This window comes from Ochotona curzoniae, unplaced genomic scaffold (genome assembly GCF_017591425.1).
Source record: "Ochotona curzoniae isolate NIBS_2020 unplaced genomic scaffold, NIBS_Ocur_1.0 scaffold_3835, whole genome shotgun sequence".
Lineage (NCBI taxonomy): Eukaryota > Metazoa > Chordata > Mammalia > Lagomorpha > Ochotonidae > Ochotona > Ochotona curzoniae.
The window spans coordinates 9782496-9853749 of record NW_024467114.1 but is presented as its reverse complement, the minus strand read 5'-3'; the positions used below and the strand labels follow the sequence as shown (position 1 = coordinate 9853749).

Below are 71254 nucleotides of genomic sequence, written 5' to 3'. Positions count from 1 at the left end.
ATGTCAGGTCTAAAACAAATATTTGGCATTTGAAGCATCAGAACTATGGGGGAAGAACACCAGCACCCCCTCCCATCAAAAGCATCTGATTCTACAAAATTAACTAGTTCACCAAATTTTTCAGTGCTTTGATATTCTAGAATATCTATATTGAGTTTGCTGTGACAAATTTTAAAAGGTGCTTCATAATTTGTATTCATTTGGTTAGTAAATCAGATCATACCATACTGGTGTGCAAACATTGATTTAATGTTTACTGGGAAACAGAGAGCTGGGAAGTGCCACTCCTTGAGCCTAAGCTCTGGGCCTACCACTCACTCACGTTACGATTTTGAGCTATGACCTTTCTGTCTCAGTTACGCTGTTCATAAAGGCCAACATCTCACATAGAATGGCCAGATTGAGCTCTGGATCCAGCTCTGGATCCCAGCTTCCTGCTAATGAGGATCCCAAGAGGTGGAGAGATGGCTCTCATGTCACTGGGCTCCTAGCACCCCTGTGGCAGGCTTGTATTCTTTCCCTCACTGTTGGCTGTGGCCCTGTTCTGGCTATAGTCCAGTCCCAGACTTAAAATTTTGGGAATGAAACTGCAGATGGAATCAATCTCTCCCTCTCTCTCTGTCTTTCCTCTCTGTCATGTCAAAATTTTAAAATACTGTATAAAGAGAGTGGTTATACATTCATGAACTTATTGTAATAATTACATGAAGTATTACTTTAAGGAAGTTTGAGTATAGTTGAACCCTTCGTCATGCTGGCTTGGGGTACTTGGGAATTCTAATCTGTTACATCAAGACATGCAGCTGCTAGAACTTTGGCTACTCGCTCTTCCCTCCATTCGACCAGGAATGAAAGCAGCTGTTCTCTGTTCTGGGGAGAGTTCATCATTTTCTGGAATTTAGTTCACTTAGGTTTCTTTGCATTCTCAGTACCCTGATGACTTTTATTTATTTATTGGTTTTGCTTTGTTTTTAGCTCGTACGGCTTGTTTTAGGTTATTAAAATGAGAGCAGTATAGCTTTCAACTTTATGGAAGCATAAACTTGAAAGAAGCTCAGAGAATTGCTATAGAGGTGTGATAAGCAGCTAATAAACATTCAATTCCCTTTTACTTCTTTAGTTTTTTTTTTCCCCATTTTTGGAATTCATTGACTTATAGTGTCAGATAAAGTATTCAGGTTATTTTCTTTTTCATTTACAAAATATCAGCAGTTATTCTTAACAATACAAAATCAAATGACACTGTATTTGATGCACATTATGTATTGTTAGAGATCGCAGTGGATTTTGATAAGAATCACGGAAATCATGTATAACCTGTTCTGGAAAAAATTGCCACACTTGAGATGTTAGCTCTTATGCCAAGCGAATTTCTGAATTTTAATCTTGTTTCCAGTGATATTTTTGGTAAGGGGAAGGTGTGGAGGCATCCCTGATTTGCAGTAAGTGTTTTGTGCTATAAATAGTCTTACTGATTTCGAGTCACTGAAACATAGTTGTGGAACATACAGTAAGTCCTCATAAGGTAGTACTAAACAGTGCCACCAAATCCTGGTTATGCTGATGATAAATGTTCTTTCAAAGGGTATAGTAGTTGCTGTTTTCCAAATGAGATTCTTTCCTTTAAACCTTAATAGAAAAAAAAAGTCTGGTAGAATGCAGTTAAATTGGTAAAGTAACTTTCCAGTAATTTTTCCCTAAGGCAGTGGACATTTAGCTGGTTGTTTGCCCCTGTTCTCAGTTTGTGTGGGCTGGTTCTTGCTACATTTACTGTCCTCGTATTTTCTGATCGTCCAAATACTGTGTAAGAGTCGGACACAAAGGCAGCTGGTTGTTATCTTGGTCTTCTCTCCAGTTTGAGTACAGGGATCATTTGGTACATCTCTTGTCCACTTGTTAGTTGTTTGAAATTTAGCACAGGGGAAGAGAGAAATGCTTCCATCTGTGGGTTTACTTCCCCGTTGCCCACAACAGCTGGTTCTTGACTAGACTGTAACCAGGAGTCTGGCACTCAGTCAAGGTCTTCCATGTGGGTGGCAAGGGCCCAAGCACTGGCACCATCATCCGCTGCCTTCTAGAGTGCGTTAGCAGGAAGATGGCATCAGAGGCAGAGCTGGAACTCGGGCCAAGCCACTCTCAGCCACAGTCGGGACTCGCTGTGTGATTGATCACAGAGCTTTGCTCTCTGTGTACATCCACGGTTTATCTTTCTGAGGAGTTCGGTCTGCAGAAAACCCGTTGGCTCTTTTAGGGCATTTTACACAAGCCTTTGAAGAACGGCCATAGAGACCAGAGAGGGCTAAGTGCCACATCCTAGCCATGGTCTTTCCTTAAAGTCAGCAGAAATATGCATAAAATATTTTTGATAAAAAAAATCAAACATTGACTAGGTCTGAAACTAAAACTTCTGTAAATTTAGTCCTTTATACTTTTATTATCTAAAACATAATGCAAAATCTGACTGCTTCCCCTATTGCATTCCACACAGTCTTCGTGACCCTTAGAAAATAACTTCAACAAGGGTCAGTATAAAAGATTGTGTGAGAAAGCCGTTCATGCTGTGCTGCGTTCATGGAAGTGCAGATGGCCAGGTCCTGCATGTTTGTGGCTTCTCAGATGCCTGTGCAGAGTCTGGAAATAAACAGAAAATAACAACACACTTGAGCATTTTACAATTCTGTGTAAAACAAATATTAATATATGGAAAAACTGAAGTCATGAATTTACATTTTAAAAGTGGATACATTTCCCCTCAACCTTATCTCATTAATGAATAAATAGTCCTACAAGCTAGTCATTTGTGAGACTTCTACATTACTTAATAATTCATCTGCTTCAAAACTCTTGAGACAAATACTTTGACTTTCAAGCTGAATGGAGCAGGAGTGTAACTTGTGGTAACCTGGATTCCAGAAACTGAAACATTTGAGTCTGCTTGTGGAGAGATTGAACATTGGGTCTGTGTGAGGGATCTTTTGGGGCAGGTCTTCAGCCCACAGCTCCACGGCTCCACGGTGGGGGTTGGCTCTGCCCCTGACGTTAGCTGCCTGCTGACATGTGTCCTACGGGACAGTGGTGGTGGTTCCATGTGGCATCTGGGCCACTTGGGTTGGAGAGCTGGGTTGGGTTTCTGGCTCCTGGCTTCAGCCAGCTTGCAGGCATTTTATGACCAGCAGATAGGCACTCGTTCACTCTGTCTCTCTCTCCTCTCTCTGGCGCTCAGATAAGTAAGAATTTTGCTCAAGGTCTCATTTTAATATATTTGAAATTTGGATTGATTTACATTTAAATATTTAAAAATTTTAAAAGGCAAGTTGTTGGTTTTGTTTATGCATACAATTCTGAGGAGTAAAATATGTTAGAGTGGTGCCTATTAAAGTCTTCCATAACTTTAGATTACAATTCCTTCAATAATTAATAGATTCTCTTCTAGATTGTTGTTTGAAAGGCAACCTTCTGAATAGGGCAGTCAGTTCCCCTGAGCCCCTTTCCTTTCTCTGTGATTACTTCTTGTAACTCAATTCAACTTCAGTCTAATTGTGAAATGTTTTCTAGAACTCAGAGAGCTTTTTAGTTGAGTACCATGAAGACAGAACAGTGATTGCACCCTGAGTATCCTCAGAAGTGCTACAGCGTGACCTCTGTTCCCACAGACTCGGCCGGAGCTCAGCCCCAGCACGGGGACCATTTATGCCCGTAGCAGGAAAATACAAAAATCTAACTGTCCTCACCAGCCAGTCACCAAGGTGCCCAGAGATGCCAGGCTCCCTCCTGGGAAGTTTGCCCCAGATGAGAGCTAGCCGTTTGCAAGGTTGAGTTCCTCAGCTCTTTTCACACGTGGCGTCTCCAGACTTACCTTTTGGGCATTGCTGACAAATCGGCCTTAAGGGGCTTTCTCAGAGTTCTCTTTCTAAACTTTAAAATTTGTATTAAGAAATATAAACTACAAGCCTATTCCATAAAATAACAGCATTATTTTAAAAGGTGCTTATAATTTTAATCTACTTTTTTTTTAAATTCTGGACCTCACCTATCCTAGAGGAAGCTGTCAAGATGTCCCTATGCAGTCAGGGTTAGTGTAAGTGAGATATGTGTGTGGGAAAGTGAAAGGAAGAGAGGCAGCCAGAGAGAGGGCCCAGCACTGCTGTGAGTGAGAGTGCTGGCACTTGGAAGGCAGCCCCGTCCTGAGGCCTGTAGGCGTTGGGGACTGTGACGTGCTGTTGGCTTTTTTATGTAAGTGTATTTGTGTTACTTTACATACAGGTTTGCTTTCGTTCCCAGTCATGAACTGCAGTATTTTTCAGAACTTTAGTTGTTCAGAAAATAGTTCCTCAGTGTTATCTTCTGTCCTGAGGTAACAAAAGCGAGCTATTTTTTGCAGCAGTGTGAATATTTACTCCTCATGGGTAAATTTCAAGCACTTTCCATAGAGCTGTTACAAACTCATATTCCTCTTTGAACTATTTATTTAAAACCCACTTCTTCCTTACCAAAGAGGCACATTCTGGAAATTTACATCTCAAAAAAAAAAAAAACCTCTGTGGTGTCTGATGATCGCTTATCTGTCTTACAGTTTCTCTGTATTTTGGAGCTGTGAATTCATAAAAGACCATGAAAATTATTTATGCAAAATGTAACGATCAAATGAAATCCTTTTGTTAATTTGTTCAGGATTGATCTTCAGTGTGTTCCTCTAGAAATTCTAGGCCTTCAGTTCAACCCCTGTTAGTTTCTGTCACGCATTTGACATGGTAGATCTCAACTGTGGCTCCCAACAGTGTCTTGGGAATGAATCAGTGTTGGCTTTACTGTCCCATTTGTAGAGCTCTTTTAAGTCACAGCACACTACAATCCTAGTACTCACGCAGTAAGAGACCTTGATAAAAATGTGCTGCTGGGTTAGCAAGTTCACTCACTAGCTCAGTGTTGTGCGTTTGCAGTGATATCATATCCGGTAGGTTCATCGAGGACTGAAAATTGTTGATAATTTAAAAGTTTTAATGGCTTTCCCATCATAAACGTGAGAGAAGAGGTAAAATAAAAATGCCCTTCCCCAGGTGCTGCTGTAGTTTGATATTCTCTGAGGACACAGGAGAAGATAAAAATTGTCCCACCCACCTTCCTCCAAATCTGACCCTGCCCACCCTATTCAAAGGGCCTCGTGGGTGTGCGTCCCTCTCAACTATGTAAATAATATTTTATATATTTTTTGTAAAGTTTTATTTATTTTTATCGGAAAGGCAGATATACAGAGAGGATGAGAGACAGAAAGGAAGATCTTCTGTCTGATGGTTCACTCCCCAAGTGGCCGCAACATCTGGAGCTGAGCCAATCTGAGGCCAGGAGCCTGGAGCATCTTCCGGGTCTCCTATGTGGGTGAAGGGTCCCAAGGCTTTGGGCCGTCCTCCACTGCTTTCCCAGGCCATAAGCAGAGAGCTGAATGGGAAGCAGGGCCGCCAGGATTAGAACCAGTGCCCATATGGGATGCTGAGCATTTAAGGCAAGGACTTTAACCACTACACTATTGCATCAGACCCGTAAACAATATTTTAAAAAGTGATGAAATCAGATGCCCTGTAACGGTCAGATTGGTTTATGTACATGGGTATGTATGCAGTATGGCTCATAAAAAAAACTGCTATAAATACTGCATTTTAACAACAAAAAAAAAAACTTTATGTAATAAAATGGTGTTCTATTTTCTCTGGCAGTGTCCGTGGCAGCCTCTCATTTACTGGGACATTTCACTGACACACAAAGGATTCCTCCGGGGAGTGGGCAGGACACATCCCTGGGATTCGCACCCAGGCACACGCATGCAGCCTAGCAAACCCGAGGGCCCTGATTGGCTGCCGTTGATGTCATAATCATCTTAGATGCAACATGAAAAGTTAGCATGTAAGCAGAGTCATTATAATGTACAGAAAGACATACTATATATGATATCTCAGTAAATTTAGCAAACTGAAGAAAATAAGAAAAAGCCTGCAAGTATTAGCCTATTTTCTGTTAGTGTAACTAAATTCGCAAGGCTTAGTACCTCATGAAGAAAATAGGTTTATTTAGCTCACACACAAAGGCGTGTGCTCAATTCTAGGCGAGCGGAGCATTTTTAATCTGTAACACCACATGAGTCCGGCATGGCCTCGGGTTGCCATCTGTCAGGCTGTGACTTGATTTTCTCTGCTTCCCAGAAAACAGCAAGTCGTAAATGAAGCTTCCCACCTAAGAAGGAAAGGCCAGAGCCGGTGCCATTTCCTGGTCAGCTCCCACACACTTAGGAGCTTACTTCTTACAGCCGTAGTTTGAAAGCAGCTATGAAGTTAAATTGTTTACAAAGCAGGGGGCATTCTTGTTGGGAGACAGACTGTCTGTTGAGAAGTTTGATCCTTCCCAAAGTAACTCAGTAACTCACAAACACTCCCAGATATCCTCTGAGTTCTGAACAAATTCAAAGGAGGCTGAAAAATCAGGCAGTGACCAACCTGCCCTAAAATTCATGAAAATGGGATCTGAGCATTCCCCTGGACCCAGCAACAAGCTGTGCCTCCATTTCTTCCTCCTGTCCAGTCCCCCATCTGGCTGAGGACAGTGGCGTTGGACAGCTAGGGGGTCTGAGGCGGCACTGAGCACTTCCGCCTCGTGCTGCTGAGTGTGCACCCAGAGTTCTCAGTGTTTTGCACTGTCAGCAAATATGAAAAAGGAAAGCATCTTTAACCATATTTTTAACTTTTAGCTGTGTTTTTTGTCTATGTTATTTCCACTGTCTTAGAATGCACAGGTGTACGCACACGCATACGTGCACACTCACTTTCCAAATGCCTTGTCCAGAAACAGTATTTTATTTTAATTGTTATTTAAACATTTTATATGTATGTCCTCCTCCCCAATTATAATTATAGATACTGAAAGGAACACAGGATAGGATGGCGATAGCACATGATGGGCTATTAGATTCCCAAAGAAATGGATGTAAACTCTTTTCTTCAAAATGTGCAAGTTTGAGTTTCTCAGTCCTTCGAGGCTTGGTCACAAATGGACCTGACTAGGGAAGAGTGGCAGGTACACGTGGTGATGTATAGAGAACGCCCACCGGGGCCGTGTGGTGAGGATGTTGGCACTCACTGTTGGAACACTAGGAGGCATTTGTTATCTTTTCTGACTTCACACACCGTGGTTTCCTGTCCACTGTCACGCTACAGATGACTTAGTGACTACCAGGCTCCCCTGCCATGTCTTGCTAAACTGCTGCCACTTTTGTACATCTGTCTTTTTGGAATATTTTTAATGCTTAGATATTCTTTCTTGGTGAGTCAATTGCAATTTGCTTTTAAAATTGGATGTATTTTTCTGAAACTATGCCAACACATTTGTAGCTCTTTTTAAGACTAATGGAAGGCTTATTAAGGAGTTATATTTGTTTGGTTAGCTTTACCAATATTTATGGATTTCATGAATCACTGAGAGTGATTATGCTGTTTTTGAATTGGAGGTAGTGGGAATAGTGTGGAGGAAGTAAGCTCCTAACTAAACTGAAATGTTTATGAATTAATTGTATTCATTATTATCTTAGGAAATAGGAAGATGAAATGGGATGCCACTCTCATGTCCCACATAAAACAAATAACTCAAAAAAAAAAAACCCAGATAACTCAAGTAATATATTCTGATCGCTACGTGTCAAGTGTCTGTCTGTCAGTAAATTTGGTTGTGTCCTTTGTGAGCAAAGAAACTCAATGGAAAGGCTGATTATTGCTTTGGTTTTTTCAAAATTTGCTGTGATAACTCTGTCATAAATGTAAGTGGATGTTACGCTTTCAGATGATGGATATAAAATTTAATGAACTGAAAAAAATGTAGTGTTTAATCATCTATTAACAAGCATAGCCACATTTGTCCCCTAGGACAAGATAATTTACTAGACATTGAAAGATATTTTAAATAAGCAAAAAATGTGTCAAGTTAAAAACCTTGACAGTATAAACTTCAAGTAAACCTTTTTTAATAGACATAAGATTTGTTTTAGTTTCTTAACTATTATAAAGACAGAAAACTGTCATCTCCCAGGCATTTCCTTTCAGTTTCATTATTTCTCAGATCTGTTTATCTGAGAATTGAGCTCTGTAGTACTAGACCATTCTGGAATCTCACAGCTAATATGAAGTTGGAGGACAAGTTACAAATGTTTCTCAATACTGAGGTTCTTGCAGACAATGTGGTACACTCTTATGACAGGAGAACTACCACCCTTGGCATTAACTCTGGCCACCAACCCTCTTTGGGTTAATCCAAAGAAAAGTATTTTTAATATGTAAATGACCCCGGTAGTGAGAAATAGGTAACATATGGGGCTTCTTAGGAGATTATAAAAACGGGAATGAAATGCATAGTATTTCAGAAGTTGCCGTATGGCTTTAGGATGTAGTCACATTTTGTCTTGTTCCCAGGAGGAATCAAAAAATTAACTGTAGCAAGAACTGCTGCCGACATGAAGCACCAGTGAGTGAATGCTGCTTGCCAAGGCTTGTCTATGTTATTTCCACTGTCTTAGAATGCACAGGTGTACACACACGCATACGTGCACACTCACTTTCCAAATGCCTTGTCCCGAATTCTTGGGTACAGTATTTGTAGTGACTAAAAGGAAAATCGTTTGGCCCAAATTTGCTTAGAGGAATCAAGATTTGCCTCTGCCAGTGGAGAGAGCTCCCAGCTACCCTGAAACCTGTGGTTCTGTGAGAGAGCGCTTGTATACCTGCCAACCATTGTTAAAATTCTACTTAAATATTCTGCCAGTGTATTTCATGTATGAACTGGCTTGCATTTGTAAGACAAAAGCATATTCTCTTAGCTCACATTGTTTTATTTCCTACATGTTTTGTTTTGATTTTTAATCTTGCAGTGGTCCCTACATGGAAGAGAAGAGAGGGTTAAATAGCTGATTTTTCCCTGTTCATCAGCTGGAGCCAGATCAGCTCAGTGCTTTTAGCCATTACAGGGGCATGGGTGACTTCCCAAGCTCCTTGAACACCTTCGACATGCAGGACCATGCTGGCTGGCTCATTAAGCTTTCAGAGATTTAGGAAATGTTTAGTCTTTTTTTTTTTTTCAGTATATCATTGTTTTAGTTTCAAAAGGAAAAGAAGGAGTGAATGTATATTGCAGATTAAGTGCAATATATATTGCAATGTATATGCAATATATATATATGCAATATATATTGCAATGTATATTGCAGATTAAGGTGGCACGTGGGAGCACCTGGGTTTGACCTCCTGATCCAGCCTCCTGCACCCTGGGAGGTGCTCTCTGTATCTACCCAAGTAGAGTTCCCTTCTCCCCATTTCTGGATAATGTGCTCCGTGTTGAAAGAATAAAGAATTGGTTTAATCCAAACCATACCACTCATTTGCAATTTTTGTTAGGCTATAAATGAAAGAGATCTGTATTTATTAAACACATAAGACAACTTCAAAACATTTTTACAAGATGTAGCTACAAGTAAATGTAAAAGTATACGCTTTATTTCTCAACGTAAGTTCAAGACACTGTGGCGATACCAGCCGTTTAGTTTGCCCCTGAGGAACCGAGTGTCCCAGGGGTGTAACCGTCAGTGTTATTTCTTCAGAATATTCACTGGAGAAAGAAAACGGATGTTGGGAAGATTTTTTTTTTAATTAGGAAGCCAAGGGGAGCGAGCTACAAGTTGGCAGCGATGATCTCCCATGGCTGCTGCTAAAGGTTGTTGAGCTGAGTGAGGAGGAGCGTTGGCGTGGAAAAGGGTTTTCCATCAGAACTGCCTAGGCATTTTCCTGCTGAAGCTTCGCAAAAACACTTTCATAATAAACACTTGCATCATTCCTTTTAAAAAAATATTTATTCTTATTTAAAAGGTGGACTTAGAGTAAGGAGAGAAAACTCTTCCATACACTGGTTCACTCCCCAAATAGTGTCAAAGGACGGAGCTGAGCCAACCCAAAGCCAGGAGCCAGGACCTTCCCTCGGTTTTCCCACATGAGTGCTGAGTCCCAAGGACTTGGACCATCCTTTGCTGCTTTCCCAGGCCATAAGCAGAGAGCTGGATGGGAAGTGGAGCAGCTGAGACTAGAACCTGCCCTCATATGGGATGCTGGTGTTGCAGAGTAGAGGATTAACCTGTTGAGCCACCACGTGGGCCCAAGTTGTATCATTTTTCGGCCTTCTAAAAAGTCAACAAGGAAAATAGCTTAAGCAAACCATGAAACAGTTGCTGTAAACTTGCTGGTGAGCCGTTTGATTTTACTTTGATCGGACCATGTCCACCTCTTGGAAACCATTGCTTTGATTGTGCCTATCTTCGGGATCCTAAGAGGAAAGCCTGCCCCATCTCCTCCCCCAACTCTTCCAAGACATGCTCCAGAATCTTGATGCCACTTGTTGAAAATTTCCATTAAAAGCTCTGCTCTTGTCTGAAGCAGAAACACTTTGATTCTCCAATAACAAGTTTGCTTCACTTTAATTGTTCTAATTGGGTAAGCCAGCCCAGTTGAGATACCCCTGGGGTTGACAGTTGTCACTGCTGATGTCAGTCCCCTGCAGTTAGCACATGAAACCTTTCCTCACCAATTGATGAGGAAAGACTACTACTCCTGGCTTCATCTGAAACATCTTGTCCCTTCTGAAAAAGAAAATGCCTGCCTTCGCCTTCCTTTTGTAAACTGCGGACTTCCTGGGGGCATTGTACCAACAGACCGTGTGCGCCACTACTAATGCATCGCTAATGTTTTCGTGCATGCGTGTTTCTGTAAACTCCTAACATGCAACTCTTTTTGCTACATTGTGTTAACTGGAACATGTGGAAATTCCTGTATGTGTAGATCTGTCATTTTCACTGTAATTTCACATCTTTCAGGAATTCCACTTACTCCTCTGTTTCAGTAAGTACACTCAGTTTCATTGTTGTCGAAAGTTGTCATGTACACGTTGTGCCAGGCTGACAGTTTGGAACAGTATTAAGTTGTCGAGTAGCCCATCTTTTCATATCTCACCAGTTTGTTTTGTTTGTTTTTTCATCCTTGATGTAACTCTGTTGGACCATTGTGGAAATTAAATGATCACATGTGTACCTGTGGAAGAAGTCAAGAGCATTTATTCAGAGGTTATTCAAATAAAAACACGTGTGGGGCCCAGCGCACTAACCTTGCGGCTTGAGTCCTTGCCTTGAACACACCGGGATCCCATATGGGCCCCAGTTCTAATCCCAGCAACCCCACTTGCCATCCAGCTCCCTGGGAAAGCAGTTGAGGATGGACCAGTGTCTTGGCACTCTGCACCCAAGTGAGAGACCTAGAAGAGGATCCTGGCTCCTGGCTTCAGACTGGCTCAGCTCCAGCCATTGCAGCCACTTAGGGAGTGAACCATTGGAGGGAAAATCTTCCTCTCTGTCTCTCTTCTGTATATCTGCCTTTTCATTCACAGGAGGAAGGAGGGCTTCTTCATCTCCATTATAAAAATGTTCATCAAAGAAGGACTCCTCTGAGACCAAGTGTAAATATCAGGCCTATCCGAGTTTGCCCTTCTCCCCTATTCATATTCTATTAGCGACTGAATAACAAAGACAGACTTTGGAAGGATAAAGTTACAAACCCTTGGGGAGCAAAATGACTTGTGTAATGAAAATGCTACTGGGCACCTAAGTAAAACAGCACTGGCAGGGACAATTACAATATAATTTATCAGCAGAAAGTGCACTAAGATGCTGAATACATAATTATCTTATCAGGAAGCTGAGAGCAGTGGTGAAACTCATTTGAATTAAAAACCACAATCTGTGTCCCAAGGAAATACAAGGTGTCAGGCAGTCATTCTTATTGAGGTGAATGCTGAAAGTATTTCAAAATAGGCATTTCATGTCATTTTTAAACTAAAATCTATAGCTATGCAAAGGGTTAAAGATGCACTGAAAGCTTAAGAGTTAGGGTGGTCTATTGTGAACTTCTGTATTCCTGAAACGGAATCAGATTTTTACCTCTTTTGTTTTTAAAGGACCCTGTTTTTAAGAGATCATGTTACAAAAATAACAATAGTTCATTTTGGCTTAGAACCTAGTGTACATTTGCACACATCTACAGAGTATTCTGGGTTGTCAGTGTTACAGTTGCAGGTGTTTTTTGTTTCTTTGTTTGTTTTTAATTCTTTATTTTATGGCACACTTTAATAGGCATTGTGGTCCCCCCCGCACCTTCCCCTTTGTCCTCTCCAGTCCTTCAGTAGGTGTCTTCCGAGAACCCTCAGAAGTCTGTCAGGTCTTCTTCCATGTCAGGTCCATTCCAGGTCTCAGAAAGTGCTGCAGCGTTGTTTCTCAAGGAACTACAACATAGCAGATTGCCCAATGAGTGAGCCATGGCAGGTGGCAATTACCCGTACCTATAGATGTGGTAACCGAGAGTGTAAAAGCCACGTTAATCTGTTCAGATCTTCATCTATATATGTAGTCTTAAAAAAGATGATTTCAGAGAAGTTAGAAGATAATGATGGTTACAAGAGGCTGAGGAAGGATGATGGAGGAAGGGAAGAGGCTGCTTAGTGGGAACCGGGTTCTGACAGGAGTAGGCAGGTCCCAGGATCTGTTGCACAGTTACACAGCTCTAAAGTCAATCTATATTCTTCTATTAAAAAACCTGAAGTTACAATTTTGAGTATTTATGCTAACTGTACATTATTCTAACTGTATTGAAACATCACACAGTATACCATTGATATGTATATTTTTATGCCTGTTTTTAGAAGAGTCAGTCAAGCAAATACACTGTGAATCCAAGATGTGGATCACTATATTTAGATAGTCTACTCATTTCTGTTTATGTAACCCCACACTTACTTCCACTTATTTCAGTTGAAATCTCCAGAAAAAAATGAATAAACTGTCCAAAAACTGTGGTAAGGAGAATTTGTGCGTTTGAAGTACTGTGTATGAAAGTGTCTTTGTCATGAAGCCTTTAACACAGCACCTTCCAGCAGGAGGAACTCAGTCACGAGCCGGTGATAACAGTGTTAGTGTTGCTGCTGCTGAAGCCCATGAGCCCTGTGATGAAGCACTCGTCCTAGCAGCAGAAAAGTTAAAGCCCGCAGTCCTTTTCTGTAGAACACACTTTTTCAATTAGGCCACTAGGCAGCCCGTGTACAGGCTTTGATATCTTCAATGGAAAAAAAAAAAATCTGGTGTTTAATCTGGGAAAGTGAAAACAATCCTCTCAGTGCAGTCACAGAAGAACAGAATCGCTTTAAATGAAAGTAACACTTGCCAGCCCAACTCCTTCCCCCTCCTCACCGGAGCCCTTTGGTCGCCACCATTCCATTCTGAATGTCTGTGGGATTGACAGTTTTATTTTAAGACATTTTATCTTTTGACACTGCATTAAATATTTCTAGCAATTAAAGGAACAAAATATAAGAGATGTTAATATAACTCATTTAAATGTAAAGGAAGCAAATCAGATCAAATGGTATTCTTTCCTGGTTCAGAGCTAAACCTGCACAAATTCATCTTGTAGCAGAGTTAATTCTTGGTATGTAGCAGCAGCATTCATGGCATCAGGAACAAACTCAGGATGGTCCATCGTTTTTCTCCTAGCAGAAACTAAGGCAGCCCGGCAGGACATCAGCTGCCCCCCAGGTCAATGAGAACCCCAACCTCCGGGCGTGTCCACCTGCATGCTGACCGCTTTCCGTCCAGACAGGCGGGTGACTCATTCGCAGACTGGTCTTCTGGACTGAACTATAATTATTGGAAAATTGCACATGTTTCTTCTCCATGCTGTAAATAGAAAGAAGGCACAACTGTATGTTTAACAAACATTTGTTTTGCCAATTTGAGGAAACTAATATAATGTCTCTATCTTTTGAGTAACAAAAGAAATACATTCTTTCAGCTCTTTAAAGTGGCAAGAAAAGAAAATGCTGTAAGATTCCTGTTGGGAACGGCTGTGAACAAAGCCCAAACACGCCCTTGTCTGTATCATCTCTGTCCTTCCTCCCTTCTCTTGCTCATTTGGTCAGCAAAGAGATGCCAAGTGCCTCTGAGCATCCAGCTAAGGGAGTGGGTGTACTTGCTGTGCTACCACCCCCCAATGAGGAAGCCTCAGTCCCAAGCTGAAGTAAGGCAGCGCGTGGATGACACCAGAGTTAGCAGCTCCAGTACCTGGAGTCCATGCGGCAGGTCGGGAGGACTGCTGGCCGACATCACCTGATGAGGCATCCGATGATACCTCACTTCCTGAGGCTCACTGGGTCACCCACCCACTTATAACTCCTTCCTGCCTGCACGCTGCTTCCTTCCTGCTTTCCCTCCTCCCTTTCCTCTTCGTTCCATTCTTCTTCCTCCTTTTCTATTTTCCTTCTTCCCTTAGCCAGTTTCTCCTCCCTCCCGGGGCAGGTGGCTTCGGGGGTTGGACATCCCCTGGAGCTCTAGCCCAGAGCCTTCAAGTCACCAGGTGCTCCCCTTCTGCAGTAGAGGGGGCACCCTCCTCCCTGCTGGGGCGACTCCTCCCACTGCACTCACAGGGCTTCATCCTCCCAGGGGCTTCACACAAGTAAATGTTTTTCCTTCTGCAGTATGGTCCAAGTTGCTGTATTCTGATGAGCTCCAGCAGGTTTTAAGTGATCTCAGGCCTCTCCCAAAGAAGCTGAATTTCTCATTCTTTCTCAGTTAGAAGAAAAAGTTGTCAAATGTGTTCTCCCCACATCTTTGTGCCTTGATCTGCAGCTTCCACACTGATCTAACTTTAACCTCCACCACCTCCCCTGCACGCTGTCCCCAAGGCACCAGTGACCTTCATATGAAGACAAGTAAGCACCTTTTCTTCAATATTCATCTCATTTTATGTCTCAGGAATATTTCACCCTCTGGAGACGTCACCACAGTCCTGTCGGGTGTCCTTCTGCTGACCCGTGTCACTTGACATGCTTGGAGCTTTCCTTCTGTGCTGGATCGCAGCTGGACCTCTTCCAACTGCAGAGGTTATTGTTGGCCTCTATCCAGATCAGATCCAGGATGTCTTGCGCACGTGTTCCCACCTCCCCCTTAGCAGCACTGTGGCATTAACTAGCATCTGTGTCGTTGTTGGACGTGTCCCACGTGCCTTCTGAGATTCCCTGCCGTTGCTTGCTTTCTTTTTCTTCCTTGGCCAGGCTCTTTCCTAGACCTGGCCACAGTTCTGCTTCAAGGCCAATGCTACGCTTGTTGCTTATAAGTGTGATTGTAAAAGTTGAATACAATTTAGTTTTTAAACCTTTTTAAGATTTATATAGTTTACTTGAATGTTGGAATTACACAGAGAGAGGGAGCGACTGAGAGACCTTCCATTCACTGGTTCATTCCCCAAGTGACCGCTGCTACCAGAGCTGAGCCTGTCTGAAACCAGGAGCCAGCAGCTTCTTCTGGGTCTTCCACATGGGTACAGGGGCCCACGGTCTTCAGCCATCCTCCGCTGCTTTCAAAGCCATTAATCAGCAAGGAGCTCACCTGGAGCAGCTGGGGCACAAACCAACACCAATGCCTTTGTGCATTTTATTTGTACATTGATAAGAGACCATTAGAACAGATGTGGCCTTGCTGATAGACATTTTGGAGGATGGAAAGAACCAAAAGAATTAAAGGGACAGGAAAAGATAAATTACAGTAAGAAGGAAGGACACCTTACCCTAGGAGGTTGGAAATAGATTGGTTGTGAATGCCCTGAAGTCTGTTCATGCTCCATGAGATAAAGTTTTCAGCCCCTGTGGATAAGCAAAGATAAGGTAGGAAATCAGATCACATGTAGTTATTAATCTCCTAAAATAGTCATGCATTACACAGAAAAAGAGGTGATGGCCAAAAAAAATTTTTTTGGCATCCTTTTGGAAAATAATAAGTTTTCCCCAAATGATTGTACTGTTATATCAGGTCTAAACCTGAGAAGGCAAATAGATTTAACACTTCATGTCAAGTCCAATTGCTTAGTGAACGTGCAGTGATTGGGGAAGGATCCTGAGGCCTGATGCTGCTCAGTGGGAGAGCGACCTGGGACTGATGAGCATTGTCTGCTTGGGTCAGGCACGCAAGGGTGATCTCTGCTCACTGTGAAACCGGAAGTCATTTAGTCGGATTTTCTGATATCCAGATCCGAAGGAAGGCAGCCTTCTGCCATCCATCACAGATTTGCATGAAAGTACAGAGGTCAGACAGATCTCTACCTTAAAAATTCCTTTCACTGAAAAATTTGGACTGTGAAGTGTGTTTGGAGACCTTCAGAGTTCAGACAGGAGAATCAGATCCTATTTTTCATTCTAAAAACAGCATGCACCTGTCTTCAGAATGCAGGCTCCCTCTTTCCAAGCTCATTTACGACTGCCTTGTAAAAAGGGGTGAACTTTGCATTGAATAAATCCTGCACCACAATGTGTGCTATTATCCCTGATTGCTTTTCTGACATTCCTTTTGGGAGAAAGGCAAACTCTGTTCTGGACTGGAAAGTTTTCAAAATGTCTTGTTTTTGGTGAGGTAAAGTGGAAAGGGTGGTGGTGAGGAAAGTGAGAGGCAAGTTATCTTTGTACCAAGAAGCCTGCCGACGGGTTCACCACTCAGAACATCTTCCACGGTGTTCGGTTCCTCTGAGCAGTACAAATGCTGGTGCGTCCGGAAGCAGCACGGTGCAGGGCAGGGCGGCCATCTTCCCTGTTCCATCAGTGACTGGAAGTGAGAAAGAAATTAGTTCCAAGATTGTCCAACATTTTGTTCAGTAACTCATTGGAAGTATACAGACATTGAAGTGCTTCTGGAGTTCATGTAAATTTTCTTTTCTTCTTCTTTTTTTTTTTTTTTAGATTATCACTGTCAAAGCTAATGTCCCTATATAACAGCCACATTGTTGTTTTCTATACTTGTGCTATAAAATTCCTCTGCTATTATGCAATGCATTGTTCATGTGAAGCTGTTTTTAAAGGAAACACAGTTCTGTCTTGATAAATATCAGGAAATGGCCAGATGTTTCCTAGTGTCTAAGCCAACCCAGTCAACAGCATAACCATGCCTTGTGGACTGCCCACAGCTCCCTGGGGGTGGAATCCAGGGTTTCCACACACAGCAGTGTGTCTGCTCTACCTAGTTAACCTCAAAGCAAACTAAAACGTGCAAGGGCTGGCATTCAGACCCATTCTCCTGGCAAAGCACAATGTATAGTACGCGCTTTTGGTTTCTTAAGCCGCAAAAGGAATAAATACATTTTATAATATCACAGGACTCTTCCATAAGTAGAATAAGATGTACATTTTTTCTCCTGAAAAATGGAGACTCATTTCAAAGATAAAATGAAACAGAAACTTACTTAAAATTTCACATCCAAAAAAAAAAAAAATGATTGCTAAGCGATCCACAAATGGTTGTGGTGCCCAACATAGTATGCACTTCAGCCTTGGGGCCACCTCGCCTGGGAGCGGGGTGGGAGAGAAGACAGATGTTCAGACAGGTAAAGAACATTTCAGTGTGTGACAAGCACAAGGCTGGCGGCTTGCTCAGCTGCCAGCCAGGAGTCCCTGGGTAGGGACATCCCGAAGAGCAGTGGAGAGACAGGCGGCAGGCTATGTTCAGTATGTGACAGGATAATGAAGCTAACCCAAAGAGATAGTACTTTTACCCAAGGGGAAAAAAATGAGTTGGTGTTCACCTCCCTCTTTGGGTGCTGTTTTTTCAGATGGGAAGCAAGCATTTTAATTTTCCAAATAACCATTGTGTTGAGCACCTGGTACCTAAAAGTCCAAGTTGTATCTCTTAAGATTTCCTCCATCTCTTCCTTGATTTCCTCTTTTTAGTCCAAAAATGTGATGTGCGTAACCTGTCCCAAATTGATCCTAACAGCAATTATAGTCAAAGAGAAGCTTTGCCTTGTTCTTGCTTCCTGTGAAAGCAACATCCTTCCTGCTCTCAGTACTTTTTCACAGCCGGCTGTTTCTTTTCCCTGCCTCCATTCCTCACTCACTGATGTCTAGTTGGATTCTGGCAGCCCCACTTGCATGCTCTACCAGCTTTCTCCCTGTGCCTTTCCAATCCACACATCCGGTGAGTTAAACTCTCACTGCCCGCTGACCTTCTCTCTCACTGGAATCTGGTTCCCCAGGAGCCCTGTGCCTCCCCAGCTCAATCCTGCCCTGCTTCTTGGCCTCTTCGGTTGCCATTGCAGGCTTTCCACCTGGCGTAGCAGCAACGTTTCAGGCTCCGAAGCCCAGACAAACCGTGACCCCTGCTGTTTATGCTTCCCATGAGAAATGTCACTAGTAATCCAACATATACTTGGCCTTCACCTTCCCGGTTTTCTTTTTGCCCATTGATTAAAAAGTGCAGATGACTTATATTAGTTCTATTGTTCCATGCCACTTATTTTGCCATGCCCTTCTTCGTTGCTGTGTCGTGTGCCCCTGTGCAGGGACTGCTGGTCGCTGAGTGAACCTTCAGCTGCTCTGCTGCTCAGGCACTGAAGTACTATTGATCTACCTGCAATCTGACTTTTCTCCTGTCCAGCTCCCTGAGACTGTGACAAGAGTGCAGGGTGCCATCCCCCTGAGCGTTTCCGGGTAGAGATCCAGGCTCCAGGTAGAGCTGGCTTGGGGAGTGAATCAGTAATGGAAAGCCACGATTTCTCTCTCTGTCTCTCCTTCTATTTCTGTAACTCTTCCTTTCAAAATAAATAAATGTTATTTTACAAAGATAATTTATTAAAAAAAACAAGATTTACAGGCAGCCTAGATGTATAAATACATATGTGTATGTATATGCGTATTTATATTAGTATGTGTATATATTGTATGTATATATTATATATACATGTAGAGTATGCATATAACTGCATAATTTACAAGAAAATTACAAAAGAAGGCAGAAAAGCAGCACGTGACTTGGTGTTAGGGAAGGAGCTGTCGTTAGAAAAGTATTTCAGAAAGCATTTTGATGAAAAGATAAATGATGAAAGAGAAATGAGGCAATAAACTAATTCTCACTAGCAATTTCTGGAATTTGAAGATGAAATAGAGCAGAAAATAAAAGATAGGAAGAGGAAAGGACTGGAAGACGAAGAAGGTGCAGACCACCATGGAGGGCAACGTCCGTGATGCAGTTCCCAACTGTTCCCTCTTGTCTGTTAAGCACGTCTCCAAATTGCGGACAGTATTTGTTCCATAAGGAAATGCCTTATGAGAACCATTTATGAGGAAGTGAAGAAAAGAATCAGAAGAGAAGAGCAGTGGGAGGTGAGAAGTGAGCACACAGGAGGAGTAAGTGGGTAAAACTCAACCCCAAAGGCAACATAACTAGATTCCAGGAAAAATGGGCCTGGCGGGATGGCCTGGTATCTAAATCCTCATGTCGCAAGTGCTGGGATCCCCTATGGGCGCTTGTTCATGTCCAGGCTGCTCCGTTTCCCATCCAGCTCGCTGCCTGTGGCCTGGGAAAGCAGTCAAGGATGGCCTAGAGCTTTGGGACCCTACACCCATCTGAGAGACCCAGAAGAAGCTCCTGACTCCTGGCATTGGATTGGCTCAGTTCCAGCTGCAGCAACTGCTTGGGAAGTGAACCAGTGGACAGAAGATCTTTCTGTCTTTCCTTCTCTCTATAAATCTACTTTTCCAAAAACAATAAACAAATCTTTTTTTAAAAATTAAAGATAAATTTCATTCAATTATTTGAGATTCAAAGTGACAGAGTGTGATCAAGAAAAAGAGGAGAGAGAGGAGAGGAAAAAGCTAAATCTTCACCCACTGTCACAGCAGCAAGGACTCAGGCAGATCAAAGCCACTAGCCACCAGCCCCATGTTTGTCTCCCACTTGAGTTGCAGAGGTCCACATTGCCTTCTGTTGGAAGTGGGGTAGCTGGGACTCAAAACAGTGCTCCAGTGTGGGATGCTGGCCTTGCCAATAACAGCTTAACCTTCTGTGCCAGCCCCGTCCCAGGGTTAATAACGGACAACGTCATACTTCACTTTAACAGCTGACGACCTGCTGCAGGCTGGTGGAGACAAAGAGGATTGGAATGTGTGTGGGAGAGGAATTGGGAGAAGTAGGGAGGACAAGAAGAGTATGATGTGAGTATGTCCTAGGATTTATATTGAAAGAGACAGCAAGAGAAGCCTTAAAAATTCCCAACCTTGGAACATTGAAGAAGAATTTTAGGATAAGCCAGTGCTGGCAGATATGAAGGGAGAAACAAGGCAAAGGAAGTTGAGTAGCAACCGCAACACGGAAGTGAAAGGACCACGTTGATGCTGTGTTAGATGAGCTAACACTGTATTAGAAGCCCAATGCGGCTGCCATCAGATTCCAAATTCTGCCAGGGTGCCGGTCAGGGTGTATGGCAGCAGGCCCTTTGACCTCCTGGATCCGATCACTGCCTTTTAAAAAATTCCTGGTTTAAATAAATCATTCAGGAGCATCAGGGGTCAGGCCCCTGACAATTTAGCAGGCTTCGAATAAAAAGAATGGGAGTGAAGAGCATGATTAATCAGCTCTTGAAATAGAATGGGAATTAGATGTGGCAGTGACCTCCCACCCTTTGTTACTCAGCCAAATTCCCACAGCGCGCGCATCACACACTCCCTTATTCTCCTGGTTGCTCCTCTCGCCCAGAATACTGAAGAAGATCCCACCACAGAACTCAGGGAAGAAGGAACAAAACGGGCTTTGGGGGGGATTATCAATGCCTAAAACACAAGAAAAGAGGTTGAACTTACCCCTAGGCAGAGAAACCAGATTGGAAACAAAAAAAAAAAAAAATGTCTGATGCATATCCAGAAGAGAAAGAACTGAAGTTAGAATATTGTGTAAGTGCTAGCGAGAGTGCCCGCATTGTAAGAGCACACAACACAACGAATGCTCACAACGTGACCCACACTGAGCTAGCAGGAATCCACCCCTCACAACACCAGACTTCCAAGAGCCCCTCACACTCCCTCTGCAGTTATACCCAACTGAAACCACAGTTTTAGCTCTAGTACCCAGAGCATTGTTGTGTTGGGAAGCATGGAATTTTGCTCAAATTGTTAATAGTCTCTAGACTCAAGAAAAGAAAATGATTAACATCGAAGACTGCTGATATACCAATAGAAATACTAGTATTTTAACCCTTGAAAGTAGTGTCATATAGTGAGATAATAGGGAATGCAAAATTAGTAACTTCTTGGGGACAGTGGGTATGGAGAAGGATGGGGTCAGATCTCTAAACCGTGTGCTAGTGGCATCAAGCAAGTAAGGGGGTTAGTGGGTGTCTGCACCCAGGGAGAAGGATGGGGAGCCAGCAGTGTAAGCCTCAAGTGCTCACCAGTGGAGGTTAGGATACCTCCGTGGGCCGACTCTCTGTCCCTGAGAGAAAAGGTGTGGGAGAGGCAGCAGTGCCCCTGACTGTGGTGGCAGGCAAAGCTGATGGCCGGTGACTCTAAGGCAGATGGGTGCATGCGATATGTGAGTTGGGCAGAAACCCAGCACAGTGGAGAGACCATGTGCTCTGAATGTTCTGAAAGTCTTCAACACAGTAAAGCAGCAACACAGTTTGAACTGATGGTGCAAAGCGTTTGCTTTCCAATGACACAGTGGAGGCAGGATCTCTCTGAAGGAAAGGGATGCATTTTGGCCTTATCCCCGGTGAACAGGGTAGATTGTTTTACTTGTAGAGTGGGAGGCAAACACACACGGTACGTCAGACTTTATTTTGGATGGTTAACTGACTTCTGGAACTAGTTTACATAGACTCATGTATGTTGCAAGTGTTCTTGGTTTAAGGAAATTACATATGCAGAAAAATTGCGTGCTGACTGAAGAGATTTATTTAAACAGAATAGTGACACTATGTGGTAAGAGAAACATACATTTAAAGTTGGAAGTACCACCATGGGAAATCCCTTAAACCTGTGGCTTGATTTTCTCATTTCAAGAATGAAAACAAGTCGTGGGGTTATTCTGTTTACTTCTCAGTACCAAATGAAATGTTTCCTATGCATAGGAAACATCAAAACACCATACAAGAGAATCACTTCAGTGCTGTGCTTATTACTTGTGGTTTATTTATCCCCAAGCATCTAGCTTTTCTCAGAATGTTAAAATAACAAAAAAAGGAGGATCTGAAAAACATACTTCTTCTTTTCAGTAGTAACTCATTAAGTGAATGTGCTAACCTATTAGCGATCATCAGTACTGGGAAAAAGAAAACAAGTGTCTTCTACCAGAATTTTCCTATAGAAACTTTTAAGTGGTATGATTTATGAATTAGCTAGTTGGAATAGTTCTCTGATTTCAGATTTAAGTGCATTATAAATCATGCTAATAGTAACTAAGCGGTACACATTTTTAATTTATTCCTAGTTCCATATTTCAATGGAATATTCCTACTCTTAAGTATTTAAAGCAGAAAAATACGGAGAAATTTTACATCATGCAGTAGTAAAACCCTCAGAGAAAGCATCAGAGGGACGAGCTGTTGAAGTTCAGCCAACCGGCAGTGATTTGGGTTTGATTCGGTTTTTAGGAAGTTAAGATTAGTCTGTCCAGGTTTCAGTGATAAGAACAGAAATAATGATGATGGACATGATGAGTAAGACTGAGGGGAAGTGAGAGAAAGAGAGAGAGGATATATATAGAGAAGCAAGATGTCAAGAACAATGTCAAATACCAGTACAGTACCCAAAGTCCTCATTCATTATTCCAACCTCTCTTGACTAACGGTCATCTGCACCAAAGGCTATTGGGAACACAGATGTTTACAACACAGGTTTTCATTGTGTGTACCAGGTAATCAAAAGAATTAGACCGAACTTTTTTAGAGAACACAATGTGCAGATGCTCAAAAAATAATATAAATCAGTGAAAAAAATAAGCATTTGGGTGGACTGAGAATGCCTGGCTTTCCATTCTTAATCTACTATTTAGAACTTGTGTGACTCAGGAAATTTGCCTAAGCTCTTAATATATAGTAATGTATTCTTACATTATCTTTATATTCAAATAATGTATGTGAGCATGAATCAGCAGAAACCACAATTGCATGTAGTTTTTTCAAAGATTTATGAAAAGAAGAGAAAAGGCAGGTGCAGATCGTGTAATGAAGGAGCTTGGAGGGGAAGATGCTGGTAGAGAGGCCTGTGTCCCAGATGGGGTACTCGGTTCAGGTGCCTTGATCCAACCTCCTGCTGGAGATCTTGGGGTGCAGCAGTGCTCTCTGCCGTGGGAGTTCTGGACTTTGCTTCAGGATATGAGTTTGGCCCCAGCTGAGCCTTAGCCTTTGCTAGTATTTGGAGAATAAGGCAGCAGATGGGGAGCTCTCTTGCTCTCAAAATTACAAAGAGCATGTACATCCATGTCAGGATGTTTCTCAGTGACAAACTTCAGTTGCAGAGAAGGAACAGTTAATGCCAATGGACTTTGCATTGTTCTCAAGTAACCAGCAAACTGTTAATGCCAGAGCCTTGGGCTTGTATTTTCAAAGTATAAGAAATAGGAGTAAAACAGATGTATACTCATCTGTTACTGATCCAATATCTTTGATAAGGGAATAGCTTAATGAATCAAAATACATTACTATTCCATTAATGTTAGCTTTCCAAACATTGCTCCTTAATCTATAGGATATTAAAAACAAAATATACTCAAGCTGCAAAGCCTGAACTTAGCAATATGTATTTTGCTTCCATTTTAAAATTTTTGAAATTGGTTCATTTTAATCCATTCATAGGATCTAGAAATCAAAATTGCAGAAGACGGTCAAGATCATCCTTTCCCACCTGAATAAACATCCAGTGATGCTTCAAGCAAATTAAACAGAATAAAAGTATGTTCTTATGTTCTCATGTATTACACAAAATGTACGAAGGGCAGATTTCTACATCCCTTAATTGAGCAGTAAATTGAGAGTTCTTTGTCTCTAACAGTGCAGAAACAACTTCTTCACTTTTGCAGTATTTTCTAACATATAGTATTTTGTAATATATACTTTTGCCTTTTTCGCAGTAGAAGCAAATCAAGTTTCCAGCACTTTAACACTTGGAAAACAAGTGTTTTTGTTATGCTTTCGCATATTTATTATGTTGTAATGATAAAACATTAAGGAAAAAATCAACAGATCTAAGTTTAGTAGAAATGCCTGCTGGATTGGACATTTGTTAAAATCCATCAGAAGTTGGCAAGTTAGTCATATGTTTAAAGAGACATGAATAACAACAGCTAGGACTTGCAGGTGTGAGTGAATGTGGCCAACGGAAATTCAGGATGCAGCCTTGGAATCCCAGCTCTCTGGAAGTTAGGGGATAACAGTGTAGTCTTGACCTTCTTGGAATTAAACAAGTGACCTGCCTTTCCAGCCACCAAAATAGATGTTTGGTTTGTTATTCAGTTAAAAACAAAACAAAACAAAACACTGAGAACTGGGAGGGAAAAATGAAACATCCCATTAAAGGAAGATTGTACAGGCACCAAGGCCCCCAAATCCCAGGCTAGGTTAAATGGCAAATAGTAGCAGCACATCCTCAATAGGAATTGTGTTCAGCTGCTTCAAAGAAATATGCCTTTGCTGTTTTTAAACCTTATCTTGGAACAGATCGTGCTTTGGGCTTTAACTATCCCTGGATTCCCAATTATCCTAGTTGATGTCATCCAGTTGAACAATGACTGGAACCAGAAGGAAGTAGTCTCTGCTTTGGGTTTGCTGCAAGCTATTTTTCAAAAACCTGGTGATCCAGTTCCTTCTTTGGGAAAGGGTTTTCGGAGTGAAGGGAAAGCTACACTTTGGCCAGGTAGCAGATATTATCCTACACGATGAATAAGGCGCAGCTCCAAGTCTAGGCAGAGGAAAGATCCAGCTGAGCATGATGCTGGTGCCACATTTAAAACTTCCAGACACATTATTGACCAAGCCCATTTGAGCCAGAGCTATCATGCAAAGGTTTTCCTTGCTTTTTCTTTGCATCCAAGAGACAGGAAAGCCAAGGGAAAAATGTTCAAAGGAAGTTTGACCTTCCTTTGAGGGACTGATAGCTGCAGTTAACTTCCTAAAACACTAGGGCAGGTGTTGTACTCCACTCTCAAACTTGCATCATCAAGGTCAAGGTCACTGGGAAAGGCTAAGCCAGAGACCTGGAAGTAATAATCATCTGTAACACACGTCTCTAAGAGAGGGTGAATGACTACCATAAATGAAGAACCCCTTTAAACTAGTAAGAAAAAGATGATTTTAATGAGTAAAGATTTCTTGTTCCTGTTTGACAACTCCAATGTAGTTATTTACTTGATTGAAAACATTCTTATTGAACATAAATGCCCCTCTCTGCCATTCAGACTCACTTCAGCTTTTCTGTGCTCAAGATTTCTCAGTTGCTGCTCTTGCTGGTGGTTTGTTTTCTTTCCTGATCTGGATGGGTACTTTCCTACAAAATCGCATTTTTAATTTCTCCAGCAATTCTTTCTTGAATTCTTTGCTTTGCATAATTATACCCACAGTGAAACCAGCATCCTAAAGTCAACAAAAAATACACACTCTCCTATTCCAGCATTGCACGACCTTCTGATTCTACCAGGTAACAAAAAACAACAACAAAACAACCATCAAGGCCAGCCACAACAGATGCTGCTGAACCAACCCCATGCACAGGGAAATGTTCAACTTGTACAGGTCATAGGAGTTTAAAGAGCTTTGGAGGAAGAGTTCTGGCTGGCCTGAGCCAAGAGGAGAACACTGGCAGGAGTGCTTGCAGAGCTGCAGGTGTCTGAGCCGGGCCCTGGGCTGGGGGCTGGCCACAGCAGCCTGGAGGAGGTGGGGCTCTTCCTGAGGGCCAAGCAGGCCCTTCTCAAGGATGCTCCTGTGGAGACACTTTAAACAAGACCTAGATAAACCAGATGGCATAATTCCTGCTCAAGTAGTCTGATTCCTGTCAACGTGACAGGCAGTCTACCTGCTCAGACACCTTCCAGAAGTGACAACTTGGCACCATACAGCAGTGAGACAGAGATCTGGACAGCGGACCTGACCTATAACATTTGGACACCTGTCACAACCACCTAAAAAGTTATGGAAAGAAACAGTAAAGTGAACACATGAAAAGAGCTCTTTTTAATCAACCACACTGATTTTCCTCACACAAAACTTTATTTGAGGCATCAAGCAGCAGGTTTAAAATAGAGGTGAGTCAAGCATTGGTAACATTGTCAACTTGGCTAGTTTTACATCGGACACTCTGCGAAGTGAGCAAAGGTGAGCAGTGCGAATGCTTTTTGGCAATCTCTGTGGTGCCTGGGGAGGGCCTCCTCCCAGCATCCCGAGCATCCCCTTCCTCCCCGTGGAGGCGTGCTGGTTGTCTGCGGGGATCTGGGCCCTTCCACGGAGGAGGCGTTTTCCCCAGGGTTACTCAGGAGATAATGCAGCTGCCTTTTTCTTTAAAAGGATTCTTGTCTTCTGGAATTCCCTTCACCAGTGGGTCCTCTCCGGAACGTTCTTCAATATAGTTCTTTATTTCTTCAGAACACTTAGACACCTTCAGTGTAGGGGGGAAAAAAGGGTAAAAAAGGAAATGAATTAGAGTTCTTCAAACACTGTCAACACCCTTTAGTGAAATTAACAGAATTGAATATAGTCAGTTTTTTTAAAATTACAATATAAAGAAAGCTCTGCTGCCCTATTTTTATTCTAGTATGTATGCATCCTGTGCACATATATACAATTCAAATTATATAAGATCTATTTCTTCCTATTGGTTAAGATCAAAACAGTTTGAAAGTCTGCACATTAAAGTCAGCCCCAACCTTTTCTATCCATTGTGCCAATAGGATTTCCTTCCACAGTTAAAATACAACCATGCTGTGTCACATTATAGCAACTAAAACATAGTCTGATTTTGAATTTCCACACTAACCAGCAGGTGCAGTATTAGATAACCTCCAGGTGTTTGGGGTGTTTAGGCATCATCTCACATATGGGTGTGTCACGTTCTGGAATTCACAGGACGTGAAGCACTTGGAAGAGCTGGTATTGCCATACGCCCCCACTCTGCTCAGCAGGAAGGCCAGTACCATAGCAAAGGGTTATCAGAGGCGAATATCTGAAACTTATGCAGTCAGTTGAAACCTCTTCCTTGGAGTTTTCTCAAAAACTTGAAGTTTCCTCAAAAAGTCTACCCTCTGAGACAAATTGCAAGAGTGAGGTTTTTAACAAGGAAATGGGAATGGAATGGCAAATGAACATGAAGATGTTTTCCTTGGGCACACGCAGCTGTCCCCCGGCAAGCCCAGAGCTGCAGTATGTTGGGGCAGTGCAGATGTCCAGCACTGGCTGCCTGGGGGTGCGGCCTTGAGCTCTGCGGAAGCTGAGTGACTCATCAGGTCCTCTCCCTGGGCTTTCTCCTTTCCACTTATGGATAACACTTTTAAAGCTGCAGAAGAACTCTCGGGACATCCTTACACAGAATGTAGGCGGATACAGCAGGCATTTGGAAATGAAGGGTTACATTCCAAAAACTGCATATCAAGAAAAACCCGTCGTGCAGGGATAACGAGACCCTCACCACGGACGAATGTGTCAGAACCTGGAGCAGGAAGGCCAGCGAGAATATTTACACCGTTTCCATTGTTTTCTTTTTTCTTTGTTTAAATTTGCTAGTACTAAGTTTAAACGTACATTCAAAATTCTATTGCTGTGGAGGAAAAAATTAGTTTCTTAAAAAAAAAAAACAACAACAAACTACCTCAAAGCTTTTTCCTATAACTACACAGATTGTCTGATTGGGATTAAGTGAGTGCAAATAAGCTAAAAAAAATTATAACTGTCTTCCGGAAGCCCTATCAGCAGTAAGAAATGGAAGTGAAAATGACAAAACCTCCCCCAGCACCCGCGGGAGCTTCGTGCCTGGGCCTGGGCTCTCACGGGAGCGCCCACACTTGCACTGGGGCTAAGATTCATCGTCTAAGTGTGCGTGCTAATTTACTCACACAAGACGACGACTGTGTCTATATTCGCCTACAAGGTGGTCTTACAAAACATATTAGGGGATGAAAGCAACAGGTAAAAGCGGAAATTTTAACACTGTGCTCCCAAGCCAGAGGACAGGGCTGAAGGCCACTGGTGCAATCCACAAACAGGTAATGCGGCTCTGCGAAGTGGAGGAGTGGGCTGTGAGCACGCCTTCCCCGTGCCCCCGGCTCAGGAACCCAGCTGCCCCACCGGGGCAAGCAGCTGTCTTGAAGTCCCTGTGCCCCAAAGCCTCAGGCTCTCAGGCTTCCCCTTCCTCTAACTTTCCCTCTGGTCTTCGCTTCCCCAGGCAGTTCCCAGGCGCCCGCCAAAGACAAGTTGGGAGAAGAAAAAAAAAAAAAAAAAAAAAACCACGAAACTTTTCTGGGCTTCCCAATACCCTAACTGCGAGGGGCTGGTTCAGCGGTCAGGAGCAAAACTTTCCCTCACCACCCCAACCCCGTTTACCTGCTGTCTCTGCAACTTCACTTCTTTGCGTAGCTGCTCCACTTCCATCTTCAGCTTCTCCTTCTCGGGCAAATCTTCGATGTGCAGGGCTGGCATTCTGGTCCCAGCACTGGGCCCCGGGGGCGCTGGGGCCGTGGAGCCGCTAAAAGCGCCGCGCACCAAAGCGCGTCCAGAAATAACCGGGGGCCCCGCCACCCACGAAACGTGACCGCCTCCCGGCGCCCGCCGCTGCCCAGGGCTCGCCCCTCCGGGCCGCCCCGTCACGCCAGGCCCTGCCCGCGCGTCCGGGGCGCTTCAACCCCCCAGGCTCTTGCTGGAGTCCACAACAGCCCGGGAGGCCTGGCAGAGCGCGCAGCCCGGCGGGGTTGGAGCGGCGCGGCCCCGGCAGGGATGCTGGCCCCGCGGGCGCTGGCTCGGCCCCTCCACGCCACGCCCGCGCCGCTGGGCTGGGCTGGGCCCCCGCAGGGCCGGGACGGCACGAGTTTTACTTTTTTTTTTCTCCTGTAAGTCACATCCGGGTTTTGTTTGTGGAGCAAGGAAAAGAGGACACAAAACCAGCAGGAAACACGGGTCCTCACCCCTGCATGTATTGAAAGGACTAAGGTAGAATCCACGGCCTGTCCCCAGCCGCGTGTCCGTGGGTGCAGGTGGAAGGGAAGGGGCGGTCGCGCCCACCGGCCTCTGAGCAGAACGTGGCTTCACACTTTTTAGGGGTGAAAGGAATGCTGCTGGTCTCTCGCAGGGGCGTTTCAGCTTCCACAAGGGAGTTGTGTTTTGTCCAAGGGATGCTCTGTACTGCCTGGAAGATAAGGGCACCACAGGAAGAAGGAAGCAGAAACCATAGCCTTTTTTAGCAAAGCGTCCCCACGCCGCCATTACCCGGGTATGGGTAGCAAAGCTGGTCCTCTCCCCCACTCCAACTGAACCTCGAGGCCTAACAATGGACGAGGACAGGCCTTGACCCAGCAGCTTCCTTAGGGCACCCACACCCCTAAGGACCCACGCAGGGGCCCACGGTCACAGAGGTGTGCTCAGAACAAAATGGCGGGAGGTGCGTAGCTCTCCACTGATCCTGAGAGACCAGGGGCTGGAACCCTGTTACGGTCCGGTTGGATTTGGACCCTCTCGTGCCTGCTGGCCCGGCTACCTTGCCAGACAGCTCATAGTGGCGCTCAGGAGAGCTGTTGGTCGCTCCTGGCGGATGGATAAGGTGGGCTGCGTCCTCCTCAGCCAAAAGGCAAAATGGCTGGCGTGGCCGGGCTGGCCAGCGGGCGCACAACCCTGTGGTCCTGTGGACATCGGATGCTTTGGATTTACTTTCCGGGATGTGGGCCACGGATTCCCGAGAACTGGATTTTCTTCTTGTGGGGAAATATATTCATTTAGTTGGTGCTTTGGGAAGCCTGCAAAAGCGTGTGATGTGAAGGACACAGACGTGTAATGTAAACCTTCCCTTCTACTATAAACTTGGACTGGTTAACGAAGACCGAAGAAAAATAGAGCATACGTGTAGGAAGCCTCCAAAGAGGATATTTCTCCTTCTCTCAAAAAGACTTTGACCAAGTCAAGCTCAGGAGGAGCTTATTTGAGTTCAGAATACCTGACTTGGGAGAGTGAGCTGGCTTTGTTCGTGGTCCTCCTCCACCCCCTTCTGCTCTTGGAATACTTGCCGCTAGAAAGGACAGGGAGCTCCTGGGTTGTGGTCCCTGCTCTGCCACTGGCTGTGACAGCAAAGTCACCGGCATTCTTCGGAATTTGGGTGTTCTCATTTGTAAGGTAAGTGGCCGAGAGGGCGTGAGTCAGTTCAGGTGGCGCTGCTTGAATTTGAGCATCTCCACAGCGCAAATCGTTAACACAGAAAATGTGCTGGGGCTCACATTCTCTCTGTTGGAAAGGCCCAGATCGCCTAGGCGCAGCAGTTAGATCCTCTGCCAAAGTTTCCCTTGTTAAAAAGCAGGGAGCCAAGACAAAACCGACATCTGTCTGCACAACACATTCCTTTTTTTTTTCATTTAATTTTTGATTTCTTAAGTTTAAAGGGTTGGTTTAAAATGGCTTAAGTAATCTGGTGACAATAATCCTTTTAACAGCAGCTTCAATTAGTGTGTTGGTTAAGGAAATGAAGGTGAGCGTATCTTTTCTAATTTCTAAAAATAGAATTATTTTGGCTTGGACATTTCTTCCCTCTGAAATCATCTAGTTACATGATGGGATAAATATTTATAAACCCATATTGGTACTTTAACGTTCTCCACAGTATTATGAGGCTTAAATTAGAGATGAAGTACTTAGGAAGCTACTTTTAAAAACCTTTTTATTGTTACCAGATAATTCACATGTCAGTAACTTAATAAGTTTACTTAATAAGTAAATTGATTAAACTAAAATGAATGGTGAAATGCTGTGACCACACAGCATTCTGAAAAATGTTGTATTGTTGCTTGGTTTTAAGTAGTAAAATGACAGTGATGTTTTTGGGTTTTAAGATTTATTGATTTTAAAGTTAGAGGGAGAGAGATCTTGTATTTTCTCACTCCCAAGATGGTCATATTGGCCTGGAGTTGGGCCAGACCAAATCAAGGGGCCAAGGCCATCTTGAGGACACCGAGGCCCATGTACCGGGCCACCCTCTGCTGCTTTCACAAGCACATTAGCAGGGAGTTGGATCAAAAGTGGAACAACTGGAACTTGAATGAGCTCTCATATGGGATGCCAGCATGGTAGGTGGTTGCTTAACCCACAATACCACAATGCTAGCCTCTTGCTGTATACTTGAATCACTTAATATTTGCTTTAGTTTGTTAAAACTGTCTCATAACAAGTTTTTAGGAACTTAATTATTTCATATATCTATGCATAAGGTTTCTTTTCTAGATACAATATCAGCTGAGAAGAAAATTTATCTGATGTTCCAATGATCTCAATAGTGAGATTTAGTTCATGATAGCAAAATCAATTCCCCAGGTGGGCATTTGGCTAGCACTTAAGGTATTGGTCAGGGTACCTGCCTCCCACAGTGTGGTACCGAGCTCCGTGTGCACGTGCAGCTCCCCCCTCCACTTTCTGCTCCTGCAGATGTGGCTCAGTTGCTGGGTTTCTGCCAACCCATTGAGAAACCTGCTTGGGTGGAGTTCTTAGTTCCTGGCTTCAGCCTGGTCCAGGACCAGCCGTTGTGGGCATCTGGGTAATGAAGCTGTGTGATGTAGCGCCTCTGTGTCTCTGCCCCAACCTGTGCTACACATCTCAAAGTAAAAAGGCAACATTTCTCGCTCTATGCATTTCTTAAAAAAACACTAATGTTCAGTTATGTATTTGTCCACTTTCATTAGTTATTTTCATTATATTAACTCATTCTTCTGGGGATTTAGCAAGTTGGTCATTAGCTTTGTTTGGAAATCTAGCTTCTGGCTATAATGAAGTCAGTCCAGATTAAAATAACCGCTTTGTTTCTTCTTGCCAAAGATTGAGCTAAAAAAAAGTATGCAGATACTTCCAATGTACCAACAGTTCAAATGATATAGCATCTCTAATAACTCGTTGTGACACATGAGGCCAGGAAGTTTTGGTGAAGAATGGCGTGCTAAGGGTGTGTAGGCAGCGCCTCATTTCCGTTGACTTTGGCTGTGAAAGAACAAGTGCTGAACACGACGGAGTTAATGCCTGTTCCGCTCTGTGGCCTGTAGGGCAGCCATGGTTTCGTTTCCTTGTTCTCATACCATCTTTCTCTACTTCCTTTCTGTGATTCCTCTCTGATTCAAACCTCTGCTGGTATTGTTTTTTTAAGATTTATTTATTTTTACTGGAAAGTGAGATATATAGAGAGGAGAGACAGAGAAGATCTTCCGTCCGATGATTCACTCCCCAAGTGACCGCAATGGCAGGTGCTATTCTGATCCGAAGCCAGGAGCCAGGAACTTCTTCCAGGTCTCCCATATGGGTACAGGGTCCCAAGGCTTTGGGCCGTCCTCCACTGATTTCCCAGGCCACAAGCAGGGAGATGGATGGGAAGTGTGTCCACAAGGATTAGAACTGGCACCTATGTGGGATTCCAGGTGTGCAAGGCAAGGACTTTAGCTGCTAAGCTACCGTGCTGGGCCCAGTATTCTGTTTTTTTAACAACAAAAATTTTATCCTATTACTGACTTGATCATTAAGCCACAGGAATTCTAGATTGTCTGACATAAACATTTCATAAATTTTGTCCTTGCTTTTATTTGAATTCAACATTTATAAAGCCAAGTAAATTATAGCAAGTTGGTATGGCAGTTTTAAAGATAAACAAAATTTTTGGCTTGGGATATTTACAATAGAGCACAGAAATTAAGACAACTACACAAATCATAACAAGAAAAACAAATAGCGTTGGTGAGGGGCGTTTTAGTTTGGGAATGCTGAGTCCTGTGTCAGAGTGTGTGGGTTCAAGCCCCGGCTCCACTGCTGATTCCAGCTTCCTACCAAAGTGCACCCTGGGAGACAACAGGTGATGGCTCAAGTTTTAGGGTCCATGCCACTCACTTTGCGAAGTGCTATTGAGTACCCAGCTCTGACTTCAGCCTGGAGCATTCGGGGAGTGAGCCGGTGGATGGGGGAGTCCTCTGTCTGTTTCTACCTCTCAAATAAAATGAAAAAAATAAATTGAAAATGAAATAAGGTTAGATGTCTTAAGAGATATACAAAATACCCCCGAACCAGAGCAAGGAAAAAGAACTGAAATGAAATACAGAGGTGCAATGGTGTGAGCAAATCCACGAGGGTGAGAAAATATGACATCAGATAGGATTCCTAGTAGTTGTGCTTGTTGATGACAAGAAGTCTACAGGGTCTGTAATAACCCAGGACATTGATGAAAGTGTCTTGATACCTGTCTTTGATTTAATATGTCCATATTGAGATCCTCTTTTTATGTAGCATAAAAATGGAGGCTCAAAGAGCTGAAGTCATTTTTTAAAACTTTCCCTTGGAAAGTGCAAGAACCGGGATTGTAATTAAGACTTGTCTGGCTCTAAAATCTGTCTCCACTTGTAAGGAAAAGCTAAGGGTGCTGGTCAGGATTATATTCTACAGCTACTGAATGCCACAATAAAGACTTTGTATTTATTTTAATCAAATACATGGAATTCATTAAATAAACACATGGAAAATCCCTAGAGACAGACCATAATTAAATGAATTAATAGAATAAATAGCATGTGTGATTCTGATGGGTGCCTTGGAGGGAAACAGAATGAACAAAAGAGTCAGGAAACCCTGGAGGAGTAGACGGAGAGGGATTCTGTAATTTGCCATAGTAGGAAATGATTTTCTGCTGAGGAAAGAGAGAATAGAGATTCTACAGTTTAACACAAAATCCTGTATTATCCAAAATGTATGGGATAAGGACGTGTGGGAGGCGGGGCTGCCATGAAGCCAGACAGAGTTTGAATCAGAAATTTTCATGTCTCTAAGCCCTCATTCTCTTCATTTCAAGCTGAAGGAGTTGGACAAGAGATACAAGATAACAGTGGAACACACACTGATCAGAGTGGAAGGGTACTGGGAGTGGTACCAAGTATAGAGGGGCCCTCACACTACTCCCTTCCAGACTAAATAATGGATGGTTTATTCTCTGGCTCCTTTCAAGGGACAACTATCAGTGAGCATTTCTGAGAAGTTCTGAACTTTTACCAAGTTAGATGACAACAAGGAGACATTGGCAATCAAAACAGTTTCTGATCCAGAATAGGCCCATTCACCTGTTGTTACAGTAGCAGGTTACAAGTTATTGCCTAACCACCAGCACTGAGATGGTGCTATTTGGCTTCAGTAAGATGCGTGCAGGAGCCTAGCTGGGCAGTGATGTGGAAGGTGAGTGTGCTGGTGGGTTTCCTGCTGTAGGCCATCGTTCTGCCATGAAAAAGATTGCGCTACGAAGTGTCTGCATGGGGATGGGTGCAAGATCTTAAAAGATCCTGGACGCTCCCTCTGGAACCTTTCCTGGTAACAACAGAAGTTAACGTTTACCAGGCTTTATATGTGCTAGGTAATAGCTGTTACAGTTAAACCAGTGTATTATTTGACCTCCAAAAAGGAGGATGATAAAACCACTATTATCTTTATTGTGCAGTAGAGGAAACAGATTTAGAAAGGAAGAAGTGTCTGTCCAAGCTCAGTTAGGCAGTAAAGTGGCAGAACCAGCATTTTCTGCTACCTGGTTCTGTGCTCATAAGCTTTATTTCAGTGCTGCTTAAATTCACTGGGATGTGTCCACAGAAAGCGCCTCACCACAGCAGTCCTGGGAAAGCATCACTAAGAAGTAGAATTGGAGGTCGGAGGGAAAGGGAAATAGAAACCATCAAAAACCAAACCTCTGCACACACATATCTTGTCAAGATAGATTTTCAGCACGTCAAATGGATAGTCTTGCAAATTCTGTTTGGTAGCAGGGATAAGATTGGGAAGAAAATATGGGAGCCTAACCTGTAAGATTCTGAGTGGAATACCAGGAGTGCTGAAACAGAAACATCAACTCTGTAGGATGACCCTCACGTCCCACTCCGGACCAGGTAATAGATTATTTTTATCTGTTTTAAAAGGACAACAATAAATTCAGTAAAACCTAAATTCACTTACAATCATACTGATTATTTTTTAAAGCAGAATCCATCAATATCTAGTCAATTACACATAAAGCCTTGTGCTGAGTACTTTTAAAAAGACATAGAAGTATGTATTATCACCTCCGAGTTTCATGAAAAGCTTATTTTTATAAATTTGAAAATACTTGTACCTGGTCAATAGTTTTATTACATAGAGGAAACTTTACATGGTCATTAGAATTCAGGATTTTTTTTCTCTTAGGAAATGACACAGCCTCCTTTGAGCTCCTTGAAGGGATTTTTGTCCTCGGGGACACCTTTGACTAGCGGGTCCTCCCCGGATCTTTCTTCAACATAGTCTCTTACTTCTTCACAGCATTTGGATACCTGGAGAAGGAGAAGGAAATGACTCATTTGGTATCCAACAGAAAGCTGCAGATCCCAAGAATGCACTTTTTATAAGCCATTTTCATTCTGTGTCTTTGTACCATCATTCTCTCTGCTTTCTGTCACTGCACTTGGGCTTCCTGGGCTAGAACCAAAGGCTGCTCACTCCCCTGACCTCCTGCCCACAGTCAGAACACACAGACACCTAGTTCTCAAGGTGCATGGCCTCTGGCATCTTCCAGTCAGGATCCAAGCATCAGAACTCAGCTAGCAACACAAGTCATGAATGTCTCCAGGCCATTATTGATCCAATCATTGTCCTCATTCCAAAAGTGTGACATGTAAAGGTCAAAGGAAATGAGTCATTACTGATTTTCAGGTTTATTGCCACTGTGGGATGCCTAAAAGTAAACACGTGAACTTTCACACAGGACTCCTCTACAGGAATGAGTTTTCATGGGTCAAAGACCCTTGGGTGAGTTTTTCACTGTCTCCTTCCCTGCGTCCAGAACAGAGCTGGGCTTTGGCTGGTGCTCTGAATTTCAGCTTAACTGAATTAACTGGATTCCCCTGGAGTCTGCTTATATAGTACTTTATACTCTTTCTAGAGACCGGCAAGGCCAATTAATTCATAAATATAAATGTGTGTGTACACACACGCCTATGCCACCTAGAGAATCAAATTTTCATACTCTGTATACTTCAGTGTGTTTTTTTTTATTGATTGCATTGCATTATGTGACACAGTTTTATAGGCACTGGGATGTTTTGTTTTCAATTAAGGTATATTTCATGACAGTAATCTAAAACCAGTTCAATTTGGGCAATACAGTAAATGGCCACCCACTCCACGAGTTGCTTAACCAAATATTGTTTGTTCTCAAAGAAAATCTCTGTGATATTTCCATATGCAAATTCCCAGCCACGTTACAAATAAGACTGAAGATTGCTTTGCAACCCTGAAAACTCATCCTGTACCCATTAGAACAAATTGTTTCCAATTTGGGGCCAGCAGAGTGGAGTGTCTTCTTCCTAAAATGATACTTGCAAATTTATACTTTTGAAATCAGGAGTGATTTAGATTACTCCCCCCCTCCCCACTTTCCCACACTCCTTCCTAAATGCCAGCTTAAGCCCACCAGATGCCAGGAACCAGAGTGAAGGGCTAGAATCTGAAGATACAGGCGTACCGATTACTTAGAGTCGTGTGCTTCTGTGACATTTCTTGTATATGTGTACTTTAAAATAGGATTGCATGTCACAGTGGAAAGTTAAGGCAGTTCTAAGGGACTCAGAATAAGAATAGCAATATTGGTTGCATTGAATGCCTAATGAGCAGCTGGCACAAGAAGATTGTAACAAGTCGCACGGTAACTTCTTTTACTATCACTACAAAGATTGTTTTTAATTGCTGCATGCTACGAGAAACTGGATGCTGACAGTTTTTCTACTCTGACTAATGTATTGACAATAAAATAGAGAAAGGCTCATGGATATCAATAATTTTAAAATATTGGTAGTAAAATAATAGTAGAAAGTCCTTGGTGCCTACTGCCATTGTTTACAGAACCGTGTGACTGTTCCCGCATGGGTTTCTCCCACTTGTCCTCTAAACTGGATGCTGATGCTAGCCCACTTTGAGGAAGCAGACAGAGCTCAGCTGGATAATTTCGGTGGGGGGCGGGGGGCACAGGCAGAAAGTTTGTGGAGCCAGAATTTCTGACCTGGCATATATATTTCCAGATCTGTCCACTCCCATTCCTGACCGCGTACTAACCCTTTGCTGGCCTGTCTCAGAACTAAAGGTGCGGGACCACGGGTTTCCATTATGTATTATATATTCAGCTGACTGCATCTCCCGCAAAGCCGTATACTGTCATCTAGGAAGTGGAACCCTTTGGAGGTGAGGTGATTAGGTCATGAACCCTTCCAAATAGGATCAGAATCCTTAATGAGGAAACCCCAGGGAGTTTACGGGCTCCTGTTACCAGGCAAGGACACCATGGACAGGCAGCCTGCTCTGAAGGAGGGAGCATCCCCTCACCAGACCCCGAATCTGCTGTGTGCCCTCATTTGGGATTCCTCAGTTTCCTGAATGATGAGAAATAAATTTCTTTTGTTTATAAGCCAGCAAGGCCACAGCCTTCTGCCCAAACAGACTGCACAGAGCATGCAAGGCACCTCTGTCTCTCTCTTTCTTTCTCTGTGCATGTAGTTTTTGTACTGTGATATTAAGACACATTTGATTCTAAGAGAAAGGAGATGGATCGATAGGGAAAAAGGACCCCAAAGCCTGAGTGAAGTTTATCACCAATACAAATTCCAAGGTTAATTTACCACAAATGGATAATAAAGATGGGATCACTCAATTGCTCACAAAGGAATAATCCTGAATACACAAATAAAATGGTGCATGGCTATTTGTTTCAACTTAAAAAAGAAAAACAGCCCTCCTTTCCTCCAAACATTTATTTTGCTCCAAAATTATTAAGATAAGGATTTCAACTTGTTTACTGTGTGTCCCAAGTTTTTGTGCTGGTAATAGATTTAGTTTTATCTTTACAGCAAAACATAATTTACTTTCATGGAAAGAAGAACAGATAAGTCCGAGACAGTTATAAAAGAAGCTAAAGTCCCAATTTTGATTGCGAGTAGAAGTTTTGAGCCAAGTATGAAGATAATACAAACTCTCTCTTGTACTTGGTGTTGATAAAGTTAGATTTAAAAATATAAAATATGCTGTTATCACTTATGGAGAAGATTTTCTTCTGCAAACTCCCTAAAATGAAGAGATCTAAACTGCACGAGTACATTTTCCAAGCTGCAGTTCCTGTTTGTTGGGAGCTTTCTTCCTTTGCCGTTTCCATTCCGCCTAAGTGCAGAGTTCTGACTGTCTCAGAGCTGGCGGATGGCATTGGGAGGAGCCACGGAGCTCCTGTGCGTGGGTTCTTCATGATGTGAAAGAGAAGAGCTTACAGAAGCATGGAATGTAGCCGTTTATTCTAACCATGAGAGTGCTAAAATGTGAGGTCATGAGTGTACCTTTCTCAATAACAACAGATTGTTATGTGGAAAAAAAGGGAAGCTTGAGAATTTAGAAAAAATAAAGGCTTAGTGCCTGTAAGCATTGCTACATTTTATGGTATAGCAAAAATACCGTCTCTAATATTCTTCTTCACTAGTTTCTATCTCTTGTCTATAATTCCTTCCATTCTTCCCCTTCCTTTTTGTCTGTCTTTCCTTCCTTTTTTTCTTTCTTTCTTCCTTTTTTTTTTTTTTCAAAAATAACTCTTTAAAAATGTAAAACTCTGGCCCGGTGCAGTAGCCCAGCAGCCAATGTCCTCGCCTTGCACACACCTGGACCCCCTTTGGGTACCAGTTCATATCCTGGCGAACCCGCTTCCCATCCAGCTCCCTGCTTTTAGCCTGGGAAAACAGTTGAGGAAGGCCTAAAGCCTTGAGACCCTGCACTCATGTGGGAGACCCGGAAGAGGCTTGGGCTCCTGGCTTCAGATCAGCTCAGCCCTGGCCCTTTCAGCCACTTGGGGACTGACCCAGCAGACAGAAGATCTTCCTCTCTCTCTCTCCTCCTCTCAGTGTATCTGCTTTTCCAATAATAAATAAGTAAATCTTTTTTAAAAATGTAAAATCTTTCCTAGCTTGCCAGTAATACAAAACACAGGCCAAGAGCTGAATGGGGCTTATGGAAATGATGTGGCTAGGCCTTTAGATTTAGAGTCTAAATCAATACAAAATTGCAATTATTAACATTCAATCTCTAGTGAAGTTTTACTTGTTTAACTTGTCTTTATCTGTATTTGCCTTCCCTCCCCCACCCCCCCCCGTCCGTAAATAAACAAAGGACAGCTGATGATTTGTGACCTAGTACTTCCACAACATCTTTTAGCTTAATACAAAAGGAACTCAATTCAAAGGAAAGCAGTCAGGTACCAGCATTCTTTCCAGTGTCACTTCCTTCTTGAGCTGATCCACTTCCATCTTCAACTTGTCCTTCTCTGTCAGGTCTTCGATGTTGATCACTGGCATCTTTTACCTGCCAGAAAGGTAGACAGTGAGTGCATGGAACTGAGTTGCTGGGAACCCTGAGTCCATCTTAGCCAGCTGTGCCTCTGGCTCTTCACTTACTAAGCAAACTGTTGTTTTATTTCAAATTTCCTGTAATAATTTCTGATGAGTTGTCTCCAAATAATTGTGTCACTGTACAATAGTCTTGGCGTTTTAAAGCTTCTTCATAATCTCCTTTAATATGATTAAGCCAAGTATCTGAATCAGAACACCTGCCACAAGATTGGCAGGAAGGGGTCAGCACAGTCCTGTACAATGTAAAGTGTGTGAGGCTCTTCCTCTCAGTTCCTCTCTCCCACAGGATAAACTTGGAAGTCATCAGCCTCCATCTACATTCCAAAGCTGTTCACTTTATAAATTGTACCATTTCACCTAGTTTGAGGTCGTTCTGAGGACTGCTCATTAATCTGCTAAATCACTAGAGTGCTTAATCTGGTATTAAAAAAGAAACCCATAAGTCAGTGAAGAATTTAATAAGAGAGAAAAATGAAAATAAAACAAAAAATACCATAATCCATGAGCTGTAGCAAAAAACAGTATTGAAATGACTATTGATCTTGTATTTTGTAAGGAGATTGCCTTATATCAGAGAGAACATGTAATATTTGTCCTTTGGGGATTGACTTATTTCATTGAGCATAATGGTCTCTAGTTGTGACCATTTGGTTGTAAATGGTAGAATTTCATTCTTTCTAATGGCTGAGAAGTATTCCATGGAGTAGATGCACCACAGTTTCTTTAACCACTCCTCTTGTGACAGGCATCTGGGTTGTTTCCATGACTTTGCTATTATAGTTTGTGCTGCTATAAATATAGGAGTACAGATCCCTTTCTTATATGTAAATTTCATTTCCTTTGGAGATACTCCCAAAAGTGGAGTAACTGGGTAATACAGCAGGTCAGTTTTCAGTTTTCTTAGTACTCTCCATACTGACTCCCACAGTGGTTGTACTAGCCCACACTCCCCACAACAGTGAAGGAGGGTACCTTTCTTCCCACATCCATGCCAGCCGGTGTAGTAGAGTTCTGAATGTAGGTCAATCTCACTGGAGTTAGGTGGAACCTACAATAGCATCATTTTCTTCAAGAAGGTTCTTGAGTTTCTTTTTCATTTATCCAGCAACCCATTGGTCATTCAGTAGCATGTTATTTAACTTTATGACATTGTAAATTTCCATTTTCTTACTATTGTTGCTTTTGTTTTGTGGCTTTTCATTTGAGGGGATGTATAGTAACTCTGTAATAGGTACTATCATATCCAGATGGGAACATACAATGTAGTGTGCATCTCTACGTCCAAATCAAAGATGGACTCCCAATGAAACTGTTAAATATATCTTGACAATAGGATGCTGCATTCCCTCCATTGTCTATACTCTCAGTGTCACAATACACTTAAATAGCAGAATGATGGGCTTACAACTGTTTATGAAGGACTTTACTGCTGTAATAATATAGGGAAAATCACTGGGAGGGAGGGGATTTGGGAAAGGGGCAAAGGAAATCTCAGAGCCTATGGAACTATAAAATAGTTTTTTGAAAAGTGTAAAATGAAAAAAAAGGAGACCATATAGAAAGTGTTATTATACTTTAGTATAATGAATTGAAATGTGATCAGTTTCAGTGGGAATGTACTGAACTAGTAACCTTTTTCTGTATAAATAGTGTATTATTTATACAAGTGCATCCCCAAATAATACCTGGGATTTGTATGTAGCTGTCATGATGAGTTGGATATCAAGGATAAGCAAATGTGGAAGGTCAGCATGAATATGACAAGTACCAATGTTCTTCATGCAAGAACTTTCTACCACCCTGGCAGGCATCTTTCCTTTTTCCATTTGGAACCACCTTTCCCATTGTTCAGGCGATCAGTTTCAGTGATCCTCCTATGAAATTGGCTTGGAAAATATTTCACTGTAGCCAAACGGTGTCTTAAGTATCATCGGTATCAGCTAGAAAGGATATTGTAGGTACCAGGTATAAAAGTGACTTTTTAGAGGCTCATCTTAAAGAATGAGAGCTATTAACTAATCCAAGATAAAACACAGCCTGGCTTAGGAATGTGTTTGCCCTTTTACCTCCTTTGCTGTCACCAGAGGATCTAAGTTCAAAAAAGCAAAGGAGAGACAAAAGGCAGCATCTCCAGGCTGCTCCTGGGTCTGCAGCCTGTTCTCCCTGGGAGGAATTCTGCCCCCTAGGGGATCGTCTGAAAAAATGGCAGCTTTTTTTTTTTTGTTTAATGATGATTACATAGTTGACCAGGATGGGGAGGATTGAGGGATAGGGAGAAGTGGCTGAAATCATTGTTTCCAAATTCTCTATTTCTTCTTGTCTCTGGAGGAAGGGGAGAGATGGAGGGGGAAGCCACACCCAGCTTTCCAAATGTCCCAGTGCCCAGGAATGGGGAACTGCCACCCCAATATCAACCCAGGGTCCCGATGTAATGCGTGTTCTGACCAAGTGGTTTGAATAGTTCTAAAATGCTGTCAGTTTCACTGGTCCAGGAGTGAGGCAACCCTCCCGATGCCCATTGGCTCACGGTCAAACTCAAGTCTCCATTCACCCAGATTTTCACTGTCATCATTTGCAACGTTTAAATAGCAATTTTCCATCGTTCGTGTGGGTGTGGATGAGGAATAGACCTCACATTTCTCAGGATCCTGATACATAAAATGGTCTGTCCCACACCTGATATAACTATCAAATATCATCTCAGACAAACGCATAGATGAAACCATGTTTATAGTTATTTGGAATTTCATTTGAGCTGCTTTTCACACATAAGCCTAGTTCATATTTATTAGATGCTCTAAATTCTGCAGTCATGTTTTCTGAAAAGAAATGGAGTTCACACACCGTAGTATTTTACTCTCATGCCTTCATGTCACTCACTGCAGCCCTGAACATGGACTGTGTCCTCTGAGGTTTTGACTGCTGTGTCCGTGCACATTTTGTTCTTCTTGATGTTGTTGTTAAATGTTTATTTATTTTGCTTAAAATTCAGAGAGAGAGAGAGAGAGAGAGAGAAAACGTCCATCCCCTGTTTCATACCCCAAATGGCCATAACAGCTAGAGTTGGTCCAGAGTTTCTTTGGAGCCTCCCACAATATTGAGGCACCCAAACCCTTCCCAGTCCATTAACCAGGAGCTGCATTGAAAGTGTATCATCCAGGACCTGAATTGGTTAATTTGTTTTAGAATTGAAATAAGCTAGTACTGGAGCAGGCAGTTAGCTCAATGTTTAAGATTCCAGTTAAGATGACTGTATCCCGTAGTGTGGCACCTAGGTTTCATAGCTAGCTACAGTTCCTGTTAGTGAGGTGCCTGGGAGGTAGCAGTGATGATGTGAGGCACTAGGCTCCTGCCACACACGCAGGAAACTTGGCTTGAGTTCCTGGCTCCCAGCCTCAGTCTCCTGAGTGTCTGAGGAATGAACCAATGAATGGGAGGTTCCTCTCTTTTCTTCACAAATAATAAGATAAAAATAGCCAGGGCAATTCCAAAGACTGCCCACTTTCTGTTTCTTTTTATACAGATTGCGCAAAATGTGTTTTGAGGTAGGAATACCCGGGATGCTTATGAGACCATGCTGTCCAGGTCTCAGGCTTGGCGCACTGGCTCTCCGTGGGACTCTGAGCATCGTTCTCTTATAGCACTTGCAGGCAAGCATGAGGATCAACCATGTCAACTAAGTTAAACTTTAAAAAACAGAGCATTCACAACACTGACTCATACGCATGATCAGTGATTCTGCATTGTCACCAGGAGTGGCTCAGCCGTAGGGCAGTGTAGCCCAGTTGGGTTAGAGGTAGTGCCAGTGGGACCAGTCCCGGCTGCTGCCAAGGAGGCCAGGCAGAGAAAGACAGGAAGTCATCCTTTCATTCAGTCGAGGCAAAGCTGAAGGAGGAGGTGTTGCAAAGGTTCCCAGAGGGAAACAGGCAAACAGAACACAGTGCTGCTTGAGCTCAGCTACTCCCCATCAGGGGAGAGTGAGGGATGAGATCGGAACGGGAGACAGTGATCAGACCACACACCGTGGTGAGTCTACCAGACTTGCATCAGGGAGATCCAGGCGCAAAAGGCAGACTGACCCACCCTGTGTGACATAAAGTGCAAACGTTGTCCCACATAAAGCTAGAACAAATGAATACTTGGAAAGCAAATGACACTTCAATAATGAAGGTGTGTTTAGCATGAAATTTTGGTTGTATTACCAAAATGCAATGTTCTTCTGGGTAAATGTATCTTGACATGGAAAGTTCAAGGTCCATTACTTTGGCTAAATATAACCCTGAAAATGGGGCCATCCATGATTAACTCAATCCTCTAATCTGATCATCAACTCTGGCAGATGTCCTATTTAGAAAACAATGGCCATGTATTTAATTGGTACCTATCATTTTCCTCTATGAATGAATTATGAAGTTTATATCTGTATTTAAAAGTCTGAGGGGGGTATCCAGATGCTGACTGCAGGCTCTAAGTGTGCATTGTACAAGCTGAGCATCCCTAATTTTGAAATTTGAAATCCAAAATGCTCACAAATTCAAAACTTTTGAGCAACAACTTTTCACTGAAAATGGAAAATTCTACAATGGATTTTATTCAGCCACTTACAGTTACAATGCAAGTATATACCTTATGTCATTTATCAAGGAAAGAGATAAAATACATGCAAGTCCACTGAGACATTGTTTAAAATTCACTCTAGGCCATGTGTATGTGGTATATGTAAACCATAAGTGAATTTCATATTTGAATTTGGGCCCCCATCTCCAGGATAACTCATTACGCTGTGCAAATGTGCCAAAGCCGGGCACACTTTTGATTCCCAGAATTCAGGATGCAGGACAGTCAGTCTGTACATAGTGAAGCTGTCACAGATATCCATTACTGTGCAGAGAAACCAATGTGTGTGCAGGGTTTGAAGCCGGGAGACAGGGCTTCAGATCACCTGCACCAGCTCCCCCAAGGACACTTCAAAAAGTCCATGGAAAGTGAAGTTTTAAAAAATATGTTTACCTCTGTGCAAAAGAATTTTTGAGGTACATGGATAGTTTTATTATTATGTATATTTCCCATACACGTGTTGGAGTATCCTTCTAAAAATTGGTGGCTTTAGGAAAGCCCATTAACATTTTGTCTTCCTCATTGCAGAGTGGGGAGAATAGTGTAACTCTCGTGGGTGGTCACTGTTGGGATATAACGTAAAGACAACGCACAGCACAAACACAAACTCTGAATACACATTGTCGTATTTGTTAGCATTCTCATCCACCTGCTGTCCAGAAACTAGGGGAACATTTCCCCTTTCTTGGTTAGTTATTGTCCAGCAGCTTGATAACCAAAATTATGATTCTGAGTGGGTAGTGAGGCTGTGCTGCCTGGGAAGCCTTGGATAAAATCCTCCAAAATTTGTCCTGATTTTCTAGGTGTCAAACACAGTTTAACGTGCAGCAAGTTGAGTGATGGAAAAGATGGTTTGCATGTAGAATACATACAATAATGTGTGAAGAAGTTTATATCCAGGGCACAGGAAAGATGCCTCTTCGATGTGACCCCATTTGCAGAAGCAATACAGTACCTACAAGACGCATCCAAAGCAGCTGGCTGAAGGAATACATGCCTGTGGCCCATGGACTCAGAAGACATAATGTCAGCTGGGTTTGTGGTTACTGGTTTTTATTTTGAATTGAGCTGTGCTCACATTTTATTCCCTGGTCCATATTTTTAATATTGTAGTAAGAACATTTACGTCTTATTGGGTTTTATAATGCTCATCTGTCTACCCTGTCATGCTGTGAGATCCCTAATGGATCCCATTCACTCCAAACCTCTAAATGTGGCATGTTTTACACCTACAACCAGATTATTTTAAAATACGTGAATGAAAGAATGATGACAAGTAGAGATATATGATATACTCTGTTATCCCATTTTCTAGAGAGAATAGGAATGACAAAATTAAAACATAGAGAATGCATCATCATTTTGTGAGAATCTATTATGTCATAGTCTGCAAGGCACCCAGTCCAACAGAGGCTGTATTAGAGCAAGCACTTCCTACATGGTGCAACTAAACTAGGACAATGCCTTGTTGGTGGAAGAGTGGCCTCAAGATTTGCAAAACTCAGAAAGGTGAACTGTTGTCTCTAGAAGGTGTGTAAACACCTTCTTAATGTGCACATGGTGTGCACTTTGTGGGAGAATCCATCTCAAATAAACTTCATATCTAGTTGACATTAGGGCCAAAGGGAGTGTAAAGTCCAGAATTGTAGCTCAACAGATTAGGCTGTCGCTTGCCATACAGTATCCTATACCAGAATGCCAGTTGGAATCCCAGGTGCTCAACCTTCGATCCATCTCCCAGCTAATGTGCCTGGGAATGCAGCAGAAGATGATTCAAGCACTTGGGACCTGGACCAGCCCAGGCCCTTGTGGTTATTTGAGGAGTGAACCAGTGGAAGGATCTCCTTTCTCTCTATCTCTCTCTCTCTGTCACTTTTTCAAGCAAATAAATATTATTAAAAATATAGACACTAATGGGAGAGTAAGAAAGGTAAGCAGTGAGTATCAGACTTTTGCAGAAGTGTTTCTGCCCTCAAGGTAGCTTTTGTGTGTTGCAGTCCTATAGTGTTGTACCCTGACGTCTGACCACAGAACAGAGGCCAGATCTAGCTGTTTGAAGGAATACAGTACTGAGAATCAAGAGTTGGGGTTTTAGTCTCTTCCCTGCTGACAGCCATGCCTGGACATTTTATTTTGTAGGTCTCAGTTTACCCCTTTATAATGGGAACCCACAGACAGTTCCTTTCTTTCATTCAAATTAAAAGAACTCCAAGCCATATTTCAACAGAATGCAGCGTACTCTGAGCTCTGGCTTTGACCATGCCGCTGTAACTATCGCTTGGTAGGTTGATGGTGGTCACTCTAGACAGCTGTTCCTCCCACTTTGCTCCCCGTGTTGCGCTTCCTGTAGACTTTGGGCAAAGGAATTCTTTTCCATTGCCTGTGGTAACCCTTTGTCCTGGATTCTACCTACAGAACCTCCCAGAGATTTACCGGAGTGATCATCACTTGCGCCTTTGGGCCCTTGGATAAATGCAACAATGTTACCATACTTCTCATTAAATGGGAAGGTGTGGAAACACTCAAATGTTCTGTAACCGCGAGGGGTCATTTTCCCCAATAACCTGACTTGAAAATATGTCACTGACTCAGCTGTTCAGACCCTCTTCCTCTCTTGGTGGAAACAGGAGGGTTACAATGTATTGTGTTTGCCACAAATGGAAGACAACTCTTTTTCTCCGATGCTTCTGTGAGCACGACCTCAGCTATGGGCTCTACCCTGGGGAAGGGGGCGCTCATTGCAACAAACTGAAGTTTTCTGCTTCTATGAAGCAACTTGGATCTCATTCCTCTGGAAGAGCACAAAATGATAGCTGATGGGTGTGCCAATCTCCTAGACAGGGGACAGTGGCCTCTAAACTCAAACAAATGAGCTGATGGTGCAAGGTCACGGGTTTCAGTCCTGCAAGACCAGTTCATGTTGCTGTTTGCTGGCAGCAGGAACCAGGGTCTGAGAAGGTCTAGATGGACTGTGCTAATGTGCCAGGGCAGACAATCTCTGCAAGAGCCCAGGCGGTGTGCAGTCAGTTCCTACAACACATGGATGAAATGGAGATAGTGGGCGTGTCCTTGAAATCAAGGCTAGGAAGTTCAGACGACTCAAAGCAGCAAGGATTAAAATCTTGTTCTAGAACACCTGAGTCTGTTGCCTCATCACACCTTGTGGTTTTCCCAAATTATCCAGCCTGATTCAAAAGGCTCATGTTTATATGAGCAAAGAATGATCAAAAAGTGTCCCCTAAGTGATAAGACGCTGGAGAAATAGTGTATAGTCAAGGCTGAATGACAGTTCTGAATCAACATCAAGTCCTGAATCTTAGCACAGTTTATAGGCAGATTTAATCGTATTCAGAAGAGTAAACTGGAACCAGAACCATTCAAACCTAATCCTGGGTCAGTGGTAAAGTTTTCCTCCCTTACAACATGGGAATTTGTACATAACAGATGCACCCTCCATGTCATCTTTGTTCTTGTCCTGGAGAGTTGGTCATTAGTTACATCCTCTTGCCTGTCACTCTTAGTCATGGCTCTCTGGGAATGTTAGCTGACCAGGCTGTTCGTGTTCCTAGCAATATGATTCTACCATGTGACGTCAGGATCCTTGAAAACTGGCACAAGGAGCACAGTTTGTAAATATCCTGGATTCTCAACCCATAATGAGCAAGTGTCTTGTGCTTCCCAGGGCTTCTCAGAAACCTCCGGAACTTCTGTAACACCACTGCCAACCCAGTTTCCTCAGGAACAATTATCCACTTGACAATATGCAATAGAACAAGAGAGAAAGGGGAAATTTGGATGGCACATTCATCAAAAGAACCCATGAGGTATTCTCCAAAAACATCTTAAATATTTTGTGTAAAACTCCTGCACACTTTTATTACAAAAAAAAAAAAAGTAGGTTACAGGCTCATGTGCCAAGGAGCAACAAACTTGATTAGATGGAGTGGCACTGGGAAGTGTGTGGGATGTGGCTGATCTGCCCAAAGCTTCCGGATCCCAGCCTGTAACCCCCGGCCCCGGGACTTTTCCTCTTCCATCTTCTGTGAAATAGCTGTGGTCCTCAGACATGTGCAGTGATGGTTTAAAGTGGTCTAATTAATCATGAGAACTGGCAGTTTCTAATAGTGCTAAGTACTTTATCCTGAAGTAGTGAAAAGTATGTTTTCATATAGCGGCTTGATTCCTAATAGCTGAAATTAGAAACAGCACCAATACCCAGGAACAGGACAATTTTTGAATACTCACATATTGGAATGTCACTCCATGGGAAAAAGGAACAAACTATCGCTACATGTAAAAACATATTCACACGTTGTAGCATATTCATACATTTTAGTGTCTTCATGCATTGCTGTTCTGAGATTCAAAGAAACAAACTATTGATGCACATAGGTACATGGGTGTATCTCAATAAAAGAACTTTCTTTGATTCCATTAGCAAGAAAGTGAAGGCAGCCCAAGCTACGTTACAGTGGTAGAGATCTGAAGTGCTTGTCCAGGGCTGGGAATGGAAGGGTTGGTGGGCTTCTCCTGTCAACTTCTTGGTAACTTGCACCTGCAAAGAAGCAGGTGGTGGCTCATTGGACCCTGCCAGCCCCGGCCACTGGAATCATTTGGGGAAGAGAATCAGCAGATGAAAGCTGTGTTTGTGTGTGTATGTTTCCCATAAATTAAAAAAAAAGACTTTCAGTTCATCAAATCATTTGCCTAGGATAAACGATTATCATAAGTCATTCGTTTAAGTGTAAATGAGAAGTAATTGGACTGCATGTGTAAATATACAGCATCTATTGCAATGAACCCAGCCCCCCACGGGGCACATGAACTCACTCTGGATCTCGCCCATGGACAGTTTCAGGAATGGGCTTCCAGCTGCTTCGCACCACCACATAGGCCGTTTCCCTGCAGCCCGCCGACACCGACGGACACTCTATCTGGGTCTTCCCGTTTGACCTCCGGAGAAAGTCTGGGAAACGAGTTTAACTTTTCAACTAGAGGGGAATTCCGCTGGCGCCCACACGCGCTGCCCCGCGGGTGCGGCTGGCCCTGCCCCAGCGTGAATCAGCCGCCCCTGCGGGCTCCGCTGCCGCGCTCCGCCCCGTCCCGTCGGGGGTCTCATAAAGCAGGCGCTCACCGCCCGCCGGCAGTGCAGACTCTGCACACCTGCTCCTTCCCCGCGCCTTCTGACAACGCCTGCCCTCGAGGGTCCCACACCATCCTCGGCAGCATGATCCCAGCTCGTTCCGTGTGGCTCCTGCTGCTGCTCGTGCTGGTGGCCGCGCTGGACGAGGCTGCCCAGGCACCCAGAGGTATGGGAGGGCCACAGATACGGCGTTGGCTTGGGATCCCTTTCCTGTCGAGTCCATGGGGCCGGGCAAAGCCGGCCCGGGAGGCAGAGGAGCTTCTGGCACCAGCTGGCCAAGTCCTCTTCTCCTGGACCCCAGGGAGCCCGGTGCAGAGGCGGCTCCTGTGGGACGAGGCGGGACAAAGCTGACGTCCCTCCCCGGGGCTCCCCCTGTTCTCTCCTACAGGGACCAAGGCGGAGATCTGCCTCCTGCCCCGGGAGGTCGGGCGCTGCCGAGCGCGCATTCCCCGGTATTACTACGACAGACGCACGCAGAGCTGCAGCCTCTTCTATTATGGGGGCTGCGAGGGCAACGCCAACAACTTCAACTCGTGGAAGGAATGCCACGAGGCCTGCTGGATGATCGAGAGTAAGTGAGGAAGTTTGCTCGCCGGCCTCAAGCAGGCGGCTAGCGCAGCCTCAGGGGTCTCTAGTGTTGGGCTGGTTTCAGACTAAATAATCTCGAGGTTAGGACCCCCAATACTATACCCAACCCACACTGGTATTTATCCTGACTCGGGGCCAGTTTGAACTCTGGCAAAATGTGTTCTATCATCTGAGGGCTTAGTAAGTGTACTGGGGTCCTGAGATGCGACACAAGTGCTTTTCTGTGTGTGTCATTAGCTCCAAAACTTAGGGCTTTCCTTCTCCCCTCCCGGGAGTGTGTGTGTGTGTGTGTGTGTGTGTGTGTGTGTGCATGCTTTTTCCTCCTGTCAGTTACCCATCAACCTGAAATACCCTGAGTGTATTTTATCACTGAAGTGTGACTTAGCTAATTTTGTAACTTTATTTTTGTGCACTGAAACCCAAACATAGATTGGATTAGTACAGGAATGTGGTGGCAGAGATTCACAGTATTGTATTCTATTTTACATACATATCTACAAATACGTGTGTGTGTGTGTGTGTGTGTGTGTGTGTGTGTGTGTGTGTGTGTACTTGACTTTCATCCTGTCTGCTAAGGTCTGTAGCACAGTGGAAGGCTCTGCCACTCAGGGAACTGAGCCAGCAGAACTTGGTAGAAACAGATCGGAGTCTTTGGTTGTGCCTGAAAGACAGCAGCAAGTCCGCACTGATTCCGAAAGAAAATACTGAGTCGCCAAGTTCAAGAAGAGTCGCTTGGAGTTACTCTTCCAACATCAAACATGATTTCTCTCCCCATCCCACCTCCACTTGAAAATACAGCAAAGTTTCCGAGGTGTTGCTAAGAGGGCCACTTTGGGTTCATCATGTTCTACTGCTCCACTTTTCCTAGAAGTTCCCAAAATTTGCCGCTTGGAAATCAAGAAAGACTATTGTCACGGATCTGTGGGACGGTATTACTTCAATCTAAGTTCCATGACATGTGAAAAATTTCCAACTTCTGGCTACGGCTGTAATAAGAACCGGTTCCCAGACAAAGCCACTTGTATGGGCTACTGTGCGCCAAAGAAAAGTAAATACTATTTTATGGTGTTTCCTAATTCATTTTTGTGTTCAGGCTTTCAGATGAAAACATTAGTAATTTGATGTGAAATTAATGTGGCTTGCTTTCCTGTGTAGTGCAGTATTGGTCTTCATCCTCTGGCCTTCTGTGGGAGTGGCGTATCCCTGGTTACCATATGGAGGTGTAAGCTACAAGCTGCTGACTTGCCAGCCTCTGACCTAACTGAGGAATTCTCTGTTATTAAGAACTACAAGTTAACCATCCTTTATCTAAAAATCCAAAAATCGTAATTTTTTGAATGACACCATGACGTCAGCCCTGGAAAATTGTGCATGCAGCGTTGTGTGACAACTTACAGCCCAAATGCCTAAGAATGTTGTCTGCTGAACAGATTGTGTAAAATTCCCTGCAGGCTGTGTGTAGAAGGCATATATGAGAAACAGGGAGCTTCATTTTTAGTCTGGGATCCTACCACAAGAATCATTTGGGAAAACATTCCTAAATTTACAAAAATTCCAAAATCTGGAAATACTTTTGGTCTCAACCATTTTGGATAAGGGCGCTCAATCTTATTTTCTTACTCATTCAATTTGCGCATGAACAATTACATTGTTTATTCATGCTCCACGGCCTCAGGTGTGTGTGGCGCCAGTTGTGTATGTGAGAGAGCAAAATATAGGCCGACTCAGTTGGTTTCTGTGTTCCTAGCAATTGCAAGTTGCGGCACAGAGAAATCCTTGTTCGGATTTTCCTCCCCTACCTAGCCCACTTCCAATGCTAGGTTCCTTAGAGACCATTTAGCATTTGTGGGGAGGAATGAAGTAGAAACTGCTCCGCCAGAGGCAATAAGGACAGGCATTCAGCAATCAAGGGACACTTTCTTGGTAGAGCTTGATGAGGCTCTGTCATTCTTCTGTGTTGAAAATGCAAAATTGTGAGTTTGTAGGGTGCAGTCCGCAGGCATTCTCTTGCATTGTTTGTATGCATATACGTGCCTCAGGGCTGGTTAGCTGGAAATTAAAAGTTTTAGTTCCTGATTTATAGCAGAAGGAGAACAGATTATTTAAAATAAAACTACCAGCGTGGGAAAGTTTATCAGAGCACATCATTTATTATCCTTTGACATTTAGCCCATCTTCCCTTAAGCATAAATGTTTGGACTTTACTTTCTTTTCATATTCAGAGGATGCAAAGACATAGTTTCAGAAGAAATTTTGCCCAGTTTATAAAAGTTTAGAAAGACCAAACTGTAGCAGGGAAGCCTACCAGCACATTTTTAAACTGGTTTATTACCATGCCATAATATTTCAGGAAGCTTGTGAGAAATAGAATTCAAAAAACAAGTTTGGCTTTTTACAAAACATTTTTTTAACGCATAGTGTTTTTTTTTCATAGTATGTGTTTTATATATAATAAAAAAACTTTTCAAAGACCTATCATTTTGGAATCAGAATGAGACTGTTGTGGGATTAGTTCTCCCCCACCCCCCAACTACTCCAGTAATCACCACAGTTGATTAATTTTGAAGTTGAAGAATTTCTGATTTTTTATTTTTGTTTTTCATAAAGGCCCCTCATATTGCTACAGTCCAAAAGATAAGGGCCTGTGCTCTGCCAACGTGACCCGCTACCATTTTAACCCTCAGAAGAAGGACTGCGATGCCTTCACCTACACTGGCTGCGGAGGGAATGAGAACAACTTCGTCAACCTGCAGGACTGCAGACAGGCTTGCATGAGAGGCGGTAAGCTTTTCCCTCTTCAGTTTCTAAACTCGAGAGATAATGCATCAGAGCGTTGCTTAGGAAGCCATATGACCGATATCCAGTGGCCCCTTCTGTGCTGATTCTACATAACCCTTTGCTGCTTGTGAGTTTCATCTGGATGCGTGCATTGGCTAGCTCCAGCAGGTGCAGATGCATCCTTGTATCCTTGTATTTTAAGGGGTGGAGTGTGTGATGGGTCGAACTGACTTGCTATTCATTAAAAATAGCATGAGCATACTGGAAGCAGCGACTTCAGGTCACTGGACGCATCTGATATTGACTTTTTTTCCCTTAACTCTAGGCTTCAAGAAGGAAAAGAAAATCAAGACTTTAACATATCCCTTTGTCAAGAGACGCATGGAAACTTGGAAGAAGAAATTTTAGAAATTTTCCTGTATGTCATCTTGTGAATATTTCTTTGCTTTTATAGTTATCCTTGAGAAATAATATATAGCACAAGAAAATGAGTCATCAGTGATTAATTCACCAGTTTTTATTGACATGTTACTCCTTTTATGTAGTTTTCATACATTATGGGCCCAGCGCGCTTCCGTAGAGCCACTCTGCTTCCCAGTTTTCATATATTATGAGCTGTTATTCGAATGTGAACCCATCATTTCCAGTTCACTAATCACTTGTTTTTGAGACTGAATTTTCAAAGTATATAAGATACACAACCAGATTCCACTCAGTCATTCCTGAGGTTGCTATTTCTGATTTCAGAAGATAATAATAACTAAAATAATACAATGCAGCATAGTCATGTATGTTGAACATATAGAAGCATAAAAAGACTGGCAAATACATTTCATTTCATCACGTATTTAAAGTTTGGATTGTACTTGAGGCCCAAGGAAACAAACTGGCAGATTTACCGACACTTTAAAAGACATCTTGGTTGTAGATGCTACTGACGATAGACCCAGGATTGTTGTGTCACAGCTCAGCACGGGGAGCAAGGGAGTTTATTTAAAAGGCAAACTACATCTTTGAATTTAAAACATCCTTGACTGAATTTCACAAAGTCAGAAATGTTCTGAGTGAAAAGACCACTTCACTTTTCTGTATCTATTTTCATTTATACTTCTATGTATAGATGACATAGATACAGATATAAATATATAGATGAATTTAAAACATTTTCCTGCTATTACATTATTTCTTAAGATATAATGGATTGAATACCACTTACATTATTAAAAGTTTTGTACTAGTTAAGATATTTATTTATAATGTTCCAGAAAAGAAACCAGAAGTGAATTTAGTCATTTAGCCCCCACCCATAACTTAGGCCTGGTGAACGTGCCTTTTAGAACAAGATTAACATATTTAAAACATGCCATTTATTTATCTATTTATTTTTATCTTTTAAAAGAGACTTTTTTTTTTTTAATTTCCTAGAGTAGTTTTAGGTTTATAGAAAAGTGGAACTGAGGGGAGGTGCTATGGCCATTGCCCGTGATGCCAGCACCCCATGTGTGCAAGGGATCTGGTCCTTGGTGCTCCATTTCTGATCCACTCCCTGCTGTTCTGAATAATCGAGTTCCTGCTGCCCACATACAACATCCAGATGGAGCTCCTGAGTCCTGGCTTCTGACTCAGTCCTGGGCCTTGTGGCCGTCAGCGGAGTGAATTGGGATGGAAGATTTTATATAATTTTAAAAAGGAGAAAGAACTTAGCAGGAAGTACTTATTATGAGGCTTCATCCCCTGACAAATATACAATTTCTCCTGTTAGCATCTTACTTTAGAGTGGTATATATGCTACAACAGATAGCACCTTATTTAGCAAAATTATAAGCGTAGTTTACCCTCATAATCTCATTTAAAATCTATTTGAAATAGATACACGCCCGGGCTCAGTATGATGGCTCAATTGGCTAAGGTCCCTTCCTCCTCCCCCTGCCACAAGCACCAAGATCCCATATGTGCCTCAGCCTGTGTCCTAATTGCCCCACATCCGATCCAGCTTCTTGCTTGTGTCCTGGGAAAGCAGTAAAGGATGGGCCAAAGCCTTGGGACCCTGCACCACATGGGAGACTCTGAGTGAACTCCTGGCTCCTGGCATCGGATTGGTTGTAGCTATTTGGGGAATGAACCAGCGGATGGAAGATCTTTCTCTCTGTTTCTCCTTATTTCTGTAACTCTCCATTTCCAAAAAAAAAGTAAATAAATCTTTGAAAAAAATGGATATATGCTTGACGACATGGTTGATCATGGAAACAAATCAGATATCCATCATTACGGATTGGTGCAAAAAGTTATAAGTGAAGAATGAGCAAAATGACAAGATAAGAACATCATTGAACTCCTAGAATTAAAAAAAAGACAGCGTTGAGCAATATGAATAAATACATAACCTTCACAGAAATAAAATTATATTAAAGATGGTTGCTTACCTATGAAAGGAAGAAGAGAACAGAGGAATGGATAAGGATGGGAGATGAACTCATGTGAGTGGACTCTGTTGCATAAATTTTGATGTAGAGCCATGTAGATACTTCATATAACTAAAAGCCAAAATTTTAGTGGCAGAGTTGTGGTGCTGTGAGTTAAGCTGCTGCTTGCGACGCTAGCATTGTATCAGAGTGCTGGTCCAAGTCCTGGCTGCTCTGCTGCTGCTCCAGCTTCCTGCAAAGTAGCAGAAGATGGCGAGGTACTTGAGTTCCTGTTGCCCGAGTAGGAGAACCAGATTGAGTTTCTGGCTCCTGGCTTCAGCCTGGACCAGACCTAGCTGTTGTACAAGTTGCTGGAAGGTTCTCTCTCTCTTTCAAAAAACTAAATCAATCAGCAAAATCTGAAATCAAAAAAAGAATTTTTAAAAAATGTCTTTAAAAATTTTTAAAGGATGTATTTATTTTTCTTAGAAGTCAGAGTTGCAGAAAGAGAGGGAGATACAGAAGGAGACCTTCATCCATTGGTTCACTCCTCAAATTATCACACCTGCCAAAGCTGAACCATGCTGAAGGCAGGAGCCAGGAGCTTCTGCCTGGTCTCTAGGTGGGTTCAGGAGCCCAAGGGCTGGGGCTGGGGCTACTTTCCTAGGCCATATCAGACAGCTGGATCAGTAGCCAGGTCACAAACCAATATCCATATGGGATGCCAGTATGTGAAGGTTTAGCGTGTTATGCCACCACAGTGGCCCCTATTTCTTTAAATATTGAAAACAAGATTGAAATGATTGAACTTTACTGAAATTTAAAGATTGGCATAGCTACACAAGGGAAATATATTTACTTCCAATGTCTTTCTTTTTTAAACAATTATTTTATAATACAATTCCACAGGCTCTGGGATTTCCCATCCTCCTCGCCAAGTCCCCTCGTCCCCTCACCCACCACTGATTTCCCCTCCAGTATTACAATGGGCAGCCACTCCTGGATAGTCCATCATTCTGCTATTGAAGTATTTCCAGTAACTTTCAAAGTGAATATTTTCCCCATCTCTGAAAATACCTAAAAATACATTTAACAATCTTATTAGCATTAATAATATTTGTGCCATTTTTACCATAGTATATATTAAACATTAAATTTTCTATAAGAAAGGGCAAGCATTTATTTTTCTTTAAAAGTCAAGACTTTCATTGTTAAGTAGAAATGAGGTACAGGTATAAAATTGAAGATATTACAAGAGAACTTTTAATTTTGGAACTAGAAATATTGGTGTGAACCCATTTTATATATAAAGCATATATAACAAATTTTTATATATTTATTTGTTATACATTACACATATATGTTTATGTATTAAATATAAATCATATGTAACATATAATCATTTTATGATAATTATATTATTTATAATGTAATATTTGTATCTCCCATTTGTATTAGTTCAGTCTTACTAAGGTAAAATACCTGAGCCTGAGCCCAACAGACTCATAAAGGAAGGAGATGTATTTTGGCTCATGGTTCTCGTCCAAGGGCGAGGCCCCTATGTGGTGATAGGCTGTTGCTGGCAGCATCCCCGGGCGGCCAGGGACAGGGAGAGCGTACAGGTGACCCATTCTGGTCTGTCTCCCCCTTCTTATAAAGTTGCCAGTGTTCCGCCATGTTCTTATCTGTCCTAATCACCTTCCCCCGACCCCTCAAGCACTGTAAGGGAGGTTTGCACCCTTAGGCTTCATCCCAGGGACCCCGGGAGATCAGCTGTGACTTCGCCCACACCCTAACTGCATGCTTGCTGGGATGACTTAGCCGCACTACGTGCACATCTACCAACTAGACTGTGACCTTGGGAAAAAATCTCTGGGACTGTGTCTGGGGCAAGGAATAGATTTGAGGAACCTGGATTATCTTTCTCCAGAAATCAAGGAAGCTAAAGGCTAAAGAATATTTACAAAAACAGGAGAGTATCAAACAGGGCACTGTGAACATCCAAACAAGTAATGATCTTATTTAAGCACAGGAATGTAAGTGCACAATACCCTGTGAATCCGTAGCCTCAGGCATGCATGTGCACACACATAAACTGTCACACTGAGCCCCATAAGTCTGTACACTTACTAAGTGCAAATCAAATATAAATAACCTTATACTGAGAGAGGAGAAAATAAAGCAGTCACAGGAAATTCTGCAATCAAAGAAATTCTTTCTCACCACAGTCAGGGTGAGGGCATATATTACTGTGGTTTTACAGATAGCCTGTTTCAAAGGAATGTCTCCTATTAGTCACACAGACAAAAAAGAGGAATGGATGGCTTTTCTTTTAAATTTTGGTAGATAGATAGATAGATAGATAGATAGATAGATAGATATAGATATATTTGAGAGGCAGAGAGAGAGTGTGTGTCAATCCACTGGTTTCTTCCTAAATGTCTGCCTGTGAAAGTCAGAGCTGGGCTGAAGCCAGCTCGGTTCTGAGTCTCCCACTTGAGTGTTGCCCAGGTCCCTGAGTCATTTCCTGCTGTCTTAGAGCATGGAAATGAGCAGCAAGCTGGAGTTGGGAGTGGAGTCATGATTTGAGCCCAGGCACCCCAATAAGAAACATGGGTATCTCAATTGGCATTTCTTCCCGAAAAGATTTATTTATTTATTTGAAAGGCAGAATCACAGAAAGTGAGGAAGAGGAAAAAACAAACAAACAAAAAAACCAAAAAACACGTAGAATCTTCCATCTGCTGGTTCACTCCTCAAGTGGCTGCAATGTCCAGGACTTAGCCAGACCGGAGCCAGGAGCCAGGAGCTTCATCCAGCTCTCCCATGTGGGTGGCAGGAGCACAAACACTTGGGGCATCTTGTGCTGCTTTTCCCAGCCTACCAGTGGGAAGCCAGATCAGAAGCAGAACCCCTGCTGAGGATGGAAACAGGCAGTGGTATAAGATGCTAGCATTATAGGCAGCAGCTTTATGTGCTGTGCAATGGCGTTCACCCCCCAGTTGGCATCTGAGTCTCCAAGCCAGACAGACACTGTGGGATGGCTCTTAACAAGACAGGGTTTTCACAAGGTTTCATTTTAGGGAAAATGTTCTGAACTACTCATTTCTACCCTATGCGCGCATGTCACAGCATTGAACCACAGGTTCTCTAGTGAGACCTTCCGAATTTCCTGGATTACAACAAACCTGAGTGTAAGAGAGTTTTTCAGACAGTTCATGGGAGACTGTATGGCAATGCCCAAAACACTGCCATGAGACAGAAACTTAAATCATTGCTCAGTTATAGTAAAATGCTATTGTATGATTCCAGAATTATTACTAAAGTTAAATGTTTTGTTGATGTATACATTGAGGGTGTGTAGTATAATATCTCAGTTGGATACCCACAGTAAAAGGTATTACAGGTAAGCAATTTATCACATCATCACTTCCATATTTACTTGCCCTTTTTTTATCTAAGAGCTTCTAAAATCAAATTTCTTAACAAAAATTTTAACGGCATTACTGACTGGCATCCTCCCACTATGGTTAGGCCTCCAAACATTTATTCCGTCGAACTGCAGTTCCTTGTCTTTGAGCTCAATCCCATTTCCAAGCCCTCCCTCTTTCAGGTAACCTCTGCTAGAACGCTCCATTTGGCATCCTCACTGCCGTGCCCAATGCTTGCTCGTCTGCTGCGATGCTTCAGGAAGATTCTCACCAAACGGGAAAAAAACAAAACTGACCTCCGTTCCTTCCTACAGGGGCTTCTACATGGATGTAGCTGATTTTCTGACCAGCCTAATGTGTCCTGAATCTTCTGGTCCCGGGACTTCCCAGATCAACAACAACACGCACCTTGTGAGGGTTCAGGTGGTTTTCTAGGCTCGTTAGTCCCAGAGTTCTCTGCTGCTCCTGCTGCGGGCAAGTACGACAGCTTGAAAAAATGACACACTTCTAGGAGTCAGTGTGAATTGTGCTTCTGGACTTCTTCCTGCTGTGAGATCTTCAATTTCCATCACTGTCTGCTTTGCTTTCACTGTCTGCTTTTTTCACACCTCTCCCTGGCGGCCACAGGGCTTGGAGGGTCCCCACCGATGCTGAGCCCTCAGTTTCCTTGGGCTAATAGTGTCCATGTTTCAGGAGGTCCAGGACCTGACTGCTCTCACTTCATCTGTAAATTAAAATACAATCTTGGCATTCTCTCCTCAGTGCTAGGTAAACTGAGGCTTGCCTTTTTCTCTTTCTCCATTCTTTTGCCTTAGAGATCAGTTCCAGGTGGCTTTGTTAGAGTTCTCTTTAGGTCTCTGTGGCCTTTGGAGCCTGAATGGACAGATGCTTATTTGCATATATATACACTGCTGTCCTTGGGAAATTGCTAGGCCCAGACAGTGACTTCAAATTAGACTAATCTTTAAAGACCAGGGATCCATTTCCTTTTTCCTTTCTAAAGCTAATCTTATTTTGATATTCTTATCCTTTAATGCACACAGAATGGAAAATCTGTGTTGACACTCACTTCCCAGCCCAGGCTTCTGAACCCGAGCGCCTCAGTCACCTTATCTTACCAAATATTTGGTGTTAATGGATTCTTGAGCGAAGACACAAATTGATATGGTCCCAGGCAGTGAGGCCAGGCGCTCCCCTCTGAGACTGAAATGGATGTTAATCTCTTGTTAATCTTGTACCTTCTGCTTAGCTGGCTCTTCTGATACCTGATACTGAAGAGATACGCCCTTCTGTACTTAGCCAGCCTTTCCCTGGGAATTATTCATCGGAATCACAGTGCTGTCATTTACACAACAAATTGATATTCTGCATTACATTTTAAAGTGAATGTGCTAGAACAGCTTTTAGCCTGTAAGGTATTTCTTCTTACACAGAGGAGTTGCTTAGCTTTAATTTTTAATTTTAGCAATGTATTAGCAACCTTTTTTTTATTTATTGAGTTTGTTAGAATTAGATGAGCTTTTTTTTATTAGTAGATGAGCTAGCTAACTGAAGTTGCCAGTTTATTACATTCTGAAAATAAACATGTTTCCAGTGCATTCTACAATTCTAAATGAATAAGCGAACTATATGCTACTTTTACCGTTATCCCTTTCTGAAATAAAATGTTGTTTTATTTTTTTAAAAAATCAGATTTGGTGGCAAGCATTTGATGTCATTGTTAGGGTGTTGAGTCATCACTTAGGATGGGCACAGTCTGTGTTGGTGTACCTGATTCAAGTCCTGGCTGCTTTGCTTCTCATCCTGATCCTGTGCAATCTAAGCAGATGGTGATTCAAGTGGGTGGGTCTCTGCTGTACCTTTGGAAAACCTGACTTGACTTCCAGGTCCTAGGTTTCCAGCAAGGAAAGAGAGGTGAAAAACGGAAGGGACCAAATAAAAAGCACAGGGCATCACAGGCAGAGGCTTAACGTGCTATGTCACAGTGCCACTACCCTGCTTTCTAAATATTTACTTATTTTTATGGAATAATTTTTAGATAAGCAATAACCACATATTATTGTGGATGGAAGAGATTCTAAAGACAAAGATTATTTTCCTGAAATAAATAATAAGCCCATTTTTTTGGCAATTCAAAAGAGATATCTGAAACATAAACAATATTGACAATAAATTGATTAAAAATAACAATCAGACCCAAACAAGCCAAAGTGTATTTCTATTAATGTGAAACCAAAATTCCACTCAATATTTAAATTTCCAAAATCAACTAACCAAGAAGGTGTATCTGTTCTTTATATTTGCATACTTAAAACAGATTGTATGTATGTTACTTAACATACTTTCATATTCTTTTCTTAGGAATGGATAACTTGAAACAAAAGGAATTAACCAAGGATATGTTGATTATTTAGGCAACTCTGAGTTCATGTCAGTTTTAGCCAATGGATACATAGAAAATTTCCCCCCAAGTTCAGAGAATACATTGTCGTAGAGAGTAAGGATAGTAAGGTTTTTCTGTATCGGCGCAGGTGGTAAATAAATTAGGCTTTTCAGGCATTTGGTCTGTGACACAATTACTCCAGCACGGTAGCACAAAGGTGGCTGGATGGAGAGATGTGATAATGTTCCATTAAACATTCATTTACAGAAACAGGCCTCTGTCTGAATGAGTCTGTGGGCCTAGCTCGCTGCTCCTTTCCTAAAGCATCCGTTAGACATACATTAAAATGCCAACTAACAATAAAAAAAGAGTCAAAATTAAATTAAAATTAATATTTATGAATTTAGTGAATTTAGTATCATATAAGCATTCTTTGACAATGGTGCAATTAGGTGTGTTATCTGCAACAAAAAAATTAACTATAAAATCAGGTTTATTGTATGTTTGGGAAGACCTTTGTATATTTTCCGTAAGGTGAATTAAGAAATTTTGAACAAATAATCATGAAAATATTACCTTTCAAAACTTGTGGAACACTTCTGGGGAAATGCTAGCACTTAATGAGTGCGTTGGAAAACACAAAGGCTCAAAATTAATGAATGATACGGCTAAGAATTGTGATGTCTTTCAAATAAAAGGATTAAACTGTCCAATAAGAGTTATATGAAAAAGAAATCAAACTACATTATTGATACCAAGAACATAAATAAGCAGACCGCACTGTCAAATAATGAAGTACTTAGCGAAGCGCTCCCAGGCCTTTTCACAAGCTGCATTAGAAGTTTTCTGGCACAGACCTACGTCCCGAGCGGACCATTTAGATCGTAAAGCATCTCTGCTTTACATTCATGTGGTTATTGCTTGTATGGTACGTTCCCTGAAATCATGTCCATTATACGCGGAATCCAGGTTTCTAAATAACCAGGCGTGCTCTGCTAAAAGCCTTTCTCCCTAAAGCCTTTCTTCCATAAAACCATTTAGTCGCTCTGCCAGAAGGCTGTCATTAGTGTGTTTACGGGGAACTTATTTGTCTTCTTTCATCTCTGGGGTATCTCCTCTCTGAGCCACGAGAGTAAATGCATTTCAGCCCTGAGTTTTAATCTTTTATTTCCCAAGAAATCAGGGACAGAACAGTGGAATAAAGCTGAAAGTAAATTGGAGAATTGCCGAAGTAGAAAAGTGAAGAGAAAATGGAGAAAATGGACGATGCCAAACAAGCCAGCAGACCCTCGGAAGCTGCAAATAGGAGCCCGTTGGATCAACAGCCACGGAAAGCAGATAAAACAATCAGTACGAAGAGCATGTCTGCTATAATTTTATAATAATAATTTATAAATTCCATGAAGAGATAGAATCTGAGAGGAAAACCTCCACTAACCAAGTAGTAGCAAAGAGCATGATAAAAATGATTATGGGGAATCTATGAATCTTATTCAATATAAAGTAAGATTTTGAAAGGATAGTAAGAGAAATCAATGTGGTGATTTTGTAACATGCTTCATCGAGATATTGCACCATAACGAACTCATATTTTTATTTCCATTTTCTATAAGCTTTTTGAAGCACATTTATAGAAATGAAACAGCGGCTGAAAGCAAAAGGCAAAAGACAAGAAAGGATGAGGAATAAAACCAACTGTGATACCTGGAAGCCAGTGGGTGTTATCTTAGACCCATGAATCAAGCGGCTGGAATATTGACAGGTTCACAAACACAAACGCAGACTCTGAAATTAAGCTACTAAGATCATCAAGCTACCACTGGAGCATAGAACATGAGCTAACTTTCCTGTTGCTCAAGGAAGGATCTCTAGGAAGTGAAAACTTTACAAAAATAAAAGTTCTAACATTGACCATAGGAGAGAAATACTAGAAGACTTCTGAAAGATAACGGAAAAATGAACATGGAAAATAGTGGATTCCCCGTGACCTTTTGAAGTTCTGCCTCCTACAAAATTTCTGAAATACCGGAGACCTGGCAGCAGAAGGGCACAGAACACGGAGTTCCAGTTCCTAGTCTGATTCACCAAGAGCTTGGCAGTTGCCAGTTCTGTCTTCCCAACAAGAAAAAAGCCAAACAAGGTGAAAAACGAACGACTCTTCTAGAGGGATTGAGGACTCACATTTTAAGAGAATCTGCTACCGTAAGAATGGAAGGTAGACGTGAATCCAGAGAGCCAGCAGCGAGGGCTTGAACGCCTCCAGCTGAAGTGAGAGAGTGATGGGCACAGTGAGACCACCAACCTGGCGCTGGAGGCTGAGCCTGCAGAGTTCCAAGGGGCGCAGCCCACCCAACTGCCCGCAGAGACTCCATCACCATGGTCTAGGTTCATTCACATTTTGTGATAACATTTAGCCTATTGGCTAAATGCTCACTTTGCATGCACTGGGATCCCATATGGGCTCCCGTTCCCATCCAGCTCCCTGCTTGTGGTCTGGGAAAGCAGTGGAGAATGGCCCAGCCATCTGACTTTCCAATAAAAATAAATATTTTCTTTTTTAAAGGAGCTGTCAAGCCACAAAAAGACCCAGAAGAACCTGAGTTTTTAAGTGAAAAGGCGGATTTAAGAAGGTTACATACTGCATGGTTCTAACCACGTGAAATTCTGGAAAAGATAAGCTATGGAGACTAAGGCAGCAGCAGTAGCCAGGGGGAGGAGGGGTGAGAAGAAGGGAGGACAGTGATTTTTGTTTTTGGTTAAAGATTGTGACTGGAAAGGGAGATCCACAGAGAGAAGGAGAGACAGAGAGAAAGATCTTCCATCTGCTGGTTCATTCCCCAAGTGGCTGCAACAGCTGGAGCTGAGCCCATCTGAAGCCAGGACTCTGGATCCTCTTCTGGTCTCCCACACGAGTGCGGGGTCCCAAGGCTTTGGGCCGTCCTCCACTGCTTTCCCAGGCCACAAGCAGGGAGCTGGATGGGAATTGGAGCAGCCAGGACATGAACCAGTGCCCATATGGGAGACTGGTGCTTGTAAGTGGAGGATTAGTCTATTGAGCCACCATGCCTGTCCCAAACGGCATCATGCTTAACTCTGGAGTCTGAGTTAACGGCTGTATACTTTCATTATACTTCTCTTTTCTAATTCGTTTGTTGTTGTTGAATTTTATTCTTTGATTATTCTTATTTTTAATTGATGTAAAATGAGCAGATTTCACATTTTTCAAGATGTAGACCTGAAAGCACTGGCTTTCCATTATGCATCTTCCCCCTCCTGCCTCCCTATGCCTCCCCCTTATGATTTTTGCCCCCAAATTACAATAGCATATTCATTCACCTCCCAGTGGCAACAAGCTTGACTTTCCTGTATTTAAAGCGATCGAGGTATCGGTAGTTAGTTAGTTTGGGCTCCTGAATCGGAAGCCACACCCCCTGCCCTTTGCCACCCCGTGACTCCTGCCTCAGGAAGTAGTGTGCTGGCGTGGGGCGTGGGGACGTTGTCACACACCGTGGCCCTGTCCACGCGCGTGGGAAGCCGAGCAAGGGGCAGCGGCCTCTCGCGCTGTCCCTGCGGGTGGGGCGGACAGCAGGTACCTGTCTCTTCCCACCTCCCCCTTCCTGGCGCACTGCATCCCTGAACATGGCCCGTGTTTGTGAACTCGCCTTTGAAATGAGCCTTCTCACCCTGGACGCCCTGTTGAGGGCCCGTCCTTAAAATGCTTCGTAGGGAAAAGGTCCAAACTCAAGACCACCACAGGTTTAACTGCTTGGAATTATTGGCAAAACCCCCGTCCCCTTTTTAAAGTCTCTTCCCTGTATTAGGTCATTTTTAGCTGTCTTTTTAAATGTGGCATCTTCTAAAACATGTTTTTGAAACGTGAATTGACACTCGTGAGGCCTTAGGTTCCACGCTGATTCCCATTTTCTGACCCCTTCGCCTGCGGGAGTGTGGGCGGCTTCCCCTGCGTGGCTGTGGCCCTGCCAGGCGCCCAGAGGCAAGGGCACTCACCGGGTGCCTAACAGGTGGCAGTCCACGTGTGGCTGCTTCCCGGGCGGAGTGCCCGGGTGCCAGTCCTTCTCTGCTTCCGAGCCGCTTTCCCCGCTCTGCACACTCCCAGAAGCACCAGAAGATGGCTCAGGGGCTTGGTCTTTGCTATCCACGGAGGGGACCTGGGCTCCTGGCTTTCTCTGGCTCAGTTCTGGCTGTAGCGGGCATTTGGTGTGGGAAACAGTAAGATGTAAGATGTAATTTTAAAAAGGAGATACTTGCTAGCATATTGACATGCAATTAAAAATCAGCGGACACAAACCAAACGAACTTCCGGCTGTAATTCTGGACCTCTCCGCAATCTTGGCCCAAAGCACTCAGTTCAAGAACTCCAACTCCCCAAGTGCTAAGGTCTTGGGTCTCCTTTGCTTCCTGTACTTACTTCTGCATTGATAAGCAGGAGTCACAGATTCTCACTGACTCTGAGAAGGGTGCTCCTGCTGAGGGGTTGTGGCACCCCTATCCCCAGGGTACCCCGAGTGCCCCTTCCCCTGTACCATGCTCCCTCTCATGCAGTTCCTCCAGCCCTGCTGGATGACAGTCAGGCAGAGAGGCCAGCAACACAGAGCTCAAGTCAGGAGACGTGACTTCGGACATTCCACAAGCTTCCATCTGGAATTTTCTCTGTTTTTTCCTTAGGTTATTAATCCAGGTGAGGCCGACTGCCAAATCTTGAAGACAGTTGGTAAGTGACAGAATCTGGTTGGCAGCCACAGGAGTGAAGTTCAAATGTGGTCTCCCCATCAGCAGTGGGAAGTTGGGCTGGCTGCCACCCTGGCTGCGGCCTGGAGGGTAGCCTTGTGTGAGATGGCCCAGGGGAGGTGCACGCTGGGAAAGTTCCTTTCAATTCAGTGTTGATATCACTTGTTATGATGCAATAGATAAGTAATGCAGAAAAGAAGAAGCTATTTTGGTTTGTGGTAAAACTTAACATACCGAGAAACATGTGGCTGGGTCAGAAGTTTCAGGGTGAGCTAGGAGTTTGCTGAAGGAGGACTCCAAGTGAAGGAGGAAGGGAAAGGGCATTGTGTCTTGCAGAGTGACTGCACAACTGGGTGGGAGTTTGTTGTGTTGGAGATAATTCCTCTAGTTTTGCAATTGCTCGTTTTTCTCAGGTCCTGATAACCAGTTTTCTAGTCATTTTAGTTTTCAGTGTCACTATGCGTTTATTTTTCTATCTCTTTATAGATAATTTTTGTGTTTGGGAACATTGCTAGATTTTGTTGAGTCCATTGATTCCGTTTGAAACTGATATAAAAATTGCATATGTTTAAGGAATAATGTGCTATTTCAACAAATGTCCACATTGTACAGTGTTGGAATCTTCTCATTTACTGCTTTTTGTGATGAAAATATTCAGAAACATTTCTTTTAGCTTGCTCTCTTCTTTTGTAATATATAGGACATTATCTATAGTCATCTGACCATGCAACAGCAGAACTTCAGAATTTCTTTACTGAGATCAATCACGTTTTATTTTAAATTTGTTGATCGTTGTATTATGGATCAGGATACAGTTTCCTGCTGAATGTTCCCCAAATGTGATTCTTTTTCAGCTCTATCCATTTTGTTTCTCCAGTTGCCAGCTTGGCTGCTGGGATGTGATGGGGACAGCATTGACTCCTTGCTGTTTTGTTATTCCTTTAACACCCCCCTCACCAGTTTGCCTTGCTGCCAGTCCCGTTCAGAGTTCCCCCTTCCCTTATTTCCTGGTGCTGTACTTGGGTTCACTGCAGGAGGGGAGGGACACGTGGCTGTGTGCGTCTCTGTTGCATCAGTTAGTCTTGTGTCACTCCTGCTGCCGTGACAGACTTCCCTGTGCGAGGTGCTCATCGCAGCTCTCTGCTCGCTCAAGCTGTGCATGCTCCTTGTTCAGAACACGTGTGCTGTTGCCGTGGTTTGCATAAGGGGGCCACTGCTTGGACAAAGTCATATCCAAACACACAGCAGCCCCAGTGTATGTTCTCTGTTTGGTGTTTTGGGGTCAAAGTGAAAGAACTTTGTTCATTGTGGAGAATATTCCTTAAATCAGTCATAACAGCTTCATGTAAAAGTGTTGAAGGCACGAAGCTGTGCATCATAAAAGTCAGTGAAAGCCCGAGGAGGAGGGTCCCTGGAATGTGAAAGGCCCTGAGGGCCAAGGTGAAGTCGCATTCCATCTGCAGAAGGTCTCGAACCGCAGCGTCTTTCCTTTTCCACTGACCAACCACGTGCCTTCACACAAGAAGTATTTGGCTGTTGTTTCTAGAGGGTGACCTGGATAAATTTTTGTTTACAAACAAGATACCGTTATTATCATAGCACTATCAAAATTATACACAGTATCTAAACTCTGGTAGGATAATATTTGGGAATGTTAGGAATTCTTTCGTCAATATTTTTACTTCTTAGTGACTTTGGGAAGGATTGTGGCAAATGGAGCCATCACTTTGTCTTGGAAATGACATAGATTCTGTTCCCTGTCTGTTGTCCAGAGCTAACCATATGATCCCAATTAGATGTAAAGGAACAGAGACATTCTAGTCCTTGGCTGAGCAACCAAGCTGGACTGTGGAAAGGAAACATTGATTTGTAGTTGTGATATTAGTAAGTTCTACTTCCAACTTGTAAGGTGTGCTCGAGTTCAATTGGCAAAAAAATTATAATTTTTCAAATTCAGACATGATAATAGTTTATACAAACTGCGTAAGTTCCAGTTGCTTTGTATTTTGTTGAAAGTAGTTTTCAAAAGTATGAGTTACTATAAGACATTTCCCCGCCTGCTGGCTGGGTGCTGGGTCCGTGAGCCCTGGAGTTTGGAAGTCTGGTGTCCTGGGGACTGACTGGAAGAACTGGTCTCCCTCAGTGGAAAACATGGATGGCAAGGTCTGGTGCACATGGAAGATAAGGGAACCCACTGGGCATGCAGAGGATACCAGGTACGGTAGCAGAGGAAGGAGGGCAGAAAAATGGGACAACCACCAGAGTCAAATGATGGCAGCAAAAATTTGGGCAAATGGAGAATCTAAGGTCAACTATGCCAGCAAATGAACACTAGAAAGGTTTCCTCATCCTTGAATTGGCGAGATCCACAGCATTTCAGAACTATGGAAACCACCTGGCAGAACCCTTGGAGCATGTGCCACATTGGGACCCTGGGTTGATGTTGGGAGGCCGCTCCCCATCCTGGGTACTGGGGCAGTTGGAAGGCTAGGTGTGGCTTCTCCACTCTCTCCTCCTTGCCCCCCAACACATGAAGAAGAAATAGGAAAATTGGAAACAATGAAAACACCCACTTTTCCTTAACCCTTGATCCTTCCCCCTCCGCCGCTCAGCTATGTAAACATCATATAACATAAAAATCTAAAAATAAAAAGGACATTTCCTAATTAAATCATTTAGTCAGATAATAAAGGACATAAAAGCATGGAATAAATACCCTATTAAGGCCAGTGCTATGGTGACAGACTTTATTCTTCATGGACCCCCTGCCTTTTCTGAAAATTAGTTAATTTCAGATATATTCATTGAAAATCTTTCTACAATTTCTGTTTTTTTCCTTGTAAATGTGGGTGATTAACATAGTGCCCCACAAATTCTTTTCAACAAATAAATGTTCTGAATGAATCAATTCAAATTCAAAGTATTTTGAATGAACAAATGAGAAAATCTCCAGGAAGCAATAACATTTTAAGGCTTTTTCCTATGGTTGTATTTTAGTCTTCTATTTCAAATGTGGTTCATGAATATATAATCACTATTTGTCAATGATTTGATTATATTAATGTTCAAATAGTCCTTCCTTGGGAATAAGAGGCATAAATTAATTTGTGTCAGAGTGAATTGCTTCTTGCTTGTTTGCCATAGTTATTGATTTTGACAAAGCAAGAAATCCCTTATGTGGCTTCCTCTGCCTGCGAGCCGTGCTCCTGTCTGGAGGGAGGATCACCTGCTGGGTCCCCTGGGCTCGCCCACTCAGCACTGACTCACTGTGAAACCTGTAACTTGAGCACCACAAACATTCTTTCTGAGAAAAATCGTGAATGAAAGCGCTAAGACTCCACCCTTCTATCATACAGAATCAGAGGGGAACAGATGAGCTCAAATCCTCCGGGACTTCAGGTCTGTCGCCGAAAGAATAAAGGTGAAAGAAGGGAAGAAAGTTAACACATGCAGTAATCATGTAACTTGGCTCCTTTTTGCCTTTTATTATTAACGTTTTTTTCCCCAGGATATGAATAGTGGATGATTACAAATAGATACTTTGATTTTCCATAGAAATTGTAAAGTTCCATTTACTGGTGCAAGATTCAGCTTTTTTCCTTCAGAATAATTTCACATTACTCCCAAGGTTAAAAGAAAAAAAAGTCACTCTGCCTTTTGCCAGTGCCAACTATAATTAGACAGGACTTTGGGTTTGCTCCACGCCAAGTCTCATACTCTCTAATGCATCCATCACGAAGTGATGCTATGCATTGTTTACTGGTGTGGTGGCATAATTGCCTTGCATCAGTTTGCTCAGTCTACAAGGGTTGAGATGTTATGGAGCGGTCAGCTTGTCAGGTGCAAAACAAACCTGTTGTTTGAGCCGGATAGGGCTGAAGGGAAGAGGCTGATCCATCCACCCTTTTGGACAGAAGGCAGAGAAGGGAGAGGGCGCTGGGCACGGTGCTGTAAAGGCAGTGAGGAATGGCTTGAAAAGCCTTGCAACACAGAACACGAGCCTGCTGTCTCTGTCATGGGCGATTTGAGCCTGAAGTACACATTCTTCAGCTAGAACGGCCTGAATTGTGCTCGTATTCAATAAGAATCAGGGTGAGTGAGTGAGTTTATATAGGTGATTGCCAGGATTTTTAAATTTTTAAAAATTAACTTGAAAAGTAAAGACACATATAGGGAAATCTTCTCAATAATTCATTCCCCAAATATGAAAATAATCCCATCATCTAAAAATGTTCCTCCGCACACCTTTTCACACAATTAACCCTTCTCCAGAGATGATGTTCTCATATCTCCCCTCTTATTGTGCTTGTTCTAGAACCTCATGGGACTGAGCATTCAGCATATGCTCTAGTGTCCATCTTATTTTACTCGATGTATTATTTGTGAAATTGGCTATATCATTCATTTAAAGACATTTATTTTTGATTTTTGAAAAATTTTTTTCTGGGAAACAGTGAACTAATGGGACCTGAGTTATAGAAGAAAGTCATTCCAATATTCTATTACATAGTAGAATGACTGCAGATAATCCTAAGATACAGTATATTTCTCTACAAAATTAGAAGAAACCGTTTTGTATGTTTTAACCATAAAGAAATGGCAAATGTTTGAAAAGATATAATCTCTTTAATTTTTTTATGTGTGCATAAATCACAGCTTATTTATCTGCCACTATTGATGGACATTTAGATGATTTCCAGTGTTTATTTTGAATAAATCTGAGGATAATCCTTACAAATTTTTGCACAATATGCTTTTATTTCTCTCTGAAAACTCTGAATGCAATTGCTAGTTCATCAAAGAATGCTTAACATGATAAAAAAAAGATCTCCCAATTGTTGAAAGCACTTTTATTGCTTTCTGTGCCCACTAGTAACGTGTACAATTTCTGGTTTCTGCATATTATTGCCAACATATAAATTTAAACATTCAGACTTGAACTTTTCTCTTTGTTAATATAAACATCTAAGAAAAAGATCTAATGTTATAAATCTGTCTCTGAATTTTGCATTCGCTATATCTGACAAAAGTGTGTTGCTACTATTTCATTCAGTTTGACATGTTTCTAACGTCTCTCAAGATTATTTATTGGCTTCATGGCTAACTTTGAATTAAAGTGTTTAGTTTCCAAATACTTAGAGACTGTAAATATCCCAGTGCTAGCGACTCCTAATGCGATTTTAGCTTTTCTGAGAGTATCTTCTGTGAAGATTCAGTTCTTGATGAAGACCTTTGTTGTTGTCGCGTGCAGCCACAGCACCTGGAAGCGATTTTTATTTCACAGTTGTTAGATGCTGATCTCAGCATCTGGGTTATTTTGATGTTTGTTTCTCTTAGTGATCTTTTTCCTTTATATATCATAGGTTCCTATATTTTCACATGTCAAGTGAATTTTTACAACTTTATTGAGATGTACTGGTCATTCAAGGAACTACACATATTTATAGTGTTCATAGATAGATAGATAGATAGAAGATAAACTGTCACCACAATCAAGACAAGTTTTCTTGATTGTTTTCCAAGTTTTCCTCCCTTGTAATTTAAAGTTTTCCTCCCTTATAATTCTTTATGATTATTCATCCATTAACCTACCCACCTGCTTCTCCACTTCTCTACTGGGTTTAAAATCTGCTTTATGTGACTGTGGAT

The 71254-nt window shown here is 42.6% G+C and overlaps 4 protein-coding genes across 5 annotated transcripts in view; 2 read left to right on the top strand and 2 right to left on the bottom strand.

Moving 5' to 3' along the window:
• Window positions 1-2539, top strand: part of BET1 (Bet1 golgi vesicular membrane trafficking protein) — an 11969-nt gene extending 9430 nt beyond the window's left edge. For both annotated transcript variants that reach the window (XM_040964735.1, XM_040964734.1), the window contains one exon: window positions 1-2539. This exon is cut by the window's left edge. The gene's annotated coding sequence lies outside the window, so the exon portion shown is untranslated.
• Window positions 2540-26110: 23571 nt separating this feature from the next.
• On the bottom strand, window positions 26111-28798 carry GNG11 (G protein subunit gamma 11). The gene is made up of 2 exons (XM_040964820.1): window positions 28452-28798; window positions 26111-26514 (listed from the first exon to the last, which is right to left on the bottom strand). The coding sequence occupies exons 1-2, from the start codon at window positions 28545-28547 to the stop codon at window positions 26389-26391; spliced, it is 222 nt and encodes a 73-aa protein (XP_040820754.1). The 5' UTR covers window positions 28548-28798; the 3' UTR covers window positions 26111-26388.
• A 6486-nt stretch (window positions 28799-35284) lies between these two features.
• On the bottom strand, window positions 35285-39460 carry GNGT1 (G protein subunit gamma transducin 1). The gene is made up of 2 exons (XM_040964819.1): window positions 39365-39460; window positions 35285-35413 (listed from the first exon to the last, which is right to left on the bottom strand). The coding sequence occupies exons 1-2, from the start codon at window positions 39458-39460 to the stop codon at window positions 35285-35287; spliced, it is 225 nt and encodes a 74-aa protein (XP_040820753.1).
• A 9716-nt stretch (window positions 39461-49176) lies between these two features.
• TFPI2 (tissue factor pathway inhibitor 2) lies at window positions 49177-58872 on the top strand. The gene is made up of 6 exons (XM_040964817.1): window positions 49177-49440; window positions 49663-49845; window positions 50731-50910; window positions 52470-52643; window positions 52966-53058; window positions 58788-58872. The coding sequence occupies exons 1-5, from the start codon at window positions 49359-49361 to the stop codon at window positions 53046-53048; spliced, it is 702 nt and encodes a 233-aa protein (XP_040820751.1). The 5' UTR covers window positions 49177-49358; the 3' UTR covers window positions 53049-53058; window positions 58788-58872.
• Window positions 58873-71254: the final 12382 nt, after the last annotated feature.

Bases quoted from the DNA above. Each gene is read 5' to 3' on its own strand.
- GNG11 (XM_040964820.1), bottom strand. From the start codon at position 28,547: ATGCCAGCCCTGCACATCGAAGATTTGCCCGAGAAGGAGAAGCTGAAG. The intron at 26,515-28,451 runs GTAAACGGGGTT...CCTACACTGAAG, and splicing joins TGAAGTTGCAGAGACAGCAG to GTGTCTAAGTGTTCTGAAGA.
- GNGT1 (XM_040964819.1), bottom strand. From the start codon at position 39,460: ATGCCAGTGATCAACATCGAAGACCTGACAGAGAAGGACAAGTTGAAG. The intron at 35,414-39,364 runs GTACCTGACTGC...CTCCTTCTCCAG, and splicing joins TGACACTGGAAAGAATGCTG to GTATCCAAATGCTGTGAAGA.
- TFPI2 (XM_040964817.1), top strand. From the start codon at position 49,359: ATGATCCCAGCTCGTTCCGTGTGGCTCCTGCTGCTGCTCGTGCTGGTG. The intron at 49,441-49,662 runs GTATGGGAGGGC...TCTCTCCTACAG, and splicing joins GGCTGCCCAGGCACCCAGAG to GGACCAAGGCGGAGATCTGC. The intron at 49,846-50,730 runs GTAAGTGAGGAA...CACTTTTCCTAG, and splicing joins GGCCTGCTGGATGATCGAGA to AAGTTCCCAAAATTTGCCGC.